The sequence below is a fragment of the Akebia trifoliata genome, chromosome 2 (genome assembly GCF_017979445.1).
Source record: "Akebia trifoliata isolate Shusen 1 chromosome 2, ASM1797944v1, whole genome shotgun sequence".
In the NCBI taxonomy this organism is placed as follows: domain Eukaryota; kingdom Viridiplantae; phylum Streptophyta; class Magnoliopsida; order Ranunculales; family Lardizabalaceae; genus Akebia; species Akebia trifoliata.
Genome location: NC_141376.1, coordinates 2627738 through 2696675, shown reverse-complemented (window position 1 = coordinate 2696675; position 68938 = coordinate 2627738). Strand labels below are relative to the sequence as shown.

General features: G+C 36.2%; 9 protein-coding genes, 3 non-coding genes and 2 pseudogenes across 26 annotated transcripts in view; 9 read left to right on the top strand and 5 right to left on the bottom strand.

Annotated features, from left to right (window-relative positions):
* The window catches only part of LOC147408769 (elongation factor G, putative (DUF668)), an 8957-nt gene extending 2004 nt beyond the window's left edge, over positions 1–6953 (top strand). The window contains exons 3-13 of one of the 2 annotated variants that reach the window (XM_086421666.1): positions 1–261; positions 404–496; positions 586–676; positions 995–1088; positions 2096–2193; positions 2722–2791; positions 3129–3232; positions 5202–5318; positions 5712–5788; positions 6096–6140; positions 6270–6953. The exon at positions 1–261 is cut by the window's left edge and continues 65 nt beyond it. In XM_086421666.1, coding sequence (XP_086277792.1) covers positions 1–261; positions 404–496; positions 586–676; positions 995–1088; positions 2096–2193; positions 2722–2791; positions 3129–3232; positions 5202–5318; positions 5712–5788; positions 6096–6140; positions 6270–6768 — 1549 coding nt within the window. In that variant the 3' untranslated portion in view covers positions 6769–6953. Of the gene's footprint in view, positions 262–403; positions 497–585; positions 677–994; positions 1089–2095; positions 2194–2721; positions 2792–3119; positions 3233–5201; positions 5319–5711; positions 5789–6095; positions 6141–6269 lie in introns of both variants that reach the window. The other variant, XM_086421659.1, reaches the window with a different exon arrangement.
* Positions 6954–8887: 1934 nt separating this feature from the next.
* LOC147408768 (uncharacterized) lies at positions 8888–9772 on the top strand. Its single transcript, XM_086460271.1, has one exon. The coding sequence runs from the start codon at positions 8888–8890 to the stop codon at positions 9770–9772; it is 885 nt and encodes a 294-aa protein (XP_086316397.1).
* Positions 9773–10328: 556 nt separating this feature from the next.
* On the bottom strand, positions 10329–10402 carry TRNAV-AAC (transfer RNA valine (anticodon AAC)). The gene has a single exon. It is a non-coding gene; the product is annotated as a tRNA-Val (tRNA).
* Positions 10403–14089: 3687 nt separating this feature from the next.
* Positions 14090–14163, bottom strand: TRNAV-AAC (transfer RNA valine (anticodon AAC)). Its single transcript has one exon. It is a non-coding gene; the product is annotated as a tRNA-Val (tRNA).
* A 2255-nt stretch (positions 14164–16418) lies between these two features.
* Positions 16419–19041, top strand: LOC147408765 (putative amidase At4g34880; annotated as a pseudogene). The gene is made up of 5 exons (XR_015183342.1): positions 16419–16967; positions 17234–17448; positions 17708–17950; positions 18412–18553; positions 18685–19041. The product of XR_015183342.1 is annotated as a putative amidase At4g34880 (transcript).
* Positions 19042–23819: 4778 nt separating this feature from the next.
* On the top strand, positions 23820–26703 carry LOC147408764 (putative amidase At4g34880; annotated as a pseudogene). The gene is made up of 5 exons (XR_015171495.1): positions 23820–23915; positions 24137–24204; positions 24327–24766; positions 25891–26105; positions 26292–26703. The product of XR_015171495.1 is annotated as a putative amidase At4g34880 (transcript).
* A 193-nt stretch (positions 26704–26896) lies between these two features.
* LOC147408763 (uncharacterized) lies at positions 26897–27322 on the top strand. Its single transcript, XM_086460246.1, has one exon. The coding sequence runs from the start codon at positions 26897–26899 to the stop codon at positions 27320–27322; it is 426 nt and encodes a 141-aa protein (XP_086316372.1).
* Positions 27323–30164: 2842 nt separating this feature from the next.
* Positions 30165–32900, top strand: LOC147408762 (putative amidase At4g34880). Its single transcript, XM_086421638.1, has 5 exons — positions 30165–30725; positions 30991–31205; positions 31471–31713; positions 32171–32363; positions 32444–32900. The coding sequence occupies exons 1-5, from the start codon at positions 30183–30185 to the stop codon at positions 32798–32800; spliced, it is 1551 nt and encodes a 516-aa protein (XP_086277764.1). The 5' UTR covers positions 30165–30182; the 3' UTR covers positions 32801–32900.
* Positions 32901–35775: 2875 nt separating this feature from the next.
* LOC147408761 (putative amidase At4g34880) lies at positions 35776–38621 on the top strand. Its single transcript, XM_086421631.1, has 5 exons — positions 35776–36418; positions 36684–36898; positions 37157–37399; positions 37859–38051; positions 38132–38621. Exons 1-5 carry the CDS (start codon positions 35876–35878, stop codon positions 38486–38488), a joined length of 1551 nt encoding a protein of 516 aa, XP_086277757.1. The 5' UTR covers positions 35776–35875; the 3' UTR covers positions 38489–38621.
* A 1888-nt stretch (positions 38622–40509) lies between these two features.
* Positions 40510–45034, top strand: LOC147408760 (putative amidase At4g34880). 5 transcript variants are annotated; one of them, XM_086421618.1, is made up of 7 exons: positions 40517–40709; positions 40931–40998; positions 41121–41561; positions 42683–42897; positions 43084–43320; positions 44121–44319; positions 44494–45034. In XM_086421618.1, exons 2-7 carry the CDS (start codon positions 40954–40956, stop codon positions 44848–44850), a joined length of 1494 nt encoding a protein of 497 aa, XP_086277744.1. In that variant the 5' UTR covers positions 40517–40709; positions 40931–40953; the 3' UTR covers positions 44851–45034. The 5 variants fall into 5 exon arrangements, with proteins under 5 accessions (XP_086277725.1, XP_086277744.1, XP_086277732.1 ...); XM_086421606.1 differs by having other exon boundaries at positions 40518–40709; positions 40849–40998; positions 44494–45033; XM_086421599.1 differs by lacking the exon at positions 40931–40998 and having other exon boundaries at positions 40510–40709.
* A 3085-nt stretch (positions 45035–48119) lies between these two features.
* On the top strand, positions 48120–48975 carry LOC147408759 (Disease resistance-responsive (dirigent-like protein) family protein). Its single transcript, XM_086458962.1, has one exon. The coding sequence runs from the start codon at positions 48155–48157 to the stop codon at positions 48725–48727; it is 573 nt and encodes a 190-aa protein (XP_086315088.1). The 5' UTR covers positions 48120–48154; the 3' UTR covers positions 48728–48975.
* Positions 48976–52766: 3791 nt separating this feature from the next.
* Positions 52767–52872, bottom strand: LOC147408758 (small nucleolar RNA Z279/snoR105/snoR108). The gene has a single exon (XR_015175707.1). It is a non-coding gene; the product is annotated as a small nucleolar RNA Z279/snoR105/snoR108 (small nucleolar RNA).
* A 1249-nt stretch (positions 52873–54121) lies between these two features.
* Positions 54122–60782, bottom strand: LOC147408757 (translocase of chloroplast 120, chloroplastic-like). 6 transcript variants are annotated; one of them, XR_015171465.1, is made up of 4 exons: positions 60645–60782; positions 56232–60397; positions 55107–55239; positions 54122–54554 (listed from the first exon to the last, which is right to left on the bottom strand). XR_015171465.1 is itself a non-coding variant. In XM_086421569.1 (2 exons), exon 2 carries the CDS (start codon positions 60349–60351, stop codon positions 56296–56298), a length of 4056 nt encoding a protein of 1351 aa, XP_086277695.1. In that variant the 5' UTR covers positions 60352–60397; positions 60645–60782; the 3' UTR covers positions 56025–56295. The 6 variants fall into 6 exon arrangements, 1 of the variants encoding a protein (XP_086277695.1); XR_015171467.1 differs by having other exon boundaries at positions 54122–54532; XR_015171469.1 differs by having other exon boundaries at positions 56232–60412; positions 60645–60705.
* Positions 54122–67163, bottom strand: FIO1 (methyltransferase). Of its 3 annotated transcripts, none has more exons than XM_086421593.1 (10): positions 66703–67163; positions 66096–66301; positions 65555–65990; positions 65236–65443; positions 63112–63222; positions 62971–63014; positions 62732–62801; positions 60645–62522; positions 55107–55239; positions 54122–54554 (listed from the first exon to the last, which is right to left on the bottom strand). In XM_086421593.1, exons 1-7 carry the CDS (start codon positions 66927–66929, stop codon positions 62771–62773), a joined length of 1263 nt encoding a protein of 420 aa, XP_086277719.1. In that variant the 5' UTR covers positions 66930–67163; the 3' UTR covers positions 54122–54554; positions 55107–55239; positions 60645–62522; positions 62732–62770. The 3 variants fall into 3 exon arrangements, with proteins under 3 accessions (XP_086277719.1, XP_086277713.1, XP_086277710.1); XM_086421587.1 differs by having other exon boundaries at positions 62877–63014; positions 66703–67158; XM_086421584.1 differs by having other exon boundaries at positions 62732–63014.
* Between the last annotated feature and the right edge of the window lie 1775 nt (positions 67164–68938).

The window sequence follows — 68938 nt, the reverse complement described above, 5'->3', positions numbered from 1 at the left end:
TTTAGACACACTTGGAAGTAGCATGTCAAATCTGAACCCCAACAGCGGATTTGTTTCTGGTATGGCATCACGAGGGAATAAAATATCTATTTTGGCATTTGAGGTAGCTAACACGATTGTCAAAGGTGCAAACCTATTGCAATCTCTTTCAAAGGAAAACATCCGGTTCTTGAAAGAAGGCATTCTGCATTCTGATGGAGTACAAAAACTGGTGTCTACTGATATGGATGTGTTGCTAAGAATCGCAGCAGCTGACAAAAGGTGGCTAGAGTGATTAACTTGTGCAAGTTCAGAGCTTTGAACTATATTTTAGCATTATCTTTCCTTATGTGACTTTAGCACAAAGGTTGAGTTGTATAATATTGTCTGATTATGCCTTACCATGCATAGTTTCCTCTTACAGGGAGGAATTTGAAGTTTTCTCAAGGGAAGTAGTTAGGTTTGGAGACTTATGTAAAGATCCACAATGGCACAACCTGGGTCGTTTTTTTCAAAAGTAAGGTAGATATTTTATATTGTTTAAAGTTTACTAGTTCAGTTGCTAACCTCAAACATATTTCTTGATATGCTTGATTGACGTTTCAGATTGGATTCAGATGTTAGTACACACAAGCAACTTAAAGAAGAGGCAGAAGTAACAGTACAAGAACTAACGACGTTGGCTCAGCATACCGCTGTAAGTATATTCATGATTTCTTTTGTTGCCAAAAGCCTTTACTCCTTTTTAGACATCAAATTAATGGAGAATGTTTACTACAATACTACATATGACCTTTCCAAAAAAAATAAAATACAATACTACATATGATATGGGATTCATTATCGGATTATATTCGTCACCCATCCCAATATTTTGCATTAGGCATGTGTGATGATGATGATGATGAGATGGTTCTCTACACGCCAGTGGAAGTACCTTCATTTCATGATCATGAATACCTTCGTTTTAGTTAATCCACTTCTGCTTCGAGAAACTAATTCATTTTTTGTGTAGGAATTGTACCATGAGTTGCATGCATTAGACAGATTTGAGCAAGATTATCGGAGGAAGCTTGAGGAAGTAGAGTCCTTGCATCTCCCTCGAAGAGGTTGAACACTTCTAAATTTTCCGTTTTTTCCGTTTGTTATAATTTCTTAAAGATCTGTAACAAATACTTATAAGAAAAAGGAAGATCTGTGACAAACTGTTTGTTGCTCATTTTTGTTGGATTTTCTGCTATGCCTTAATAATCAGATCTATGGTTGTGTGAAGAATCAATTATTGAAGGGTTTTGTGCAAATATGTCCATGATCCCTAAGCTTTGAATTTATAGAACTCACAAGTGGATCTCCCTGAAATACCATGAGTTTACAATCGATCACTTCTATTTGAGCAACATATAAGTGCCTGCTACTGGCTGATACTGCACTGTCACTAACATAAAATCATCCATGGTTGTTTAGAATAGTTATTTGACTTGATCCATTGTCTTCACTGTCCTGTACATTTTATATGACCTGGCATCCTTAGGACATGTTTTGTATGAATGTGTTTTGTTAAACACAATAGGTTAGATTTAGTGAACTAATAATTTAATATCATGTGACCAAGACTTATGTTGCTTTTAATTTTATTGCTACTTTTTTAATGTATTATCAAAATTCAAAATGAGTCATGTGCCATTGAACCAAAATTGGTCACTCCTAAACATTAGGAATAATATCAAACAATGTTGGACATGATGCTCATTAATTGATCTTTTTGTCGTATTTTACTTGAAAGTGAATTGAATCTGAACTTTTTTTCAACAAAATTTTCATTTTGCAAACTATTTTTTTTTACTTTGTAAGGGAATTCATGACTAATTATCAATTTCCCGCTGCCTTTGTAACATGTTTAAGAAGCTTCAATCTTTTTTTTTTACAATGTTAGTTTTAATGGGGTTTTTTTTTTTTTTTTTTTTTTTTTGAATTTTAATTGCGTTCTTTCCCTTCTCTAAGTTAACAATGCTTTCTGTGTTTGTAACTCTTTTGTATAGGGTATGTTCATACATGATTGATGTTTGTAGGAGTAAAAGGTGTCTTCTAATCAGCCAATTTCATTTCTTTTTTATAGGTGAGAGTATCACGATATTACATAGTGAGCTTAAACACCAGAAAAAGCTTGTAAGAAGCTTAAAAAAGAAATCTCTCTGGTCCAAAAGTTTGGAAGAGGTATGTGTTTATGAACTATTTCTTTTCCTTTACTGCAAGACACCTCTTGATTGTTGAGAGGATTTTTTTCTGTGTGTATTTTTTGTTTCGTCAACTCTTTTTTTAGAGGAAGGATCTCAAACTTTCATGAGATTTCCATAAGCATTTTGGGTATTTTTTTTTTTTGGTGTAAGCTTTACCCTGATTTTAAGGGCGTCTTCTTTGAGGATTTTGTTTTTCGGTGGAAGACTATTGTTGATCGTTAGGGGCTGTTGGGTTGGCCACCTCGACCGACTTGCTAGCCTACGTTGTATTCTGCTTGTTCATTAATGAATTTATACCTGCCAAAAAAAATAAAAAAATTTGGTGCTTAATTTCAAAGACTTTTCAATTGCTGAATTAGAAAATTTCTTATTTTCGCTGAATTTAGCCTTTTAGTCTCCCTATATAAATGGGGTGGGGTTTGCATCGATCAAAGTTCCTTACACCACCTATAAAAGAAAAATAAAAATAAAGCTCCTTACACTTCTGTATGCCGGTCCATTGTAGATCATGGAAAAGCTTGTCGATGTTGTTACCTTTTTACATCAAGAGATATCGGAAGTCTTCAACAATAAGGGTACGTTCTTATTGATAACATTTGACTCTGTGAATTTGATGACACACTGAACCCCCATCCACATAGTTTATGGATCTTCTTTTGTTGCTAGTATTGAAATGTATCCATCTAAGTTTTGGTACACGAGTCATAATTTTACATATAATAACGTATCTGTGCTGTTACACTTATCCAAAAAAACATATCTTTGGTATTGCACTTGTCCTAAAAAACATATCTTTGCTATCTCAAACACAGTTTTTCATGTTAAATCACTTCAGTTTTGGTGCAATATTGAAATTTTGGTGCTTTGAATAAATAATCTAACAGTGTTTAGCATGTCGTCAAGTTATGACAGGTACTACAGTGGTTAGCAAGGAGCCAAATCACTGTCCTCAAAGACTAGGTGTATCTGGTCTAGCGTTGCACTATGCTACTGTGATCAATCAGATAGATAATATTGTAAGTATTAATTTCATTATTTTTACAATTGATATTAGTGATAATTGTTGTTTTCTCCTCTAACAAGAAAGAGGGGTGGTAAACCAGAGAAAAGAAAAAAATGTTTTTCCTCATTAAGGTAACATACAAACGTTTGATTATAACATTAAGGGAAAGAAGACTCACATCATATTGACAGAATCAAAGGTGAAGTCACATCGATTAGAGTTGCGTGGAGAGGTGTGTAATACTTATGTGTTGGGGGAGTCATATGGTTGTAAACCTCTTAAACAAAACCAACTATATTTTCTTTATTGTTTTTTCTAACTAAATTTTATGGAATAAAAGTAGAACCAAAATGCATGGCATTGCCGCTTGGTTGTGTTATAAAACTGATAGCTTGCCAACTTGGATATACAAATAACAATTGATGCAGGACGGGAGAGAAGAAGTTGTAATACAGGGCATGGAATCTAGTTTTTTTTTTTTTTTTTGGGGTGGGGGGTGTTAAGGATTTGGGCTATAATAGGGTTACCCTAAAATTTTTGGGTAAACCCAAAAGGGTTTTGGTGCGGTATTTAATTAAGACGTTTTGCAATTATGGTTATGGATTTAGGTTTATACGGTTAAGGGTTGAGGTTTCTAGTTGAAGGATTATGTTAGGAGTAGAAGACAATCAAGAAATCATGAATAAAAAAGTCAAGATTTCTTGACAATCAAGAAAACAAAGTTTTATGGGCTGTGAATTAAAGACGAATAAAAAAACTGTTGATGCAAAGGTGCTTAAACAAAGAGAAGAAGGAGATTAAAAAGAAAAGATGATAGATTTACCTTGGAATCACCCCAATGATTTCCATGGCATTTATGTAATGATCACTAAATTTAATTCGCTGATATAGTTTTGTTACAGATTTTTTTATACGTGACAAACTTGGAACCCTACATGCTGCAGTGTCCTTGCAGTTAGATTATAATATAGAAACGAATATAGTACTTCATAAAAGCACAAAGTGCATTTCTTTTAATAAAAATAGATTGAAACCAATAAGAGTTGAAATAAATGCCATTCTTTAACCTTTGGCACGTGAGTCTTATTTTCACTTGGCATGCGCAATTTTTTCATACTGGTTTTTTTTTTTTGGGGGGGGGTTATTCTCTGTCATGTGTTCATATTTTGTTCGTTGCCAAGGTTACGTTACTAATTATGGTATACTAGATTCACGTTGTTTGTAAAATATTTATACATATGATGCGTTGTTGAGCATGTGTAGTCTTCTGCTTGTCAAAAAATTCAAGAGGCCAGGGAATTTTTGTTGATGAATTATAGGGAGATTTATGGATTGTCACTAAACACGAAATATTGTTCATTGGGTTTTAGCACATCTCCTCTTGTTTTTATTCAACTTCTAGTGCCAGTTTGGATTGTCGCTGTTCTGCAAAGATTCTATTATTAACAAAGGACTCTCTGGGCGAGCTTTAGGAATATTCCTCTGAAATATGCTGCTTGGTTCATTAATCCAAAATGCCCTTCATCACATCCTTTTGGTGTCCCCCACTTCAGGGGATAAGAGTGAGATTTTGCAATTTGGCTGGTTTATAAAACCCATGAACCAAAAATGTCTTTGGTTTGATCTGAAAAACAACTCTATAATGCTTTTGATGTGGGGTTTTTCTTTACATATGTACCATGAAGTAAGAATTATTAGAATAAGGGGCAACAAATAGACAACCATTTTTGTTCCAAAAGGACAGGCCCTTAATTCTTTTCCTTTTTTCTTCTTTTACATAAAATGTACTAAGAAACCTCCCTCCCTCACTCTCTCTCTCTCTCTCTGCCTTTATCCCAGCTTGCATACCGAATAAAAGAATAAAGTCATTTCTATCTGTGGATACAATATTAATTCTTGGATGATGATTTCCATGCGAAGCTAGTGGATATCATGTCCTAAATTTAATTGATTAAATTGCATGAAAATCTTTATGTTCTCAGGTCTCTCGTCCAAGTTCCCTTGCTCCTAATACAAGGGATACATTGTATCATGGATTGCCATCTGGTGTTAAAGCAGCTTTACGTTCCCGATTACAGTCGTTTCATTTTGAGGAAGAGGTAATCACTTGATCCATACAATATTTGCTTCTCCAACAGATGAGTATTTTTTTTTCTTTTATATAGTTGACAATGACAATTTGGTCCTTTCCAAAGTGCATTCCTGCTTGAACATCGTGAGTAACTTTTCAAGTAATTAGCCTGCACGAGCATGACATATTCTTTGTCCCAAATAATAACATATAATATTGAATGTAGCTTGTGAAGGGGCTATTTTAGTTATTTATACCCGCACTGAGGCAATCTGGACGATTTACCTTGGGCCTAGATTTCTCTATACTTCATAGTTCATACATCATAAGAATCTGGGATCATTACTTGCCATTATTTTTTCCTTTTTTCTTTTGCATTGTGTTCATACCCGTAACTATTGCATAATGTGCATGCATGCAGCTCACAGTTTCCCAGATTAAAGCTGAGATGGAAAAGACCCTCCAGTGGCTCGTTCCAGTGGCTGCAAATACAACCAAGTGAGTTGAATAAGTTTGCTAATCTCCTGTGGGACACACCATTGTTTTCCTTTACAATCGTTTCAATTCTCTTTTGATGAGTAGAGGCATAATAACTTTCCTGATTTTGTGGGCTTAAACCCATAGCTCAGTTGGTTTGACACATTGCAAAGCAACTTTGAGGTCGTGGGTTCAAGTCCAGCTTACCCATAAAAAAAATAAAGAAAAACTTTCCTGATTTTGTGATTATTACTTTCTAGCCTTGTATTGACATTTTTTTCGTTGTCATCTTTTTGTTTTCTTCGTCTGTTTTTATCATTTGGCTCAGAGCACATCAAGGTTTTGGATGGGTTGGAGAGTGGGCAAACACTGGGTGAGTTGAGGCTTCTAGTGTTGATTTTTTTTTTTTTTTTTTTGTTGCTTTTGCTTTACAAACTCATAAAATGCATGGGACCCTCGCTAGTCTGAATCGAGGTATAACGATGTGGTGGTTGAATGACAGTAATGACTTTAACAAGACATCTGCACTGACAAACCTTATCCGCCTTCAAACGCTTTATCATGCTGAGCGGGAAAAGACTGATTCATATATCCTTGAATTGGTGTCATGGCTTCACCATCTGCTCAGCCAAGTGAGACAAAGAGAGTTTGGGTTCAAGCCCATGGTACCTCTTCGATCGCCAGTACGTAAGGGCCTGGTTTTATTATCAGAAACCCAACAAGAACCATCCACTGCCCATAATGGTAAAGCCTACAAGATTATTCAGCTCTCTCAAGTAGACCGAGACATGTTGGAAGATGTGAGCTCAAGAAGGCTGAATCCTGGAATAAGTAAAAGTCAGGAGTTCTTGACGAGCAAGAAAAAGAGAGGAAACAAAGCTTTGGGGTTAAGCAGGAGTAGCGGTAGCTCGCCAACTAGGGAGTTCAGTGCAAATCAAGACTTGGAGCATCCAAGGACTAATATTTTGGATTTAATGGACGGATTGGATACGACAAATTAAAACTCTTGATGATGGATATTTTTACTTCATTTCCCCCTTTTTTCTTATTCATGTTCATTTGTATAGATATGTTCATGCATGGTGGGATCTATTGTATATGATAATTAAATCATATTGATGTCTTTAAAGACAAGTATCACAAATATCTATCACATTCAGAGATTCATCTCTCTCTCTCTCTCTCATTTGCATTTTTTTACTGATCGGATGAATAACTGATTTCGAGCAGGTTGTAAGGCCTGTAGTACAACAATCATGGGTTTCCATGACACTGTAAAATTCTCTAATGATAAGTTCTCGTTTTTCTGAAGTTTTAAATTCAACATGGCTGTCTTTCAGGTTCACTTATGACAAACACTTGGCCCACCCTCTGGTGGGACCTACGCACACCAAATATCAGTCTTACTGTATGGAATTCTGGCATTTTTTTCATCATAAGCTTTAGGAAAGGGCATGTCCATTGTTCCCAAAATGATGAAAAAACTTTGAACCAAAAGGCCACATACATACATAGCACCAAAATGACTGATTTTGTGTGCACGGTGGATCAAAAGGTAGCATTAGACCTAGAAGAGTACGTCATGGAATAAAGGATCCTCAATCATTCGAAATCTTCTTCCTTGTCCCAAGTTATCGGCTGATTTTGAGATATCCTTGGGGTTTTTCTACAAATTAGAGATACGTTACGTGCCTAAGTGGATTTGGGCTTAAATTTGATGCATTTCAACGGGTCTAGGACTTCTCATTTATTGGTTTGGGTTTGTTACATTTGGTATCAAAGTCAACACCATGTCTCGAGTTCAAGTCACGGAGAAGCCTACCTGGGAGAGTTACAGGCTATGGGAAAATTACTGAGAAAAGCCCCAACAAGTGCTTGAGGGGCTATGATTTACGGGTAACAAACCCTGAGAAAAGTCCCAAGAAGTGCCCCACTGCCATGTACACCAGTTGTGGAGCATGGAAGTTTGTTACGCATCTAAGTGGTTAAGGGCTTAAATTTGATGTATTCCAACAGTTCTAGGCCTTTTTGGTGTATTGGTTTAGGTTCTTAATAGGACACCATATTTAAAAACTGACTTTGAGAACAAAAGCTGTCTTAAACCTCTAGAATAAAATTTATCTTTGCCTTCAACCTCAACATTCTATCTACATCTAATCTCAAGAGCAAGATGATATTTGGGGGAAAAAAAAACAAAGGCTTTTTTTTAGGAAAGAATTTGGAGTGAAGAGGTATAAACAAAAATATATATATAAATTGCTAGAGGTTGAAGGCAATGGATTTTGGGAGAAAAAAATTAATTAATTAATTAATTTTTTTTGGGACATGAGGGTATTTAAATTATTTAATGTTAATGTTGATTTGGTCAAAAGGAGGAGGATATGTCATCAGTTTGAAAACCTAGGCTGACATCTATAAAAAATAAAATAAAATTTCAACGTACCTTAAAGTAGTCTTTTACTTCATTTATAAAATAAAAAAATAAAAAAATTCAACGTCAGACTTGTGAGAATCGCAGTAAATACTTTTTATCATTTCAGCATTTTCCTATGCATAATCAAGCTTTACGAGTTTTTCATTGGATACGCATTTGGACCTTTAAACAACTCAAAATGACTATCTTTCAACTAATTTATGATCTAGTACGTACATGCTTATTGGATTGGTTATGCCTACTACACTCCCTTGTAAACTGCCACATTTTAAAAATGGTTCCAACCTGGATAAAAAAAATATGAGATTGAACTAACATTTAAAGTCACAAATGCTTACACCAACTACTACTGTGAACCTTTTCTCAAAACCGTCAGATCTTGATCATAGGGTAACAACGTATGACACTCTCACATGCCAATCAAGATCTAACGACAGTATCATCATCTCACATCCGTCTTGGAAAATTAGAAAAGAATGATCTTTGACTCTATAATCTTGTTTTAAACATTTCTTTAAGTGGACCTTTGAGTCCAAACAAGTTTCTATGTATCTCATCTTCCCATCAACCTAGTACTTTCTTTTCCTTCTTTTCAACTGTTCCTCTTCAATTTGGAACCAATTGCACCCATAATTCCCCTATATAATCCTCCCATATGTTCCATCACATTCATTCCAACCCAAAACATGGAGAGCCTCAAAACCCACATAGCCAATATTCTTATCCTTCAAGTTCTCATTTTCCTCTCTTCCCATCTCATCCTTGCCCAAGCTCTCACTCCTGAAGGAACAATCGAAAGGACTACAAAACAACAAGTCCTCACAAGCATTCCGCCGAGTCACGAAACCACACCAACTGGCTCCTCTCAGCTGTTCCTCACCTCTCCTTCCGGAAAGTACGCTGTCTTCCTTCTACGTCGTGAGACCTCTATCGGTGCAGGAGGCTTTGGTTCTGATTTCTGTTACGTTCAAGTCCAAGAATCCGGTGTAAGTGTGTGGGAATCGGAGTGCACTTCAATAAGCAATGTCAATACATGCAGCCTAGTGTTCTCCGATGCGGGTCTTGAGATATTTGATGGAAGCCGGTCGGGATGGGATACAAATGTCGATGATGACCAACATGTGGAGACGTTGGTCTTACTGGATAGTGGTGACATGCAGATAAGAGACAAAGATGGAGAGCTAGTATGGAAGGCAAGTGACAACCCGATTGTCAACCAAAATTGTGGATCGGTAGGGGCTCCTGGATTAACTCCTGCTCATCCTCCTTTTGGTTCTCCTATTCATGGTGGCAATGGTCCTTTTGGGCAACCTGTGAGCAACCAAGGTATTGGACAGCAGTCTCAATTGGGTTTCCCACAACAACAACAACTGAGTAATCCTCAAGATGGTGAAAACCAGCCTTTATCAGGACTGAACCAACCTTTTGGGGATAGTAGCAACCAACAACCCCTTGTAGATAACACTCCATTTGATAGTGGGTGTTCAAGGGAGAAATCATTTGAATTTGGGGTTGCTTTGGTGTCTCTTCTACTTGTTAGTTTAATGGGTTACTTTGGTTTTCTACTCTGATTATGTCAGAGAGTTATCCTATATATTGTTTTTCTTGTGTGTTTTCTTTTGTGAAGAAATTATGTAATTTGTTATGCAGTGGATGTAAGAAGAATTGAGGATTTATGAATTTGCTTAAATGTTTTCTCCCCCTCTTGTGTTGGTTTAGGAGTGAAAACTTATGTAGTGGACCTGAATTTACATCAATAGGATCTTTGAAAACTATGGTATTTATTTCCTTCACCACTACATGAAAATTTCAACCAAAACTCATCTAAACTGAAAATCTAGATTACATTCCAACTATTAGAAACAGTGTTAATTAGCTGTAACTTGGTTTGGGTTGCTCTATAAAAGGGATTTTGGAAATACCTAGAGCATCAACAATCCATGAAATTCTGTTATTAAGTCCCATTCTGCATCAAAAAGATTTTTTTTTTTTTAAACATATTATTCTATTATCAAGTTTTAATCTGCTATTATCAAATAAACTCAAGATAGGAAAAAAGATTGTTATAGAAGCATTTCAGGAGTTCCTCCAGAGTTCAAAAAACTAAAAAGAAAGGTGGAAAAAAATTGGCTTCGCCCGGGTTCGAACCGGAGACCTTCAGTGTGTTAGACTGACGTGATAACCAACTACACCACGAAACCACACTTTGTCAGATGGTTCAACTACTATTATTAATACATACCTGAAGGTCATTCCTACCGTTAATCTAAAATGTTGAAACCAATTTTCTAAATTAATATTGAAGACCACACTACATCGAGAATTTAAATAAGGGTCAGGTTCAAGGGACATATGTAAAAACAATGTAACATTAATAAATTTTCAAAATATGAGTTAGAAATTTCGGATTGAACTGATTTTTTGCGAGGATGATCTCTATGATGGGAAGATCATCCGGAAAAAAAAAAAAAATCAGTCCAATCTGAAACTTCTAACCCCGTTAAAAGTGATTTAGAATGTAGACCGTCGATTTTTTACCAATTTTTTTCAATAATTTGTAAATCACTTTTGTTGGATTTAGAAGTTTCTGATTGAGCTGATTTTTTGTGAGGATGATCTTCTCATCACAGTGGCCATCCTTGCAAAAAATCAGTTCAATCCAAAACCTCTAACCCATATTTTGAAAAACCATCGTTTTTTCATATGTTTTTACATATGGCCCTTGAACCACCCCCTTTAAATAATGCCCATGCAAAATTGATGTTTTATCGTCAACTTCCCTTTTTATTAATGAATTAATTGAGAAATTTTCATTCTAATTTGAAATATCCTTTAAAACTTAAATTATTAAATCAAAGTTTAAATTAAATCAGATTTTCATAATTTGACTTAAGAGTGTGTAAACCCCAGTTATGTTTCTTAGGAGTATTATTTCTTTTTAATTGTTTGATTAAAGGGTATACCTGAATTGGTAAGTACCTCAATCTTGAAGTGCCACGTAAATTCCTATGTTTTCTTTATGTCCTTGCATTTTTATTTATTTCTTTTATATCATTTTTTAATCGATTTTGCTACCACTATTTCATCAAAGTAGTTTTGCCCTTATTAACCAAAGCGTGGAGCGGGAATAGAGGAGTGTATGACTTGCTAAATTTAAAAATATCTTAAGGTGTAGAGTGCCTTCTGAGTGAAATATAAGTAATATACTCACATATAATTCTATTTTTTTGCTACATTTGCTTAGTTATTCCATTACCACTTACTCTTCAATATTTTAAAATTTTTCGTTGTTACATGTCATCTTCTAATTGTAATATTCACTAATATTTCATTGCGATATTTGTTTTTGAGGATATACATTATAGAGGGCAAGATCGATAACTCATTTAAACCTTACACGAGTCACAAAGATAACAGGAATTGGAAGAAAGGTGAGTTCTTGAAGGATAAGTGGTACATGAGACGAGCCAATAGCCTAACTCAGCCTGATAGAATAGCAGGACACGAATTGAAGTCTGCCTTCAATAACAGGGTAGATCAAATATAAGTTTCCGTATAATTCTTTACCTCACTCACCAAGATCCGAAAATTTTGAGAAGAATTAATTGATTCATGAAATACGCTAGGGAATATTCCATTTATGGAGTAAGATCCCTATGATCATGAAATCTTACAAGATCAAATCTTGAATAGAGGGAAACCCTGATTTTTGAGAGGGGATATATAATAGAGGTGAATTGAGGAGAAGGAGATCATTTTTTGGATCTCTGAAGATTAGGAAAGAGAGGGAAGAGCAACAACTTTTAAAAAATTCTAATTTGATCATTAGAGAACTATGGACAAGTACCACACTAGTGCTGGCAGGGACGAGAAGAATCTTAGGAGAAAGAACTGTAGAGTAGATCAAGGTAAGCTCAAATTTGCTTATACATACATGATTAATAACCATGTAAGATATAAAGATACTTAATATAATGGATAGAATGAGAATATTTATAAAGAGCGGGTTTCCAACATCTTGGGAGTGGGTTCTCGTATTTTGAGAACGGGAATTGGAGAACGATTCGCTCCCAAAGCACTAGAATGAGGATTGAGACTTGAGAGCAGAAACAATACCCCTAGGAGAAGGATTGGGTCGCTAGGGTCTCATGGGCTACCAATATTTGTCCATGTGCACTTGTATAAGTTGCATATACTATCATTTTTCAAGGAAATATCATAAATAAGGATGCAACCTGAATTATTTTAGGGCGGGAACGGGTTGTATTAAAAAGCCTATTAAGTTATTGGGCTGATATAGGTCCAAATTATTTTAGGGCCCATGATAAGTAGAGTAGACCCGTCTGGTGGCCTAGATCGACTCGATCATTTGACAGGCTGAGAATAGACTAGGATTTAAGGCCCAATTAGTTCCGGCCCATTAGTATCCTTTAATCTAACAGTGTACGCCATGTGTGCCACGTTCTAGAGAATCTTCCAGACAGGTTGATAATGGACACATGTTTAATGTTTCCACTTATTTTGTTTTTTCTAAAGAGGAAGGGCCCTGTTTTTCTACTAAATATAATGATTTAAAATTTGAATTCAATTTTTTTATAAATATATTTTTTTTTTTTTATTTGTTAAGGGTTTTTTCTTTTTTCTTTTGATGATGGGGGACTAGTAGGCCTAACTAGTAGGGATGAGGCAACTAGCTTCTTAGAGCACCATATTTCACCTAAATCCTCCAGATACGTGTAATACCCCACAAATCATACATATCAGATAAGCAAAGGTAAATTCCTATGGGTGGCCTAGGAAGAAGCTTGAATCAAGATCTCTCCCTTTTTGGAGGTTTTATGTGTTAAAGTTATACACTCAACCTATAATTATTATAAATGAGAAGTAAATTTTTACTTGTACATTATATTTTTCTTTTATTTAATTTTAAAGAAAAATATTCATTTTATTTATCAAAAAAAAAAAAATATTCAGTTTACTATACATATTATGAATATATCTAGAAGATAGAGTAGTGGGGTCTACTGGGTTGGACTAGGGCTGTCAACGGATAGGTATCCGATCGGATATTGCTATATCCGAATTCAAATCCGAAAAAAAAGAATGATATCCGAATTCGAATTCGAATCCGATCGGATAGCACTACCAAACATTCGAATCCGAACTTGAAAATTATATCGGATATCCGATAATATCCGATCCGATAAAAATCCTACAAATGGAATTTCCCTTTTCGTGTGAGAGTAAAAGAGGATTTTACTATGTTTGAGAGAGAGAGAGAGAGAGAGTATCCTTGGATGCTCGTTAGTCGGAGAAGACGACGGTAATGAAGCTCGCACAAGTCGAGAAAATAGGTTTTACCGAGAGAGAGAGAGAGTATCTACGTACCTGGATGCTCGCCGGCCGGAGAAGACTGTGGGTTATGGAGTTCGCAGCCTCGCACAGTCCAAACCTCCATTACCGTTCGACTGGTTTTGCGTTTCAGATTGAGGTTGAGAGAAGAAGATATTTTATAAGGTAAGTTTTGTTATAAAACAGAAATACACAGTACCATATATACATGTGTTAAAGTTTTGTTGTAAAACATAAATACATAATATATATATTCTTATTGGAGCGGATATTATCGAATCAGATATCGCAATATCCGAATTCGTATCCGAAACTCATTCGAATGTTAAACTGACATCCGAATCCGAATCCGATATCCGAAAATTTCGGATAATATCCGATTTTTCGAATTCGAATTCGGATTTCGACTATCCATTGACACCCCTAGGTTGGACACTATTAAGACCTACCCCTACATGATATGTCATAACTGATAATCATAGTCGTTGGTTGTACGTTGTATATGATTGAGATTGATCCTTATAACCCCTCCTCCCTGGCTTCGCCCGGGTTCGAACCGGAGACCTTCAGTGTGTTAGACTGACGTGATAACCAACTACACCACGAAACCACACTCGTAAAGTTTTTCAACTAATTTTATTAATACATAACTGAAGGTCATTCGGACTAACTCCTCCATTCTTAGACCCCTACTATTAATCTAAAATGTTGAAACCAATTTTCTAAATTAATATTGAAGATCACACTACATCGAGAATTTGAAAAATGCCCATGCAAAATTGATGTTTTATTGTCAACTTCCCTTTTTATTAATAAATTAATTGAGAAATTTTCATTCTAATTTGAAATACCTTTAAATCTTAAATTATTAAATCAATGTTTAAATTCAATGAGATTTTCATAATTTGACTTGATAGTGTGTAAACCCCGGTTATCTTTCTTAGGAGTATTATTTCTTTTTAATTGTTTGATTAAAAGGTATACTAGAGTCAGTATAAATTGGACGTACTTCAAGATTGAAGTACCATGCAAATTCCTATGTTTTCTTCATGTCCTTGCATTTTTATTTATTTCTTTTATGTAGAGTGCCTTCAGAGCGATATATAAATAATATACTCACATATCATTTTTTGTTTTTGTTTTTGTTTTTTGTATGCTTCATTTGCTTAATTATTCCATTACCACTTACTCTTTATTGGAAAAAAAAAACATACTTCCTTTAAAATTTAGAATTTACAAATTTTAAGAAAATAATAATATTTTATTAAATAACTTTTGAATTGAAAAATACAATCACAATAATATTTTAAAATTTTTCATTGTTATATGTCATCTTCTAATTGTAATATTCACTAATATTTCATTGCAATATTTGTTCTTAGGCTATACATTATACAGGGTAAAATCCGTAACTCATTTAGACCTTACAAGTGTCATAAAGATAATAGGAATTGGAAGATAGGTGAGATCTTGAAGGATAAGTGGTACATGGGATGAGCCAATAGCCCAACTTAGTTTGACAGAAGAGCAGGACACGGATGGAAGTCTGCCCTGAATAGTAGGGTAGATCAAATATAAGTTTTCGTACAATTCTTTACTTCGCTCACCAATATCTGAAAATTCTGAGAAGAATCCATTGATTCATGAAATATGTTAGGGAATGTTTCATTTATGGAGTAAGATCCCCATGATCGTGAAATCTTATAAGATCAAATCTTGAATAGAGGGAAAACCCTGATTTTGGGGAGGGAATATATAATAGAGGTGGATCGAGGAGAAGGGGATATATATATATTTTTTTTGATCTCTGGAGATTAGGAAAGAGAGGGAAGAGCAACATCATTTCAAAAATTATAACTTGATCGTCGGAGAATCATTGATAAGTATCACACTGGTGTTGGCAGGGATGAGAAGCATCTTAGGAGAAATAACTATATAGTAGATCAAGGTAAGCTCAAATTTGCCTCTATACATACATGATTAATAATTATGTAAGATATAAAAATACTTAATATGATGGATAGAATGAGTATATTTATAGAGTGGGGGTTTCCAACATCTTGGGAGTGGGTTATCATATTTTTGAGAACGGGTATGGGAGAAGGATTCGCTCCCAAAGCACTAGAATGAGAATTGAGACTTAAGAGTGGAAACAATACCCCTAACAGAAGGATTGGGTCGCTAAGGTCTCATGGGCTATCAATATTTGTCTATGTGCACTTGTATAAGTAGCGTATAGTATCATTTTTCAAGGAAATATCATAAACAAGGATGCAACCTGAATAATTTTAGGGCGGGTGCGGGTTGTATAAAAAGGCCTATTAAGTTATTGGGCCGGTATAGGTCCAAATTATTTTAGGGCCAGTGATAAGTAGAGTATATCTGTCTGGTGGCCTAGATCGACTCGATCATTGGACAGGCTGAGCATAGACTAGGAATTTAAGGCCCAATTAGGTCCGGGCGATTAGTATTCCTGAATCCAACAGTTTACGCCATGTGTTCCACGTTGTAGAGAATCTTCCAGACAAGTTGATTATGGACACATGTTTCCACTTATTTTGTTTTTTCTAAAGTGGAAGGGCCCTGTTTTCTACTAAGATGTACTGCTGGTCCAGTCGAGTTATTGGCGGTCCCAGAATCCAGGAAATTATAGCTATAATATAATTCACCGATGACTTTAGTTTTTTGTTTTTTGTTTTTTGGTTTTAATTGAAGATATTTTTCTCAACAATGCGAAGCTTGAGAAGCTGAGTCAGAAGTACCCACTTTTTTGTTAGGCCCCTATTATGATTACCTTGTGGAAACTTTGTACCTCTTGGCCTATATAGTTAAACTAACTCTGTTTCAATTGGATAAGGTTTCGCTATGGCCGTCTACCACTCACTTCCTCTCTCTCTCTTCCTCTGATATGTAGTACTCCTCTTGGTATTAATCTCTGGCCTTAACACCAATGTCACATGCAAGGGTTTCTCAATCAAAGAAGCCAGTATAGATGACATACAACACGCTTTCAAGGAAAACAAGCTAACATCGAGACAACTTGTTAAATTCTATCTCAAACAGATCCGAAAACTCAACCCAATTGTCCATGGTGTGATTGAGGTGAATCCTGATGGTTTTGAACAAGCTGACGCCGCCGACAAAGAGAGACGAGAGAAGAATCCTGGGTTCGACTCCTTCTCAGGACTTCATGGAATCCCAATTATGCTAAAAGACAATATCGCTACTAAAGACAAGCTTAACACGACCGCTGGCTCATATGCACTACTCGGATCTATTGTACCACGTGATGCAGGTGTTGTGAAGCGGTTGAGAAGGGCAGGAGCAGTCATACTTGGGAAAGCAAGCCTTAGCGAGTGGTCAGGTTACCGGGCGCCCAAATCTGGTTGGAGTGCCAGAGGTGGTCAAAGCAAAGTGAGTTAATTCGGAGTCCTTAATCTTCTGCTTCAACCTACTTACGTTGTCGCTGTTCCTTCGTAGATATAAGTTATGGATGATAGAGATAAGGTATAGGCATCCTAATGTAATGTAAATGTAGATACTCAAGCTATGTGATAAGATACACCATAGTATCAATATACTGTATCTTATACACATTTTCTGTAACATCAATGACTGATCTATATCATTCTTTGCTAATTGAATAATTTGGAATGGTTCTTGTGCTGTGAGGATTACAGAATCCATATGTTCTATCGAGTACTCCATGTGGATCGAGTAGTGGATCAGCAATCACAGTTGCGACAAACATGGTGATGGTGTCGCTGGGGTCAGAGACTGATGGGTCCATCATCTGTCCTTCCAGTTTCAATAGTGTCGTGGGAATAAAACCAACCGTCGGTTTAACCAGTCGATCCGGAGTCATCCCTATTACTCCAAGGCAGGACACCATAGGGTAAAGATCTCTTTCTATTATATGTTTTGGAATACTTTTATTTTCACCCACATTCTTTTTATTACACACCAAACGATGGATTTAGAAATGGTGTCTAGGACTAGGGTGTGGATAGTCATCAAATTTTATTGACCACACTCCTTCCCAAATGTAGTATTCAAGCCTCACCTATAGATCCTGATTTTGGCTGACTTGGGTCAAGTTTTTTCCACCCTTACCTGATCATTTAAGGGACTACTATACACTGTTGGATTGCCAGGCCCATGGGAAGGACAGTATCGGATGCAGTTCAAGTATTAGATGTGATCGTGGGGTTTGATTCAAGAGATGCCAAAGCTACAAGAGCAGCTTCAAAGTTCATTCCCATCAATGGCTATAAACAATTTCTCAAGGCAGATGGAATCAAAGGGAAGAGATTGGGGATTGTAAGGAAACCATTCTTCAACTTCTTCGAAGGGTCCCTTCAATCTCTAGTTTACAAAGCTCACATCAGTACCCTAAGGTAATATAGAACAAGAATGCGTGCATGCGCGCGCGTGTGTGTGTGTGACATGGTGTAATTCAAGATTAGTTCTCGATGCTTAGGGGCAACGTTGAACTGGTTTTGTGCTTTTGAATTTGGAAAAAGGAAGGGCCCTTCTAATGTTCTTTTTCTTTGTATTAATTTGTGCATGTGTTTGTGTTTTTTAAATTTTTGTGAAAATCAAGAGTTGAACCAGTTTTAGAGCCAAAAACCATGTCAGTGAGATAAAAAGTTATAGAACCCACGTAGTTGGCAAATGAGATTTAAAAAGATCTGACAGAACCAACCTCGAATGATCTCAATTTTCCTATAACCAAATTAACCTTATAATAGATTTTTATTTGGAACAACTAAGCCTAAGATAGAAATTAATGGTCTCTCTTTATTGTACTTCAAATTTTAGAAATTGTGATACTGATGTCCTCGTACTCTATAAAAAGAAAAATAGGTGCAATTTTGGTAGACAACTTGGAAATCTCCAACATCAACGACACTCTTAGTGGGAGTGATGAACGTATTGCAGTACATGCTGAATTCAAGCTATCTTTGAATGTTTATCTAAGAGAGCTGGTTGCCTCTCAAGTGAGATCGTAATCGGATGTAATAGCCTTCAACAATAAATACTCTGCTAAGGTATGTACCATCCTATCTTGGACCCGTAAGACTAAATAATACATACATTCAAAACTTATTAGATGATGAATCAATTGCAGGAAAAGATAGCAGAATATGGTCAGCGTACCTTTCTAGAGGCTGAGAAGACAAATGGGATCGGTACCAAGGAAAGGAAGGCTTTGTTGAATTTGAAGAGACTATCGAGCGATGGGTTTGAGAAGTTGATGCTGGAGAATAAGTTGGATGCATTGATTACTCCCGATTCTAGTGCCAGTCAAGTTCTTGCTATTGGGGGATATCCTGGAATTAGCGTCCCAGCCGGATATGAAATAGACGGGACCTCATTTGGGATCTGTTTCGGAGGGTTAAGAGGTTCAGAACCGAAGTTAATCCAGATTGCTTATGCTTTTGAACAAGCCACAAAGATCAGGGAATCTCCTTCTTTCAAACCTTGAATTCTAGAATAAGAATATCGAATCCTAAGATTCATTCACTCATCTATGTGTTAAAATAAATGTTAATAAATGATGATTAATATTTATTTAAAATTGATTCAAATAAAATTAATTTGGTTTATTTTAAAATGATATTTGAAAGTTACTTTATGGTTGGTGTACTTTCTGTTAAAAGAAAAGTAAGTATTTTTTAAAAAGAGTATTTCTATTGGTTGATAACTTTTCACATGGATTGGAATTTGTAAAAGTTCTTTTGACTCTTTTTTTCAAATTTTTATAAATCCCACATTGCTTTTTAAAATGTTTTGGAGGGATTTTTAAACCTATATATAAGAACCTATTCTCAACTCTTTCTTCATTCCAAAGACTCTCCTTGAGAGCTCCTAATGGCTTCATGCTATATGGAAATTTAATAATTCTTTTTTATTTTATTTATTATATATATATATATATATAAAGTAAGAAAGAAAGAAAAAGAGAGAGAGAAAAATTAAATATTTAATAGGACCGTCCAATTTTGGATAGGCCGAACCGAAAGGTGTCGAAGGGGCTTAAGGGTGCTTAACGGATTCCTTGATCCGAATAGGTGCCTAGTGGTTCCAATGGGTTTCATACCTATTGAGATTCAAAAACAATTTATGAATGGGTGTGATTTTTAAAAATTGATATATATATTTATGGAGATTAATTCTGTTAAAATATAACTAATTTTAAAAAATTTCTACAAAAAGAGGCATTCGTGTATCCGAGATTTTGAGTGATAGATTTTCTCAAAATAGTGTAAATTTTGAGGAAATATACAGTTGTGTTAGAACTGGGCTCTGTTGTATCCTGAAGACAAGTTCGCCAGCAACCCATCTGCATCTTCGTGTTTAATTGGAGTGGGGGCGTCTGTTGTCTATAAGACAACGTAGATTACTACGTGCCTCTGAGCAATACAATTTAAGTTCAAGTTCTATTTTTCTAACACTATGTTGTGTATGTTATGTTCCGTGTGATGTGACTTAATTAGTATTGAAATATTAAAGGAATTGTGTAGCTGCTAGAACCGCTTCAATTAGTCTAATATTTTGTCAAAAATCGATCTCTCAAACTTTGAATAATTGGATCACTCAATGTTTGCCAGAGTCGACTCTGTCAATCTGTGCCAGTATCGCTCAATAATTATTTATTTTTATTTTATTTTATTGATCTTTATTATTGTTAAAATATATTAGCATTAATTCTAGGACTTGGGCTCAAAACTTGGCTTAACCTACTATTTACTAATCACAAATCTATTTGCTTTATTAAAATAAAAGCTATCATAAATGTAATTCAATTACTAGGTGTAATTTGGAACTTGATCATCACATCTCCACTTTTTTTCTCACCAGTCTGACAATCTCACCCTATACCTCTATCAAGCCTGAATCAACTAAGCCCTAACCCAGCTTTAAGCCCTAACCCAGCTTTAATGGGTTTGGGTTAGGCTCAAGCCAAATATAATGATTAAAATGTTGAATTCAACAATTTTTATAAATAAATTATATTTTTCAAATATTTTTTTATTTGTTAAGGGTTTTTTCTTTTTTCTTTTGATGATGGGGTTTTTGGACTAGTAGGCCTAACTAGTAGGGGTGAGGCAACTAGCTTCTTAGAGCACCATATTTCGCCTAAATCCTCCAGATACATGTAATACCCCACAAATCATACATATCAGATAAGCAAAGGTAAATTCCTGTGGGTGGCCAAGGAAGAAGCTTGAATCAAGATCTCTCCCTTTTTGGAGGTTTTATGTGTTAAAGTTATACACTCAACCTATAATTATTATAAATGAGAAGTAAATTTTACTTGTACATTATATTTTTCTTTTATTTAAATTTTAAAGAAAAATATTCATTTTATTTATCAGAAAAAAAGAAAAGAAAAATATTCATTTTACTATACATATTATGAATATATCTAGAAGATAGAGTAGTGGGGTCTATTGGGTTGGACACTATTAAGACCTACCCCTACATGATATGTCATAACTGATAATCATAGTCGTTGGTTGTACGTTGTATATGATTGAGATTGATCCTTATAACCCCTCTTCCCTGGCCGCCCCCGACAAAAAAAAAAAAAAAAGTCAAGTTATTTTGCACCCACCATTTGTGCTCATTGCACCATCTAAAGCACATTTTGGGGTGGGATTTTTGCATAGCCACACACACACACACATATATATATATATATAGGGTCCCGTTCAATGGCCAATAGTTTGGCAAACACTTTTTCAAAACATGGGTTAGAGGTCTTGGAATGGGCTGATTTTTGGTGAGGATGATCTCTACGGTGAGGAGATCATCCTCACCAAAAATCAGCTCATTCCAAAACTTCTAGCCCCAGTTTACAAGTTGAAAAATTGTGAACCGTCCATTTTTTGTAAACCATTTTTGATGGGGTTAGAAGTTTTGGAATGGGCTGATTTTTGGTGATGATGATCTCCTCACCGTAAAGATCATCCTCACCAAAAATCAGCCCATTCCAAGACCTCTAACCCATGTTTTGAAAAATGTGTTTGCCAAAATGTTTGCCAAACTGTTGGCCAAATAACGCTACCCATATATATATATATATATATATATATATGGGTCCCGTTCAGCACCCTAAGCTTTACCACACACTTTAACAAACATGTTTTGTCTTACATGGGTTAGAAGTTTTGGAATGGGCTGATTTTTGGTGAGGATGATCTCTATGGTGAGGAGATCATCCTCACCAAAAATCAGCTCATTCCAAAACTTCTAACACTATCAAAAATGGTTTCCAAAAAATGGACGGTCCACGATTTTTCAACGAGTAAACATGGGGCTAAACATTTCAGAATGGGCTGATTTTTGGGGAGGATGATTTTCTAATCATAGAGATCATCCTCACCAAAAATCAGCCCATTCCAAAACTTCTAACCCATGTAGGACAAAAAACATTTGTTAAAGTGTGTGGTAAAACTTAGGGTGCTGAACATTTCCCATATATATATATATGTGAGCGGTTCGGCAGCCCTAAAGTTTGCCAAGTTTGGTGCCAAACATTTTTTGTAAATCACTTTTGATGGGGTTAGAAGTTTTGGAATAGGCTGATTTTTTGTAAGGATGATCTACGGTGAAGAGGTCATCCTCACAAAAAATCAGCTCATTTTGAAACTTTTAACCCTAGTTTACAAGTTGAAGAATCGTGGACCGTCCAATTTTTGTAACTCACTTTTGATGGAGCTAGAAGTTTTGGAATAGGCTGATTTTTGGTGAGGATGATCTCCTCATCATAGAGATCATTCTCACAAAAAATCAGCTCATTCCAAAGCTTCTAACCCATATTTTGAAAAATGTTTGGCACCAAACTTGGCAAACTTTAGGGCTGCTGAACCGTTCTCTCTCTCTCTCTCTATATATATATATATGGGTCCCGTTCGGCACCCTAAGTTTTACCACACACTTTAACAAACGCGTTTTGTCTTACATGGGTTAGAAGTTTCGGAATGAGCTGATTTTTGGTGAGGATGATCTCTATGGTGAGGAGATCTCCTCACCATAGAGATCATCCTCACCAAAAATCAGCTCATTCCAAAACTTCTAACCCCATCAAAATTGATTTACAAAAAATGGACGGTTCACGATTTTTCAACGTGTAAACATGGGGCTAAACATTTCGGAATGGGCTGATTTTTGGGGAGGATGATCTTCTAATCATAGAGATCATCCTCACCAAAAATCAGCTCATTCCAAAACTTCTAACCCATGTAGGACAAAAAATGTTTGTTAAAGTGTGTGGTAAAACTTAGGGTGCTGAACATTTCCCTATATATATATAGGGAAATGTTCAGCAACAAACATTTTGACAAACATTTTGGCAAAACATTTTTGAAAATATGGGTTACAGGTTTTGGAATGAGTTGATTTTTGGTGAGGATGATCTCTATAGGGAATAGATCATCATCACCAAAAATCAGCCCATTCCAAAACTTCTAACCCCATCAAAAATGGTTTACAAAAAATGGACGGTTCACAATTTTTCAACCTGTTAACATGGGGCTAGAAGTTTTGGAATGGGCTGATTTTTGATGAGGATGATCTCCTCACCGTAGAGATCATCCTCACCAAAAATCAGCCCATTCCAAAACCTATAACCCATGTTTTGAAAAATGTTTTGCCAAAATGTTTGTCAAAATGTTTGTTGCTGAAAGGGACCCATATATATATATATATATATATAATATATATATATCTAATAATATATAAAATATATATTTTAATTTATTATATGTTTACAATATAACATGTTCTCAAACATAATTAGACATGTTATAATGTCAAAAAAAAAAAAAAAAAATTACTCATCAATATATCATTCATTAAAAATAATACATTATTGAAAAAAATTAATAATCATAACATAAAATCTCAAATTTCTACATTTATCAATGACTAAATTCTATTATGTATAAAATCACACATTAAAAAAAAAAATGTAGTTTTCTTTTTTGAAAATAATGTGAAAAAAACTTGTTTAAAAAAAAAACGTGGCTTTCTAAAAGATTCAAAATTTTGTTATTGTTTTAATCGTCCGAGGTACAAGACTTGTTTTTAAAAAAGAAAACGCCGACTTATCAAAAAAAAGAAAACGCCGATTTTTTTTTTTTTTGGTTACCATGGATGTTTGTTTAGTAGAAAGTGGGTGCACCGAACAGAAGGGTGGGTGCAAATAGAATGGCCCCCCAAAAAATGTAAATGGTTGTAAATCTGATTGGTTCTCTCTCGCTCTCTCTGCTAGACTGCTACTGGGAAGGAAACCACTCCATGATTGGCCACTTATCCAAAGAACCTTACACTCTTCACGAACAAACAAACTGGGTAAGTACGTACCACCGTCTTTGCTTTTCTGTTTTTCTTCCTTTACGTTTCTATTATAAACTTCCAAAATAATTACCAAACCGTCTCTTTTCTTCCCATTTATTAATCTTTATTCATACTTGTGTTGATTTAATCTCAGAAACACCTAACAAAGGAGTACCCTCTTCCGCAAATGAATTAGCAAATTACTGCCTTTGATGATCTCAAATTCACAATTTCAGATTATATATTTCAGAAGAAAATCATGAGTCAAACTGATGAAATTTCTAACATTTCAACTTCATTTAAGGTAAAAATTTTCTCAAATTTATCACCCATTTCTCTCTGTTTTTTAAAACTACCAATTCAAGTTCTTAATTAAGTTCTTAACTGTCTTGTATCCATGTTGTGGGTTGGTTACTTTACTTATAGATCGAAGAAGCGACGATCAGTGAGATTCAATTAGCTTTCCAACAAAATGAGCTCACATCGAAACAACTAGTACAGTATTACCTAAATGCCATTGAAAAACTGAATCCAAAACTTCATGCAGTAATTGAAGTGAACCCAGATGCCCTGAAACTTGCCGAGAAGGCTGACAATGATCGACAATTCCTTGGTGGGTGTCGCTCAAGTTACATGAGAGGGATTCCTGTGTTGCTCAAGGACAACATTGCCACCAAGGACAAACTCAACACACTTCTGGTTCATTTGCGCTTTTCGGTTCTATTGTTTCCTCGTGATGCTGGGGTTATCGACAGGTTGAGAAAGGAGGGGCCATCATTTTGGGCAAAGTCGGCCTTTCCCAATGGGCCAACTTCCGGGGCGACAATATCCCAGATGGCTGGAGCTCGAGAGGTTGTACAGTGAAAGTGAGTTCTTTAAATTTTGCTTTTGATTAGTTTTTATTTCTGTTGAAAATATAGGATATAAGTCTGAGAAACGGGCGATGATAATTAAAATAAAATGGAAATCAGAAATACAGAGAGAATGTTACTCATAATTTATGTGGTTCACCAGGATTGCCTATGTTCACATGCAATGATGAGATCCTTTCATTATTTCCGTGAAAACTAGGGTTACAATCTCACTTCCTCTCAGAAAAATTTAAAATCCCTCATGGAGACCTAAAAACGAGTTTGCTATACTTTATAGTTGGTGTGAGACCCTGATCTAACCACACGACTTCGATGATAATTGTTTGAGTTTCATTTGATTGAACTCACCAGGAATCATGAATTCCAAGTTGAACTTAGTACAGATAGTGAACGAAGGTGTTGGTCCCTGCAAAACCACCTCTTCGATGCTTTAGTCAGAAAGTAGTTGTGGTGGAACTTAGTAGTTGGTAATCAATGTGTACCTTACTGATTTTATCAGTTGTTTATATAGAACTTCTTCTATCTGGGATGGTGACTTTTCCTCTTTATCTTACAATCACCCTTTTTCAGTTTGTAACTTCCCAACTTCTTCGATTCATGGGAGATAAGTCCTATGTCATGTCACACGAATTTGGATTGTGCAATTTGGTTTGTTGCAACATGGTAACTCGGACTCTTTCAATGCTTATCCTTTTTAATTGGAATTACTGATCCAAATGGACTGTTCTTATTGGTTGATATTTCCATGCAAGCACAACTGATACAAAGATGAATAGAGGGAGTCACAAACGTAACAATTTTAATTTTAAGAAACGAGTACGTAATCTAATAATAGCCCCAAAAGAAAAAAGAAAATGAAAAAAAGTAGGCCAAGATGATATGAGCATGTACAAAAAAGGACCACTGACAACACCAATGGAAGGATCATTAATGACAAGTTGAAGATTAATAAGGATAGCGGAATGATGTTAATGATGATGATTATGTTTATATTTCAATTTTAGGTGGACTATCTCATTAATTCAAGGCTTGAACACTAGTACACTGTAATCTTTAATAACTTCAGGGAGGTTTGGATGACACTGATATCACGCATGTTTGGATCTCAATTTGAACAGAATCCATACCTTCTAACCGCAGATCCAGGCGGTTCAAGCACTGGTTCTGCAGTTTCTGTTGCAGCGAACCTTGTGACAGTTTCTCTCGGCACTGAAACCAACAGGTCCATCATTAATCCCTGTAGCCTAAGTTGTGTTGTGGGGATCAAACCAACTGTAGGTCTCACTAGTAGGTCCGGAGTGATACCCATTACCCATCGACAGGATACTGTTGGGTAAGCTGCAACTTATCCATCTTCTTTGTTCATGATCTCAGTTTCAAATTCTAATTGTACATATCATATTGGATGAAACAGAGGTATTGTTTTTTATTTTAATTTCTTGGTGGAAAGATAAGAGTAAACAATGGTGGTGGTAATTTTGTTTGCTGAATTGATATATTACCATAATTTCTTCAACAGCTCCATCGGGAGGACAGTATCTGATGCGGTGTGTCTACTGGATGTGATTGTTGGTTATGATCCTCGGGATGAGATGACAAAGGAATCTGCCCAATATTTTCCCCGTGGTGGATACAAACAATTCCTGAAAGTGGATGGACTCAATGGCAAGAGAATAGGAAACTTATGGCATTACTTCAAGGGTGTGCCTACTTCACCAGAACCAGATATCTACCAGAAACATCTCAATACCATGAGGTAAAGAAAAAAACAGAAAACTGTCATTTATGCATCTTGCTGCCTTTTGCAGAATTTTTTTGCTTTTTGTTGAATTGCTTCAGAACTCCTCACTTAATTCCATATTACCTTAACACGACTATTTCTTGCTGGAGTATGGACCTTGGTCCTTCTTGTTGTTATGGTTTGTGGAGCCTGATGGTACTGGTTGGGGAGGAGTATAGTTCATCCTTTAACACTGTTGAGACGCCGTTCTAGCTTGGCATTGAGCTCGCTGGGGGGTTGGAGGGGGGCTAGCATCCCCCTTACCTGGAAGCCGGTCAGGATGGGATACAGATGTCGATGATGACCAACATGTGGAGACGTTGGTCTTACTGGATAGTGGTGACATGCAGATGACAGACAAAGATGGAGGGCTAGTATGGAAGGCGAGCAACAGCCCGATTGTTAACCAAAATTGTGGATCGGTAGGGGCTCCCGGATTAACTCCTGCTCATCCTCCTTTTGGTTCTCCTATTCATGGTGGCAATGGTCCTTTTGGGCAACCTATGAGCAACCAAGGTAATGGACAGCAGTCTCAATTGGGTTTCCCACAACAACAACAACAACAACAACTGAGTAATCCTCAAGATGGTGAAAACCAGCCTTTATCAGGACTGAACCAACCTTTTGGGGATGGTAGCAACCAACAACCCCTTGTAGATAACACTCCATTTGATAGTGGGTGTTCAAGGGAGAAATCATTTGAATTTGGGGTTGCTTTGGTGTCTCTTCTACTTGTTAGTTTGATGGGCTACTTTGGTTTTCTACTCTGAGTATGTCAGAGAGTTATCCTATATATTGTTTTCTTGTGTGTTTTCTTTTGTGAAGAAATTATGTAATTTGTTATGCAGTGGATGTAAGAAGAATTGAGGATTTATGAATTTGCTTAAATGTTTTCTCCCCCTCTTGTGTTGGTTTAGGAATGAAAACTTATGTAGTGGACCTGAATTTACATCGATAGGATCTTTGAAAACTGTGGTATTTATTTCCTTCACCACTACATGAAAATTTCAACCAAAACTCATCTAAACTGAAAATCTAGATTACATTCCAACTATTAGAAACAGTGTTAATTAGCTGTAACTTGGTTTGGGTTGCTCTAGAAAAGGGATTTTGGAAATACCCCGAGCATCAAGAATCCATGAAATTCTGTTATTAAGTCCCATTCTGCATCAAAAAGATTTTATTTTTTTAACATATTATTCTATTATCAAGTTTTAATCTGCTATTATCAAATAAACTCAAGATAGGAAAAAAGATTGTTATAGAAGCATTTCAGGAGTTCCTCCAGAGTTTAAAAGCTAAAAAGAACGCAGGAAAAAATTGGCTTCGCCGGTTCGAACCGGAGACCTTCAGTGTGTTAAACTGACGTGAAAACCAATTACACCACGAAACAGCACTCGTAAAGTTTTTCAACTAATTTTATTAATACATAACTGAAGGTCATTCGGACTAACTCCTCCATTCTTAGACCCCTACTATTAATCTAAAATGTTGAAACCAATTTTCTAAATTAATATTGAAGATCACACTACATCGAGAATTTGAAAAATGCCCATGCAAAATTGATGTTTTATTGTCAACTTCCCTTTTTATTAATAAATTAATTGAGAAATTTTCATTCTAATTTGAAATACCTTTAAAACTTAAATTATTAAATCAATGTTTAAATTCAATGAGATTTTCATAATTTGACTTGATAGTGTGTAAACCCTGGTTATCTTTCTTAGGAGTATTATTTCTTTTTAATTGTTTGACTAAAAGGTATACTAGAGTCGGTATAAATTGGACGTACTTCAAGATTGAAGTACCATGCAAATTCCTATGTTTTCTTCATGTCCTTGCATTTTTATTTATTTCTTTTATGTAGAGTGCCTTCAGAGCAATATATAAATAATATACTCACATATCATTTTTTGTTTTTGTTTTTGTTTTTTGTATGCTTCATTTGCTTAATTATTCCATTACCACTTACTCTTTATTGAAAAAAAAAAAAAAAACATACTTCCTTTAAAATTTAGAATTTACAAATTTTAAGAAAATAATAATATTTTATTAAATAACTTTTGAATTGAAAAATACAATCACAATAATATTTTAAAAATTTTCATTGTTATATGTCATCTTCTAATTGTAATATTCACTAATATTTCATTGCAATATTTGTTCTTGAGGATATACATTATACAGGGTAAAATCCGTAACTCATTTAGACCTTACAAGTGTCATAAAATATAGGAATTGGAAGATAGGTGAGATCTTGAAGGATAAGTGGTACATGGGATGAGCCACTAGCCCAACTTAGTTTGACAGAAGAGCAGGGCACGGATGGAAGTCTGCCCTGAATAGTAGGGTAGATCAAATATAAGTTTTCGTACAATTCTTTACTTCGCTCACCAATATCTGAAAATTCTGAGAAGAATCCATTGATTCATGAAATATGTTAGGGAATGTTCCATTTATGGAGTAAGATCCCCATGATCGTGAAATCTTATAAGATCAAATCTTGAATAGAGGGAAAACCCTGATTTTGGGGAGGGAATATATAATAGAGGTGGATCGAGGAGAAGGGGATATATATATATTTTTTTTGGATCTCTGGAGATTAGGAAAGAGAGGGAAGAGCAACATCATTTCAAAAATTATAACTTGATCGTCGGAGAATCATTGATAAGTATCACACCGGTGTTGACAGGGATGAGAAGCATCTTAGGAGAAATAACTATATGGTAGATCAAGGTAAGCTCAAATTTGCCTCTATACATACATGATTAATAACTATGTAAGATATAAAAATACTTAATATGATGGATAGAATGAGTATATTTATAGAGTGGGGGTTTCCAACATCTTGGGAGTGGGTTATCATATTTTTGAGAACGGGTATGGGAGAAGGATTCGCTCCCAAAGCACTAGAATGAGAATTGAGACTTTAAGAGTGGAAACAATACCCCTAACAGAAGGATTGGGTCGCTAAGGTCTCATGGGCTATCAATATTTGTCTATGTGCACTTGTATAAGTAGCGTATAGTATCATTTTTCAAGGAAATATCATAAACAAGTCTGCAACCTGAATAATTTTAGGGCGGGTGCGGGTTGTATAAAAAGGCCTATTAAGTTATTGGGCCGGTATAGGTCCAAATTATTTTAGGGCCAGTGATAAGTAGAGTATATCCGTCTGGTGGCCTAGATCGACTCGATCATTGGACAGGCTGAGCATAGACTAGGAATTTAAGGCCCAATTAGGTCCGGGCGATTAGTATTCCTGAATCCAACAGTTTACGCCATGTGTACCACGTTGTAGAGAATCTTCCAGACAAGTTGATTATGGACACATGTTTCCACTTATTTTGTTTTTTCTAAAGTGGAAGGGCCCTGTTTTCGACTAAGATGTACTCCTGGTCCAGGAAAATTATAGCTATAATATAATTCACTGATGACTTTTGTTTTTTGTTTTTTTTTTTTTTTGGTTTTAATTGAAGATATTTTTCTCAACAATGCGAAGCTTGAGAAGCTGAGTCAAAAGTACCCACTTTTTTGTTTGGCCCCTATTATGATTACCTTGTGGAAACTTTGTTCCTCTTGGCCTATATAATTAAACAAACTCTCTGTTTCAATTTGATAAGGTTCGCTATGGCCGTCTACCACTCACTTCCTCTCTCTCTCTTCCTCTCATATGTAGTAGTACTTTTGGTATTAATCTCTGGCCTCAACACCAATGTGACATGCCAGGGTTTCTCAATCAAAAAAGCCAATATAGATGACATCCAACACGCTTTCAAGGAAAACAAGCTAACATCGAGACAACTTGTTAAATTCTATCTCAAACAGATCCGTAAACTCAACCCAATTGTCCATGGTGTGATTGAGGTGAATCCTGATGTTTTTGAACAAGCTGACGCCGCCGACAAAGAGAGACGAGAGAAGAATCCTGGGTCCTTCTCAGGACTTCATGGAATCCCAATTATGCTAAAAGACAATATCGCTACTAAAGACAAGCTTAACACGACCGCTGGCTCATATGCACTACTCGGATCTATTGTACCACGTGATGCAGGTGTTGTGAAGAGGTTGAGAAGGGCAGGAGCAGTCATACTTGGGAAAGCAAGCCTTAGCGAGTGGTCAGGTTACCGAACGCCCCAAGCTGGTTGGAGTGCCAGAGGAGGTCAAAGCAAAGTGAGTTAATTCGGAGTCCTTACTCTTCTACTTCAACCTACTTACGTTGTCGTTGTTCCTTCATAGATATAAGTTATGGATGATAAAGATAAGGTATATGCATCCTAATTTAATGTAAATTTAGATCTTCAAGATATGTGATAAGATACACCATAGCATCAATATAATGTATCTTATACACATTATCTGTAACATCAATAACTAATCTCTATCATTCTTGCTAATTGAATAATTTGGAATGGTTCTTGTGTTGTGAGGATTACAGAATCCATATGTTCTATCGAGTACTCCATGTGGATCGAGTAGTGGATCAGCAATCACAGTTGCAACTAACATGGTGATGGTGTCGCTTGGGTCAGAGACTGATGGGTCCATCATCTGTCCTTCCAGTTTCAATAGTGTCGTGGGAATAAAACCAACCGTCGGTTTAACCAGTCGAGCCGGAGTCATCCCTATTACTCCAAGACAGGACACCATAGGGTAAAGATCTCTTTCTATTATAATTTTTTGATAACTTTTATGTCCACCCACTTTCTTTTTATTACACACCAAATGATGGATTTAGAAATGGTGTCGAGGACTAGGGTGTGGATAGTCATCAAATTTTATTGACCGCACTCCTTCCCAAATGTAGTATTCAAATTCAAGCCTCACCTATAGATCCTGATTTTGGCTGACTTGGGTCAAGTTATTTCCACTCTTACCTGATCATTTGATGGACTACTATACACTGTTGGACTGCCAGGCCCATGGGAAGGACAGTATCGGATGCCGTTCAAGTATTAGATGTGATCGTGGGGTTTGATTCAAGAGATGCCAAAGCTACAAGAGCAGCTTCAAAGTTCATTCCCATCAATGGCTATAAACAATTTCTCAAGGCAGATGGAATCAAAGGGAAGAGATTGGGGATTGTAAGGAAACCATTCTTCAACTACTTCGAAGGCTCCCTTCAATCTCTAGTTTACAAAGCTCACATCAGTACCCTAAGGTAATATAGAACAAGAATGCATGCACATGCGCGCGTGTGTGACATAGTGTAAGTCAAGATTAGTTCTCGATGCTTAGGGGCAACATTAAACTAGTTTTGTGTTTTTGAATTTGGAAAAAGGAAGGGCCCTTCTAATGTTCTTTTTCTTTGTATTAATTTGTGCATGTGTTTGTGTTTTTTAAATATTTTATGAAAATCAAGAGTTGAACCAGTTTTAGAGCCAAAAACCATGTCAGTGAGGTAAAAAAATTATAGAACCCACGTAGTTGGCAAACGAGATTTAAAAAGATCAGACAGAACCAACCTCGAATGATCTCAATTTTCCTATAACCGAATTAACCTTAGAATAGATTTTTATTTAGAACAACTTAGCCTAAAATAGAAATTAATGGTCTCTCTTAATTGTACTTCAAATTTTAGAAATGCTGATACTGATGTCCTTGTACTACATGAAAAGAAAAATAGGTGCAATTTTGGTAGACAACTTGGAAATCTCCAACATCAACGACACTCTTAGTGGGAGTGACGAAAATATTGCAATGCTGGCTGAATTCAAGCTATCTTTGAATGCTTATCTAAGAGAGCTGGTTGCCTCTCCAGTGAGATCGTTATCGGATGTAATAGCCTTCAACAATAAATACTCTGCTAAGGTATGTACTGTCCTATCTTGGACCCCTAAGACTACATAATACATACATTCCAAACTTATTAGATGATCAATCAATTGTAGGAAAAGATAGCTGAATATGGTCAGGGTACCTTTCTGGAGGCGGAGAAGACAAATGGGATCGGAACCAAGGAAAGGAAGGCTTTGTTGAATTTGAAGAGACTATCGAGCGATGGGTTTGAGAAGTTGATGCTGGAGAATAAGTTGGATGCATTGGTTACTCCCGATTATAGTGCCAGACAAGTTCTTGCTATTGGGGGATATCCTGGAATTAGCGTCCCAGCCGGATATGAAATAGACGGGACCCCATTTGGGATCTGTTTCGGAGGGTTAAGAGGTTCAGAACCAAAGTTAATCCAGATTGCTTATGCTTTTGAACAAGCTACAAAGATCAGGGAACCTCCTTCATTCAAACCTTGAATTTTAGAATAATAATATCGAATCCTAAGATTCATCCACTCATCTATGTTGTGCATGCTGTGTTCCTTGCGATGTGACTTAATTAGTACTGAAACATTAAGGGAATTGTGTAGCTGTTATAACCGCTTCGATTAGTCTAATATTTTGTCAAAAATGGATCACTCAAACTATGAATAATTGGATCAATCAAGTCTGCCAGAGTCGACTTTGTCGATCTATAAATAATATAATCACATATCAATTTTTTATTTTATTTTGTATGCTTCAATTGCTTCATTATTCCAGTACCACTTCCTCTTTATTGAAAAAAAAAATACTTCTTTTAAAATATAGAATTTACAAATTTTAAGAAAATAAAAATATTTTATTAAATAAATTTTGAATTGAAAAATACAATCACAGTAATATTTAAAAAAATTTCATTGTTACATGTTATCTTCTAATTGTAATATTCACTAATATTTCATCGCAATATTTGTTTTAGAGGATATACATTATAGAGGGTAAACTCGATAACTCGTTTAGACTTTACACGTGTCACAAAGATAACAATAATTGGAAGATAGGTGAGATCTTGAAGGATAAGTGGTGCATGGGACAAGCCAATAGCCCAACTCAGCCTGATAGAAGAGTAGGGCATGGATCAAAGTCTGCCATGAATAGCAAGGTAGATCGAATCTAAGTTTCTGTACAATTCTTTACCTCTCTCATCAAGATCTGAAATTCTAGGAAGAATCCCTTGATTCATGAAATACGTTAGGGAATATTTCATTTATAGAGTAAGATCCCCATGATTGTGAGATCTTATAAGATCAAATCTCGAATAGAGGGAAAACCCTGATTTTGGGGAGGGGATATATAATAGAGGTGGATCGATGACAATGGGATCTTTTTTCTGGATCTTTGGAGATTAGGAAAGAGAGGGAAGAGCAATATCGTTTCAAAAATTCTAACTTGATCGTCGGAGAATCATTGGTAGGTATCACACTAGTGTTGGTAGGGACGAGGAGCATCTTGAGAGAAATAACTGCAAAGTTGATCGAGGTAAGCTCAAATTGGCCTCTACATACATAATTAATAATTATGTAAGATATACTTAATATAATGGATAGAATGAGTATATTTATAAAGAGCGGGTTTTCAGCATCTTGGGAGTGGGTTCTCATATTTTGAGAACAGGGATTGGAGAAGGATTCGCCCCCAAAGCGCTAGAATGAGGATTGAGACTTGAGAGTGGAAACAATACCCCTAACAGAAGGATTGGGTTGCTAACGTCTCACGGGATAGCAATATTTGTCTATGTGCCCTTGTATAAGTTGCACATACTGGTCATTTTTCAAGGAAATATCATAAATAAGGATGCAACAGGGCGGGTACGGGTTGTATAAAAAGGCCTATTAAGTTATTGGGCCAGTAAAGGTCCAAATTAATTTAGGGCCAATGATAAGTAGAACAGACCTGTCTGGTGGCCTAGATTGAGGCCCAATTAGGTACGGCCCATTAGTATCCCTGAATCCAACAGTTAACTCCATGTGCGCCACGTTTTAGATAATCTTCCAGACAAGTTGATAATGGACACATGTTTTATTTTGTTTTTCCTAAAGAGGAAGGGCCCTGTTTTCCACTAAGATGTACTACTGGTCGAGTTTACAACAATATGGATCATCCAACCAATCCCCCGAGTTATTGGTGGCCCCAGAAGCCACGAAAATAACTGAATCAAGTGGCCATAATTCACTGATGACTTTGTTTTTCTTGGTGTTTGCTGAAACAAAATTCAATCAACTATAATTTAAAAGTATAGTCACATTTTTTTGAATTATTTAAAAATATAAGTGAACTTATCTGAACAGGGACAAGCTGATGAATCCACGAATCGAAAAATAAATATACTCATTATCAAATATGTAACAGTTTGAGATTTCCCAAAATTTTATTTTCTTCAACATTAACATCTCAAGAACTAGAAAGAGGTTTTAGGGAGGTTGAAGATGATGGATTTTGAAGTCCAAATACTTGCATTTGTTTAATCCTCTAATATTTCTTAATTTTCTTTTATGAAACTTTTTCAAATTTATGTGAATAAATGAAATTGAATTTCCTCCAATTAAATAATCATGAACTCAAACATTGTTACCACTTTTACAAGTGTTTTTTAATTACTTTGAAGAAAATCATCGGAGAGAAATTGAAGAAAATAATTTCTCCTTTTGGTCGAAAAAACCTAACTTTTTCTCTCATTTTTACCCCATCTCAAAACCAAAATCCAACTCTCATTTTGTCGTGTGTGTTTTCCCATTGTAATTGGTGGGTGCAAAATTTCTTCCAACTTCATTCTTCATGTATTCATTATATTGACAAATTTTGATTTTGAATCTCAGCTCCATCGACTCAATGATTGTATTTCATAGATTACGTCAATAGAAATTTTTATAAAATAAGAAGATTATTTAAAATTAAATTTCATGTCTTTGTCTTTGTTAGTTGTTGAAAATTCTTTATTGCCTCATAATTTATATAATATATATATTAAAAAAATTAGAACTCATGAACTCTTGAAATCTTTTAGGAAGTTCTTTTGTACATGATGGGCACATGTTAGTATATTTTGATTATATCATCTTTTACTTATTACATTGATCACCAACGTTATTTTGAACTTGGGATACGACATTTTGCTTATCGGAGACAAACTTGAGGAATTTGTATCAAGAATGTTATAGTTTCACCTTGTTTAATGCCAGGATATATGTACAATGGATGGGAATTTTCTCATAGTATACAACTGGTTACTGAAGTTATCATACTTGGAAATGTTTCATGTTCCAACACTATCAGATCCAGTCAAGTAATTGTAGAGAAAATTAATTTTCGCTTGATCTTATTTCCAAATAAAAATAAAAATTTTAATTGAAGATATTTTTCTCAACAATGGGAAGCTTGAGAAGCTGAGTCAAAAGTACCCACTTGTTTGTTTGGTCCCAATAATGGCCTATTATGATTGCCTTGTGGAAACTTTGTTCCTCTTGGCCTAGATAACTGAACTAACTCTGTTTCAATTTGATAAGGTTCGCTATGGCCGTCTACCACTCACTTCCCCTCTCTCTCTTCCTCTCATATGTACTAGTCCTTTTGGTATTAATCTCTGGCCTTAACGCCAATGTGACATGCCAGGGTTTCTCATTCAAAGAAGCCAGTATAGATGACATCCAACACGCTTTCAAGGAAAACAAGCTAACATCAAGACAACTCGTTAAATTCTATCTCAAACAGATCCGAAAACTCAACCCAATTGTCCATGGTGTGATCGAGGTGAATCCTGATGTTTTTGAACAAGCTGACGCCGCAGACAAAGAGAGACGAGAGAAGAATCCTGGGTCCTTCTCAGGACTTCATGGAATCCCAATTATGCTAAAAGACATTATTGCTACTAAAGACAAGCTTAACACGACCGCTGGCTCATATGCGCTACTCGGATCGGTTGTACCGCGTGATGCAGGTGTTGTGAAGAGGCTGAGAAAGGCAGGAGCAGTCATACTTGGGAAAGCAAGCCTTAGCGAGTGGTCAGCTTACCGAGCGGCCCCAGATGGTTGGAGTGCCAGAGGAGGTCAAAGCAAAGTGAGTTAATTCGGAGTCCTTACTCTTCTACTTCAAACTACTTACGTTGTCGTTGTTCCTTTATAGATATAAGTTATGGATGATAGAGATAAGGTATATGCATCCTAATTTAATGTAAATTTAGATCTTCAAGATATGTGATAAGATACACCATAGCATCGATATAATGTATCTTATACGCATTATCTGTAACATCAATAACTAATCTCTATCATTCTTGCCAATTGAATAATTTGGAATGGTTCTTGTGTTGTGAGGATTACAGAATCCATATGTTCTATCGAGGACTCCATGTGGATCGAGTAGTGGATCAGCAATCACAGTTGCAGCTAACATGGTGATGGTGTCACTTGGGTCAGAGACTGATGGGTCCATCATCTGTCCTTCCAGTTTCAATAGTGTCGTGGGAATAAAACCAACCGTCGGTTTAACCAGTCGAGCCGGAGTCATCCCTATTACTCCAAGACAGGACACCATAGGGTAAAGATCTCTTTCTATTATATTTTTTGACAACTTTTATTTCCACCCACTTTCTTTTTATTACACACCAAATGATGGATTTAGAAATGGTGTCTAGGACTAGGGTGTGGATAGTCATCAAATTTTATTGACCACACTCCTTCCCAAATGTAGTATTCAAGCCTCACCTATAGATCCTGATTTTGGCTGACTTAGGTCAAGTTATTTCCACCCTTACCAGATTATTTAAGGTACTACTATACACTGTTGGATTGCCAGGCCCATGGGAAGGACAGTATCGGATGCCGTTCAAGTATTAGATGTGATCGTGGGGTTTGATTCAAGAGATGCCAAAGCTACAAGAGCAGCTTCAAAGTTCATTCCCATCAATGGCTATAAGCAATTTCTCAAGGCAGATGGAATCAAAGGGAAGAGATTGGGGATTGTAAGAAAACCATTCTTCGACTTCTTCAAAAGGTCCCTTCAACTTCAAGTTTACAAAGCTCACATCAGTACCCTAAGGTAATATAGAACAAGAATGCGTGCGTGCGTGCGCGTGTGTGTGACATAGTGTAATTCAAGATTAGTTCTCGACGCTTAGGGGCAACATTGAACTAGTTTTGTGCTTTTGAATTTGGAAAAAAGGAAGGGCCCTTCTGGTGTTCTTTTTCTTTGTATTAATTTGTGCATGTGTTTGTGTTTTTTAAATATTTTATGAAATTCAAGAGTTGAACCAGGTTTAGAGCCAAAAACCATGTCAGTGAGGTAAAAAATTGTAGAACCCACGTAGTTGGCAGACGAGATTTAAAAAGATCAAACAGAACCAACCTTGAATGATCTCAATTTTCCTATAACCGAATTAACCTTAGAATAGATTTTTATTTAGAACAACTAAGCCTAAAATAGAAATTAATGGTCTCTCTTTATTGTACTTCAAATTTTAGAAATGCTGATACTGATGTCCTCGTACTCTATGAAAAGAAAAGTAGGTGCAATTTTGGTAGACAACTTGGAAATCTCCAACATCAATGACACTCTTAGTGGGAGTGATGAAGATATTGCAATGCAGGCTGAATTCAAGCTATCTTTAAATATTTATCTAAGAGAGCTGGTTGCCTCTCCAGTGAGATCGTTATCAGATGTAATAGCCTTCAACAATAAATACTCTGCTAAGGTATGTACTGTCCTATCTTGGACCCCTAAGACTACATAATACATACATTCCAAACTTATTAGATGATCAATCAATTGCAGGAAAAGATTGCTGAATATGGTCAGCATACCTTTCTGGAGGCGGAGAAGACAAATGGGATCGGTACCAAGGAAAGGAAGGCTTTGTTGAATTTGAAGAGACTATCGAGCGATGGGTTTGAGAAGTTGATGCTGGAGAATAAGTTGGATGCATTGATTACTCCCGATTCTAGTGCCAGTCAAGTTCTTGCTATTGGGGGATATCCTGGAATTAGCGTCCCAGCCGGATATGAAATAGACGGGACCCCATTTGGGATCAGTTTCGGAGGGTTAAGAGGTTCAGAACCAAAGTTAATCCAGATTGCTTATGCTTTTGAACAAGCTACAAAGATCAGGAAACCTCCTTCTTTCAAACCTTGAATTCTAGATTAAGAATATCGAATCCAAACATTCATTCACTCATCTATGTTGTGTATGTTATGTTCCTCGTGATGTGACTTAATTAGTACTGAAACATTAAGGGAATTGTGTAGCGGTTATACCCGCTTCAATTAGTCTAATATTTTCTCAAAAATTGATCACTCAAACTATGAATAATTGGATTACTCAAGTCTGCCAGAGTCGACTCTGTAAATCTGTGCCAGTATCACTCAGTAATTATTATTTTTTTACTAGGTCCCGTTCAGCAACAAACATTTTGGCAAAACATTTTTCAAAACATGGGTTAGAGGTTTTGGAATGGACTGATTTTTGGTGAGGATGATCTCTACGGTGAGGAGATTATCCTCACCAAAAATCAGCCCATTCCAAAACTTCTAGCCCCAGTTTACAAGTTGAAATATCATGGACCCTCCATTTTTTGCAAACCATTTTTATGGGGTTAGAAGTTTTGGAATGGACTGATTTTTGGTGATGATGATCTCCTCACCAAAAATCAGCCCATTCCAAAATCTCTAACCCATGTTTTGAAAAATGTTTTGCCAAAATGTTTGTTGCTGAACATATCCCTTTTTACTGATCTTTATCATTGTTGAAGTATATGAGCATTAATATTAGGACTTGGGTTCAAAACTTGCATTTACCTACTAATTACTAACCACAAATCTATTTGCTTAATTAAAATAAAAACTATCATAAATGTATTACTAGGTGTAATTTGGAACTTGATCATCGCGTCTCCACTTTTCTTCTCACTAGTCTGACAGTCTCACAATGGACTCTTAGGGATGTTATTGGGTGAATTCGGTCCAACTTGGTTGATACCTAACCCAAACCCTAAAGAGGTTGGCTTTACCTTAGATCAACCCTACATCTCTATCAGGCCTGAATTGAATAAGCCCTAACCCGGCTTTAATGGGTTTGGGTTATTCTTAGGCTAAATAAAAATGATTAATATGTTGAATTCAACATTTTTAATAAATAAATTGTATTTTTAAAATAATTTTTTATTTGTTAAGGGATTTTTTTTTCTTTTGATGACGGTTTGTGGACTCGTAGACCCAACTAGTAGGGATGAGGCAACTAACTTCTTAGAGCACCATATTTCACCCTAATCCCCCGAGTATGTGCAATACCCCACAAACCATACATACCAGATAAGTAAAAATAAATTCCTATGAGTGGTCAAGGAAGGGATTTGAATCAAGATCTCCCTTTTTGAAGGTTTTATGTGTTAAAAGTTATGCACTTAATCTATAATTATTATAAATGAGAAGTAAATTTTACTTGTACATTATATTTTTCTTTTATTTAAATTTTACTAGAAAAATATTCATTTTACTATACATATTATGAATATGTCCAGAAGATATAGTCGTTGGCTGTATTGAGATTGATCCTTGTACCCCCAAAAAAGAGCCAGGCCATTTTGCACCCACCATTTGTGCTCACTACACCATCTAAAGCACATTTTGGGGTGGGATGTTTGCATAGTCAAAAAGTCGGAGAACAGGTTTTAAACCCGCAAGCCAAAACTTTGGGGAAAACTTAGAAACTAGGGGAAAAAAAACATAAAAGATAAGAAAAATGCATATGTGTAGTAATATATATATATAAAACATGTTTACAATATAATATGTTCTCAAACATAATTAGACATGTTATGATGTCAAAAAAAAAAAAATTACTCATTAATATATCTTTCGTTCAAAATAATACATTATTGAAAAAAATGAAAAATCATAACATCAAATCTCAAATTTCTACATTTATCAATGATTAAATTCTATTACGTATAAAATTCCACATTAAAAAAAAAAAAAAAAAAGGTGTAGTTTTCTTTTTTGAAAATAGTGTAAAAAAAACTTGTTTAAAAAAAAAAAAACGTGACTTCTAAAAGATTCAAATTTATTTTATTGTTTTAATCTTCCGTGGTACAAGACTTGTTTTTTCAAAAAAAAAAACGCCGATTTTTTTTTTAATCTTTTGTTACCATGGATGTTTGTATAGTAGAAAATGGGTGCACCGAACAGAATGGTGGGTGCAAATAGAACGGCCCCCCAAAAAATGTAAGTGCTTATAAATCACTGGTTGGTCTCTCTCTCTCTCGCTCTCTCTGCTAGACTGCTACTGGGAAGGAAACTACTCCATGATTGGCCACTTATCCAAAGAACCTTACACTCTTCACGAACAAACAAACTGGGTAAGTACGTACCACCGTCTTTGCTTTTCTGTTTTTCTTCCTTTACGTTTCTATTATAAACTTCCAAAATAATTACCAAACCGTCTCTTTTCTTCCCATTTATTAATCTTTATTCATACTTGTGTTGATTTAATCTCAGAAACACCTAACAAAGGAGTACCCTCTTCCGCAAATGAATTAGCAAATTACTGCCTTTGATGATCTCAAATTCACAATTTCAGATTATATATTTCAGAAGAAAATCATGAGTCAAACTGATGAAATTTCTAACATTTCAACTTCATTTAAGGTAAAAATTTTCTCAAATTTATCACCCATTTCTCTTCTGTTTTTAAAACTACCAATTCAAGTTCTTAATTAAGTTCTTAACTGTCTTGTATCCATGTTGTGGGTTGGTTACTTTACTTATAGATCGAAGAAGCGACGATCAGTGAGATTCAATTAGCTTTCCAACAAAATGAGCTCACATCGAAACAACTAGTACAGTATTACCTAAATGCCATTGAAAAACTGAATCCAAAACTTCATGCAGTAATTGAAGTGAACCCAGATGCCCTGAAACTTGCCGAGAAGGCTGACAATGATCGACAATTCCTTGGTGGGTGTCGCTCAAGTTACATGAGAGGGATTCCTGTGTTGCTCAAGGACAACATTGCCACCAAGGACAAACTCAACACCACTTCTGGTTCATTTGCGCTTTTCGGTTCTATTGTTCCTCGTGATGCTGGGGTTATCGACAGGTTGAGAAAGGGAGGGGCCATCATTTTGGGCAAAGTCGGCCTTTCCCAATGGGCCAACTTCCGGGGCGACAATATCCCAGATGGCTGGAGCTCGAGAGGTTGTACAGTGAAAGTGAGTTCTTTAAATTTTGCTTTTGATTAGTTTTTATTTCTGTTGAAAATATAGGATATAAGTCTGAGAAACGGGCGATGATAATTAAAATAAAATGGAAATCAGAAATACAGAGAGAATGTTACTCATAATTTATGTGGTTCACCAGGATTGCCTATGTTCACATGCAATGATGAGATCCTTTCATTATTTCCGTGAAAACTAGGGTTACAATCTCACTTCCTCTCAGAAAAATTTAAAATCCCTCATGGAGACCTAAAAACGAGTTTGCTATACTTTATAGTTGGTGTGAGACCCTGATCTAACCACACGAACTTCGATGATAATTGTTTGAGTTTCATTTGATTGAACTCACCAGGAATCATGAATTCCAAGTTGAACTTAGTACAGATAGTGAACGAAGGTGTTGGTCCCTGCAAAACCACCTCTTCGATGCTTTAGTCAGAAAGTAGTTGTGGTGGAACTTAGTAGTTGGTAATCAATGTGTACCTTACTGATTTTATCAGTTGTTTATATAGAACTTCTTCTATCTGGGATGGTGACTTTTCCTCTTTATCTTACAATCACCCTTTTTCAGTTTGTAACTTCCCAACTTCTTCGATTCATGGGAGATAAGTCCTATGTCATGTCACACGAATTTGGATTGTGCAATTTGGTTTGTTGCAACATGGTAACTCGGACTCTTTCAATGCTTATCCTTTTTAATTGGAATTACTGATCCAAATGGACTGTTCTTATTGGTTGATATTTCCATGCAAGCACAACTGATACAAAGATGAATAGAGGGAGTCACAAACGTAACAATTTTAATTTTAAGAAACGAGTACGTAATCTAATAATAGCCCCAAAAGAAAAAAGAAAATGAAAAAAAGTAGGCCAAGATGATATGAGCATGTACAAAAAAGGACCACTGACAACACCAATGGAAGGATCATTAATGACAAGTTGAAGATTAATAAGGATAGCGGAATGATGTTAATGATGATGATTATGTTTATATTTCAATTTTAGGTGGACTATCTCATTAATTCAAGGCTTGAACACTAGTACACTGTAATCTTTAATAATTTCTGGGAGGTTTGACACTAATATCATGCATGTTTGGAACTCAATTTGAACAGAATCCATACCTTCTAACCACATATCCAGGCGGTTCAAGCACTGGTTCTGCAGTTTCTGTTGCAGCGAACCTTGTGACAGTTTCTCTTGGCACTGAAACCAACAGGTCCATCATTAATCCCTGTAGCCTAAATTGTGTTGTGGGGATCAAACCAACTGTAGGTCTCACTAGTAGGTCCGGAGTGATACCCATTACCCATCGACAGGATACTGTTGGGTAAGCTGCATCTTATCCATCTTCTTTGTTCATGATCTCAGTTTCAAATTTTAATTGTACATATTGTATTGGATGAAACAGAGGTATTGTTTTTTATTTTAATTTCTTAGTGGAAAGATAAGAGAAAACAATGGTGGTGGTAATTTTGTTTGCTGAATTGATATATTACCATAATTTCTTCAACAGCCCCATCGGGAGGACAGTATCTGATGCGGTGTGTCTACTGGATGTGATTGTTGGTTATGACCCTCGGGATGAGATGACAAAGGAATCTGCCCAATATATTCCCCGTGGTGGATACAAACAATTCCTGAAAGTGGATGGACTCAATGGCAAGAGAATAGGAAACTTATGGCATTACTTCAAGGATGTGCCTACTTCACCAGCAGCAGACATCTACCAGAAACATCTCGATACCATGAGGTAAAGAAAAAAACAGAAAACTGTCATTTATGCATCTTGCTGCCTTTTGCAGAATTTTTTTGCTTTTTGTTGAATTGCTTCAGAACTCCTCACTTAATTCCATAATACCTTAACACGACTATTTCTTGCTGGAGTATGGACCTTGGTCCTTGTTGTTTTTATGGTTTGTGGAGCCTGATCGTACTGGTTGGGAAGGAGTATTGTTCATCCTTTAACACTGTTGAGACGCCGTTCTAGCTTGGCATTGAGCTTGCTGGGGGGTTGGAGGGGGGCTAGCATCCCCCTTACCTGGAAGGTGGGGTGTTCAGGGGCGGAGCTCCGAAATAAATTTTCCCAAGGGTATTTTTGTAATTTTCACTGGTATTATGTAAAACCCTAGTTATGTTCTCCTAGGGTATAGATATTTTCTTTTTTTGGAGAAAGGGTGTACTTTGTAACTGTGAGTTGTCTCTTCATAGTGGAATCGGTGTGATCTACCTCCATCTTGAGGGAACCACGTAACATCTGTGTGTTTCTATGTATGATTGCGTCTTGTTTTTGATTTTTTTTCTCGTTCTGCGTTTCTGTTGTTTTTCTTAACAATTGTGGCTCAATTGTGCAAGGTTGGGATCACAGGTTTGATCTGAGTTTACCCTTTGGCATACCTATGGAGCAATTAGCCTAGCTGTCACTAGATTTATTCATGCAAGCACTTATGGTCTGAGTTTACCCTTTAGTGCACCTATGGAGAAATTAGCCTAGATTTTTTCATGCAAACACTAATGGTATTGGTGTTTCTATGTTTGATTTGATGGTGTTAGCGAAAAGGGAGCAGTCCTGATAAATGACCTTGAGATAGCCAACTTTTCAATTATCAGTGATTCTTCTGAAAGTGGTGAGTTTCTTGGTATGAAGTACGACTTCAAGCGTGATCTCAACATTTATTTGTCAAACTTGCTTCAATCCCCAATCAGGTCATTAGCGGATGCCATTGCCTTCAACAAAGATAATGCAAAAAAGGTTAGTGTTTTATACCAATACATATCGACCATATCATGGTTGGGGAACAATTTTAATTTGCTGTTAGATCTGTGGTCTTCTGAAAGGACACAATAAATGTTGAATCATTCAGATATGAATTTCCACTATTCCTTACAAGTCATAAACTAAGCCCATTCATATTACTATGTATAGGAGAAATTGGACGAATATAATCAAAGCTTATTCATAGAATCTGAGGAAACCAACCTTCCAAGTAATGAGTACTCTGAAGTACTGAGTAAGTTAGGCGAGCTTGCTGAAGCGGGATTTCAAAAGTTCATGACGGATAATAAGTTGGATGCAATGGTGGCGCCTGAAGTTGGGGCCATTCTTTTGGCAAATGGAGGGTACCCTGGCATTACAGTGCCGGCTGGTTTTAACGAGGAAGGTGTGCCTTCTGGAATCTTGTTTGGTGGGCTTAGAGGATCGGAGGCAACACTAATAGAGATTTCTTATGCCTTCGAACAAGCTACCAAAGTTAGGAAGCCTCCTCCAACAATTGGAAGTTAAACTGTAAGCATAGGTACATTATGGTGTGCATTTATGTTGTTGTTACTGTTAGTGAGAAATTAAGATAGATTACTATGTAATCGTGGAATTTGTGTGTGTATGCTGATGAACTTCTTGTTGATGTTAGTGTTGTGATGCTACTTATCCAAAAAAAAAAAAATTGTTGCTGTTTATTAAAGGAAAAATGTCCATTGATACTAGAGTTTAATGTTCTTGGTGTTGGACTTACGAAGCAAATCAATCTGTGGTATGGCTTGGTTGAACCAACAGATTTGTGAACCTAATCGTGGTGGTTCACTGATTTTTTTTTCATTGGATTAGGTGAACCCAACATGACATTTGGAGGAACTGAAATGTGAAAATATGACATATTTGCTTGAAAATTTTGATTAGGTTTTTATTCGCTTTTCTTGCTCAGAGATATTTGAAATCCATCCATAAAACTTTAGATTTTCTTCTGTGCAAAAGTTTTCATTTTGTTATTTTAATATGTGAATGTGCGAGGTATACTATAATTTTTTAATAATTATCTATATATTTTATATTTGGAATTTATATCATTATATGTATTTTATTTCTGTAACTGAGTATTTTAGCATTATGATTATATATGTAACTCGCTCACTTTAGTTTATATACATAAAGATAAATGCACACATCTAATGTCTGCATTGGATAGTAGCAACCTTCAAATATCATGGGTTTCTCCCTAATGACTCTCAAGTTTATTGGTAATCAAATCCCTAAAACATAAGAAAACATTGAACACATAGAACAGGCGGATTGAGTGCAATCCAATGGCTCTAATCATGCAATCCAATGGCAAATTGCACGTATAATATATGTTATGTTGGATGTCTTGTATTCTTTTTCTTGCTAGGCAAGTAAGGGGGTTAGTGGTAGGCATGAAAGTGGGTTCAACAAGTTTTTAAAATCGAAGGGGCCATTTTCCAAAGTGGAGTGGGTTCTGTTCCAAGGGTTATGGCCCAAAACAAAAACTTGGAAGAAAATATGTGTTTACGAGAGATCTCTAGGATAATAAACTTGAAAGAATATAGTAATTGGATTTTTTTTTTCTGATAAGTAGAAGTAGGAACATTGTCAAACCACATAAATCCTTGTGTTTTGTGTGTAGTTTTATTATTGCTTAGTTTTTTTTTTTTACACTAGAGTCTGGATTGTGTACACCCAAAGCGGAGGATTGAAACCCTCCTCTCACACCTCAATACATGCTATGTAAGCAACAATCCAAGGAAATTATGAAAGGAAATATTTTTTGCTTTAATTTTGATTCCAGATGGTGTACACCTTGGGTGGAGGATTAAAACTTTGCTCCCACACTTCAATATAGGAGCAGATTCCTGTAAATTGATTTTTTAGTAGCTCTAGGTATGCGATATCATCAAGACGGTTACATCTTGTTTAAATTAAAATGATTGGTGGCCCTCCATTTTCAAACACTTGATTAAGTTAAAAAAAGTTTTTTTTTTTTAGAATTTTTTTTCTTCAAAATCTGATCTAAACAATGAGTAAAAGAGGACTAAGTTGTTATTTTATTCAATGTGATGTTCTATGGACTATAGAACAAGAGTTAGAGGAAAATGAAGCTACAGAGGCTCTATTCGCCTCAATATATGTCTTATGTTAAAATTCAACACCAGTCCAATTGAAAAAAGTTCAAATTTATTGTCCAAGCCCAATGACAATTTAGAACCTAATTTCTAAAATCTTCTTAGAGAAAACTCTAGATGTTTTTAGGTAAGAGAAAAGTATAAAATTCTAGAATAGTAGATATTTTGGTGAAAAGATCTAGATGACAAATTGTAACCGTCAGATTAAAAGTGTGTTGGCATAATCTTAGCAATTAGTTAAGGAGGTACTTCTAATATAAGTAGGGGTGAGTTGTCTCATTTTGTATCAAAAAAAAAATTGTGAGAAAAATCAAGTAGTAGTAAAATAATAAATAAGAAATTTTGAGAGGTTGTAGAAAGTATGAGTGTTTGTAAAAGTTGTATTTTCTTCTTCAAATTATGAGTGGTATTTTTATTGAAGGTATAGTACAAGTAATTTATTTACTTGTTTATATCCAATATTTGAGCATTTAGAATTGAATACTCTAGATTTTTCCTCAACACCTCAAACCAAGGAAATTAGGAAAAAACGAGATATTTTAGACTTCAATGTCTAAGATTGAGACTTAAGTGACATGTATTTTAGTGTGGGAGGAGGGTTTCAATCCTCCATCCTGCATGTATAGGATCCGGTCTCATTAATTTTTAAGATTGTCACTTACCTCGCATGTTTTCAAGTATGGAACTGCATAGGATCCAAACTCTTTCATAATATACATCAAAACATATGTGATAATTGAAAAACCCTATTACTTAGGCTCAGCTTTGTACATTACAAATCATTTGTGTCTGCAAATGGTTTGTGATGAATGATTTATCATTACTTGGTAATCATTGAAAAATCTCTTGTGAATAATTTTTGTGATTGGTTGGTTTTTTCATTGTGATTTTTGCATATGATTATCGGTACCTTTTATGACGCAAATCATTTGTAAAAATTTTTAAAGAATTTAGGTGGTTCATACAAATTTTTTGCAATGCAAATCATTTGTATTATGTAACCAAACATCAATAAAATTGATTTCAGAAAATGATTTGCAACATAACAAGCATGGCCTTAATTCAAATGAGTCATGATGAATGCACGCAATTTGATAAGTGGCTGACATGGTTAGAATACAAAACCATAGATGTATGGTTATGTGCCCTTGCCAGATCAGCCACATGATTCATCGTTATTCAATTCAAATATATCATGAAGAATAACGATGATTACACATGGTTAGGTACGTATTAGAAGTGATAAGGGCACATAACCGTAAATCCTTTTCTCATGCATCCCGATGAAAATGATCAATGTTCTTTGCCCTTGTCCGATCAGCCGCGTACCAAGGCCGTGTGCATTCATCACGACTCTAATGTGGATCACACAAACATTTAAAGAGAGCATGGACTTTTGTTTCCTTTTTGAGAGAATTGATTAGAAGGAAAATCCTCACGGATACCGTATCTATATGTTTCCAATTCAACACTGCTGGATGGTCCTCATTTTTTGTGCTAACCGTTGGATTCCTTGATATGATAAGATCTTCCTAATATTAGAACCTTCCAAATCACAAAAATAATAAAATAAAGTATTTTCTATAAAAGCCTCCCCCAACGCCAAATTGTCCTTCCTATAAACTAACATCTGTGTGTGTGTGTGTGAGAGAGAGAGAGAGAGAGAGAGAAAGATGGGTAAGGTAGCTTCTGTTCTATTGCTTTTCTCTTTGGTTGTAGCCACATCGATGGCGCAAACGAAATTTGCAGAGACTAACCGAGTCGAGGACAGGGATATGGGTCTTGGGCTCGGGGAGGAGAAGGTGACCAAACTTCACTTCTTCTTCCACGACACCTTGAGCGTGAAGAATCCAAGTGTGGTTAGGGTGGCTCAACCTCCTGAATCGACCAAATATCCAACCAGCTTTGGTATATTAAATATGGCTGATGATCCTTTAACTGAAGGACCCGAACCCACATCAAAACTTGTGGGTCGAGCCCAGGGGCTCTATGGTTCAGCCGGACAGGAAGATTTGGCTTTGATAATGGCCATGAGTTATGGTTTCATTGATGGAATATATAACGGTAGTACTCTTAGCATTATGGGCCGGAACTCTGCGTTGAACCCGGTTCGTGAGTTGCCTATAGTTGGAGGAACCGGATTTTTTCGGTTGGCTCGTGGAATCGCGGTCGCGAAGACCTATTGGTTCAATGCATCCACTGGTGATGCTATAGTCGAGTATAATGTTACAGCCATACATTATTGACAAGTGTACTGAGTTTCTTTCTTTCTTTCTTTGTTTCCTTAATTTCTATTTTGTATTGTGTAGTCCAACTCCAAGGGTGGGTGCGTATGACATCCTGCACATCGTATTATCTTCATGTAGTGGCCTTTACATTGTTGGTAATTTCAGTCTGTTATTTTAGGTTTTTGTTATTTGTTATCTGGTAGAATCTGATACAATTTTCTGCATCAAAATTTTGATACAAACATATGAACTAAATATGTTTTGGACATCTAATACAAAAAGAATAGGATGATAGACCCATAAAACTATATGTTAAGTCGACTTGCTTTACTAAACACCGTTTGTTTAGCTGGGTCTACATGAAGCTGCTTTGCAAGGATAAAAAACGGTATATTTGATTGGTCATTTCTAATAGCTCTATTCTATTTTATCAATTTTTATTTATTTATGGGAATGAACACTATCAAATCAATGATGAATTCTATTTGATGCCTAAATTGGCACACTAATTGACCAACCAATTTTTTTTTCAAACTATCGTCCTCTTGTTTCTTCAAATCCATGGATTAAGACATCTATTTCTCAATAAGATAATAAGTCATGATAATATGACTTGACGTGACACTATGTCAAGGGATACACGATTTCACTTTTTCATAAAAAGTGTATCTCTAGGGAGTCGTGTAATATGTACAATCGAAATAATAAAATGAAATGAAAAAACAAACACAAGATGCAATCATACAAAGAAACATAGTGGTTCCCTCAAGATTGAAGTATATCTATGGATCACACCAATTCTACTATGAAAAAAAAAACTCATAGTTATAGATTCGAACAATGTGAAGGCTTAATTTTATTTATAGTACCTTATTGTTGATCAGTACTATCAGGCTCCACAAATCACAAGAAGGTGTATAGATTTACAGTTCCAGAACTTGTCTATGTTAGAGAGTCGATTGAGTATGTCACTTGGCAAATTAGGACTCTAAGATAAATTATGTTTATTACACAATGGACTGTCCCAAAAAAAATGAAAAAATAAAAATAAAATCGGCCCATGTAAAAGAGGTGCTCTACCTAACTGAGCTAAAGCACTTGTGCATTTTTTTTTTAACATATAGATAATTTTTTATCAAGATGAATATTCCATGGTTTGAAACGATAGCTCTCCAATTTTTTTTCCTTAAATGATTGGTATTAATTTCTTAGAATTTAGATTTCATCTATGATCCATTGATTTTATTGGTTCCTTTTTATTTCTCTTTTTTTATGAAAAATGACTTGCTTAATCCAATGATTAGAGTATTACTTTCACATGACAGGAGTCATTGGTTCAACAATCACTAATCACATTATAAAATTTCAGTATAAAAATGCTCAAACTTGGTGGTTGAAAGATTTTTGGCTTCCAAATCTTTAATGCAGTGGGCAAGAATCAGTGACATTGCATTTGGACATTTATATTAAACTATTTGTAGGAGAATAAAATATCACTTCATCTAGAGGAGGCACCTAAAATCTTGAGGGGGTGGTTCAATGGCAATTTCGAATCCAATAAGTGGCGAGAGATCGTAGGTTGTGTGTTCGATACTGAGTATGAATAATATTTTCTCAAGACCACCCACGAGGGCTTTCCCTCATTTACCTAGTGCATGTGATGTGTGGGTGTTGCACGTGCCTGAGAGAGGGTCCCATATGCCGTGGTTCTAGTTCTAACTTATCCAATCCCCTCATAAGTCCGAACACCCCGATTATCAAAAAAAAAAAAATACTAAAGAGAAAGAGAGAGGAGACACCCAAAAGTTCGTAAAGTTTATTTAAATATGTATCACAGTGTCTCCACTAGGCCCATTTATTATGCTATGTTGCGTTGTATGATTGAGATTCGATGTAATACCTTGTTGAGAAAAGGAGAGACCTGTGGACTATCATATAAAAGGTAGAAACCTACAAGATGATTTATTAAATGAGTGCACTTACATTTTGTATTTTTTTTTATACGATTTATATTTTTTTCGAGATTGATTAAGGTCATCCCACCATGTTTTTTCTTCAATAAAATTGAATATTATTGGCATAAACAACTATGATGAATTTAATCTTTAATTAGCGCACACCTTCTCGATTTAGAAACCGAGACTTCTATGTTTTGGGGTCCTATAATATTCTAATGTTTCTGTTGGTGGGTGGTGGTATGATTTTGGTCACCTAACCCTAAAATTCAGAGATTCTTTGGTGGAGAGGTTGGATGATCCATGCATCGTACACGTACTCCACCAACCCATTAAATGGCATTAATAGTGGAGAGGTAGCATCAGAAGCATTTTTCCCATTCTAAAACATACACGAAATTGGACTGATTGGTAGTCTTTATTTTGCTACACTCTACACTCTACACTAGAGTCGTGATTGTGAGTTGGTGAGCCTCCTTATATCAAACTCTTGAGCCACAAGGCTTCGACTTTCCTTTCCCCTAAAACCAAGGAAGGAACATTTAAAAAAGTTCTACCACAAACAAGTGTCATTTTTTCCTTTTCAGAAAATGGAATCATGGATTACGTATTCTTGTTGATCCGGATCTAGATCCATTACTCATGATCCATAACCACCCTGGATCAAACCTCACAAATCTCCTTGGTGTGTTTTAAAGGAAACCAGTGATTGAGTTGGTCTACGTGGAGAAAGTTTCTAGACGATTTGAAATCCTACTGCCGACGTTTATTTGGGGTTGACATATCCTTGCCTCCAAACAAAGTTTGAAATGATCCTAGGATCGTTAGCTCAAGCCAATCAATTCTTGAACCCAACAAATCATTAAAGCATTTTTACGTTTAGAAAAGAAAACGGTGTTTACATGGCAGTTTTTGGCTGAAAATTAAATACATTGGGTAGGTGCAGCTTGTTTAAGAGCCCAATGTGTTTTAAAGTACAAACAAAACGTGCCACCTAGGCACCTTTCCTATTAAGTAGGAACGAGACACCGAATCCTCATCCTTATGTCATAAACATGCTTTCTTTTGGAGTTGTCCTCATCCCGGACCTCTCAACAATATGGGGTTGTCAATCAATTGTTTCTAATTTAGATATAGTATTCAACAAACATGCTTACATTCACACATTCGAGGAGCTACTCTATTATAATGAATCTTTCTGTTACGTGATCTCTTCTCATTTTTCTTCGTTTTTCCTCTTCTTTCTAATCCTTTAAATAGAAAAAATCTTTAACTTTATATTATAATTTTCATCTTATTTCAATTCAAATAAAATAATTATCTAAAAAAGAAGAATCATCCCAAATTGAAATTCTTCAATTTTTTCCTAATTAGATAGTATTTCACTCAAATATTGATACGTGTCACTTCTCAAGATGTGTGTCAATTGGCATGAATGAACAATCCAGATGGGAGTCAATTTTTTTTTCTTTCACAATTCCCAATTTGCAAAATTACCCTCATTAGACTTGACCTGGCACACGTCAAAAAAGTATTTAGTATTGTGAGTGAAAAATCACTCACTAGAACTTATTGAACATGATGATAGCAAAGACATTGGCTTAAAGAAATTCAGAGATGATTTAAGAACAAAGAATCAAGTGAGTGACATCAAGGGCAAGTGGGAACTTAAAAAGAGAAGCTTTGGAGAATTATAAATAGGATCATTAGGTTTTGAATTAGTTTTTTGCGTAATAATTTTCTAACTCAACTCTGATAGAATAACTCATTGACGTGGCATGTGCAATAACCATAGATTTTTCCCATTGGGATACTCAACTCCACAAACCATAAATATTTACAATTGTGTATTCTGATGGAAAAGAAAAATATACAAAGACGAATACAAGTCATACAAAGACGAATACAAGTCAGACTGGCAAATACTATTATAATGAGATAAGATAAGGGAACCAACAACACAACGTGTAGAGTGAGAAAATCAGCATTACTAGCTTTCTGGGCAAGTGTGCAATCATAAAATTTTCAATTTTTCTTTTATATTTCCAAGTTAAGTATCAGATACGTAAAAAAAAAAAAAATTCTATTTTAATCTTAAGGTAGGGATCAGATTGGTAAAAAATGGAGTGCCCTTATTGTCGTAACCAGGCTTGGGGCGGACACCCATCTCACAACGATAATGCGAGTTTTGACCACTCATCATATCCCATTAACTGCCTGAAGGATCATAGCTTTTCCAAATGTCAACTAGTGATATTTATCAAGCCACATCATCTCAACCTTTCTTCCATTTCCGATGTGGGACTAAATAACATCAACCTTTTGCCCAATGAGTTGAATGACATGTTTGACCAAGGTCAGGCCCCATTAAGCTGTTTGACTTCTACAACCTCTTATGCGCGGTGTCCCCACTACCCAAACATCCCATCTATAATATTCGATAAAAAAAAAACCAACCAAAATACAAGAAGAAAGAAAGAGCCCATGGAGATCTGAAATTTACTGACTTTAAATGCTTTCTGCTTTGGTCCTTGATTTCATTTATTATTATTATTATTATTTACCAGCAAAAGAATAGGGATTCATCCAATAACTTTGAAAATTTGATTCCATTTTACATAAATCAGTCAACTTCAGTACTCCCATCACCATTTTACTTGTTTTGGTAAATATTTGAGAGACTGCTATGATTTCAAAGACCTCGGTCTACCACGGAAAACTAATTTTGAAAATGATCTAAATGCCCTCATCTTCTACTCACAGCCAAAGACCCTTAATTTTCTCCCCAAACCTGTCATGCAGGTACAATCATTTTTACCCTGATTTTCAACATTGAGATTCCATCTCCTTCAAACTTCAAACTTCAAACCTAAAGGATAAGATGGGACTTCTTGTAAGTGAAAGATAATGGATTTTTACCTTGATTTTATCCCCTCAGACTTGTTATCTCGGATACAATTTTTTCACCCTGAGTTTCAACTTAAAGTTTTCTCTCTTTCAACCTTAAGAGCAAGATACGACTTCTGGGAAGTAAATAAGATGGATCATTCCACAAGAAAAATCAAGGATTTTCAAAAAATGGCTGATGAGAGAGTGAAAACATAGTTAGAGATGACGAAATGAAGGTGAGGTTGATTAGGTTAAAATAATTTACCCAATAGGTTGAAGAACTTGAAGATGGTTTGTTTTGGGGAACTTAAAGACGACTGGTTGTTGAGAGGAGAAGGTTATCAAGGGTTCTAGGCTAGAGATTAAACACGTTAGGTCATTGTATAACAGTATTCCAGAAGAGACTAAGGTCAAGGAGGGGCATGTCATCAATTTGAAAAGAAAGGGTTATCTCTAATATTCACCAAAACAAGGAGAAGCAATACATTTTCCCTATTTAAAACCTTCATCAAGAATATGCTTTGCAAACTGCTGCTAATTCTGTGAACTGGAAAACAAAGCAGAATGGTTGGGCATCTGCAACAAGTGAGTGATTTCTCATAGCAAATCTCAGGCCAGAGCCAGGCAGAAGAGTATCTTATCAGATTAATTACAGAATATTTTAAAAGTTGCAAAGTCATTATATGAACCCAACCAAACCAATACATAAAAAACACAAAATGTTAATAGGGTCAAAACACACCACTATGCTCTCTGCAGCCGACATCCACGGAGACTCACTGTGGCAACTCAATCTATAACCCTTTTTTCAGGAGCCTTTGGTGACTTTCACGCTGGTAGTTCTTTCCCCAGATCGATGCTATCGATGCTCTCGTTTCTCACAATGCGGTGGCTTTCACTCTGGTACCTTTTTTTGGGGCCACCAATAAGGTTTAAACCCAAGAAGTGATGCTGGATCTAATACCAAAATGATATGAACCTAACCAACACGCCAAAAGCACCTAGATGTTAAGAATGCAGAAAGTTAAAGTCCTCTTCGAGCCAAAACAAAGTAATTATTCATTTCCTTTTTTTTTTTTTTTGAGAAGTGTAATATATTAAATGAAGGAAAAAAGTACAAAGAGGCCGAGGAAGCCTCTAAGAGAGCAACAAGCTAAAAAGAAAACAAAACATCAAAATTAGTTGGGGAAGACAGCTTTTGAGCACATGCATATGGTATCAACACCCAGACACACCATAAGCTTAGCAGAAATGTTTTTGGATCACAGATAGTTATCATATTGAGGACATCGCAATTCTTATGCCTGGTCAGCTGTGACCCAAAGATCCTACTCCCCTGAATTCAATCAAATTCTGGGACACTGCCACTACAAGATAGAAGTATGATTCCATAAAAAAAAATGTCACATACAATCCCAGCCTCTCAAGCTAAAACAAGTCATCCCAAAAAGTAAGAGACCCATTGATGTGTGTGGATACAGTTCCAAGTGCTTTGATTAGGAGAAGGAAGAATTTCAAGACCAGTACATTATACATTGTTAGTTATTGCCCACCTTCTATAAACAGGATTCCTTTTGTTGATGTTTCTTGTTTTTTCGAGGATGAAGAAAAACTTATCGACTCTGTTCTGACAGGGCTTCAATTAAAATTAGTCTTTTCTCAACAAATTATTACTGGACTGGAGAACTGCAAAGCAAAATAACATCAGGAGGTTTCAAGTTGACCAATATCTAGGAAGATATATTTGATGCAAGCATTGAGTTTGACCTAAAAGTAAAATAAGGCATGGGCATTAGAGGTTTCAAGTGATCAATATCTGCCTTTCTATGCCAGCAGATTAGGCTTCTTGGCTCTTACTATAGTGGTCCATGTTTATAAACGAAATATAAAAAAGACTATGAACAATAAATAATCAGGCAGCAAAGATCCCTCAAAAATGAACCGAATAGCATAACAAGAATAAAAAACATAGCAGGAACTGATAATGATTATGTAGACACAAAACTAGCCAAACCAGTAAACTTACACTACTCAGATTATGAGGGGGTTTAAAAAGGCTAGACAAAGTATACTTTTTATTGATAGAACTAGTTATTGATCTTCATAATTCCATATGTGGCTGTTCGCATTAGAATGCTCCTAAACTGGATTAGCGCCAAATCCAAAGAGAAATATGTAACAAGTTTCCCATATTTTGCATTTTAGGTGGTAGAACTAGTTATATTTCTTCCGCATGAGCACAAGACATGATTTTATACAAATTTAGGTTTATGCGGCTAGTTATATTTCACACTTTTTGATAGGTATAGGGTTAGGGGATAGCAAAAGAAGTTGGGTTCAATGGGGTTTGAACTTATGACATGGGAACAGCACTCCACACGTCTTACTAACTTAGCTAAGTTGGTACTTCAGCTATATTTCACTCTGAAACCTGAATAGAGTGCTGCAAGGCATCATAACAAGATGAAAAATCTTAAAAAGGGCCACAATTAGACTTGCTTCACAAAAATCAACTGCTACCCATCTGACAGGAACTAACTTCCCACAAAGGCATTGATTGAACATGGTGCAGTACTCAGTTGAAAGATTCTATCAGGTACATAGAATGAGAATTCTATTTTTTTTTTAAACAAAAACTACTAACTAAAAGAGAAGCCTGCTTGCTTAGTTTCACTTACAGTAGATGACGGTTTTAAATAAAAAGCCAGTGGAAAGGCAATTTCCTACAAAGTATGGTGTTTCTCATTCTCCATACAGCATTTCTTGATAATGACCAAGCATCTTCTTGAATAAGGGCAGGAGGCCAATCAAAGCTATCTGAAGCTGTTCTGAGCTATTCAACCGAATACTGACTTGTCCAGCTCCTCTGTTATTCAAATTGGCTCGAGCAATCAGATTAGTTGTCCGTCCTAAAGGGATCTGTGACTGTAAATTACATCCAATTGCTAGATCTCCATGCCAATCCATGATAGAGAGACCAAGAGTTGATAATGTACGACCGAGAGGATAGTCTTTATCTCTCAGTGTTGCCTCCAAACTGCCACCATACGCAGCATCACCACGACTGGTCATAGCACCACCTGTCAAAACCACTTGGAACCTTTTGTTAACAATCAATCTGTCTTCAAGCTTCACTCCAGCTGTTAAGGCGTCACCCAGAAGAGTAAATGAAAGACCTGCAGCTGTCTTGTTGTGCCTGAAATTACTAAATCTTGTCTCGCCACGTAGTGTATATGCCATGTCCTTTCCAACACTCTGCATGTCAAAACCTACTGAAGTTGCTTTCCCTTCCCCATGCTTTATCGAACTGGCTAATTCCATTTGAAGATTCGCTTCCTTCTTATCCTTTGTAACTTGACCAGAGAAAGATGCAGGTATCTTGTCTTTAATCACGAATAATCTTTCGACATTTATACCCTCATAACCCACATCGTGATCCCAACCATGAGTTTCAAGAACAGGCCTCACAAGCCATTGGCTGGACGAATCTAGGAACCTGTATCTGTGAGTGGGATTATCAGAATCGAACGATATAGGCAAGGAAAAATCTGGCATGGGAACTGGAACAGATGCTGCACCACCACTTTCTTCTTCTACACTCTCGTTGTAGTCGTTTGGCAAATCCTTAGCAGAATCCGCCATTTTCTTTAATAACTTCCTCCGCTTTTTCTCCTCCTTGAGCTGCTTTTTCATAAAAAGCTTTTCCCTATATTCCAGCTCATCAAAATAAGCCTTTTTCTGAGCTTTATTCAACATTGCAAGCTGAGCCTTCGTCAAACGTTTAAATGGTGGTAATTCATCATAGTCTGAATCATCATCTGAATCTGATGACTCATACAAGTCCTCATCCAGATCGTCGTCATCGCCGAATTGCTCCTCAGGCATTTTCAGTTGGGGTCTTGATTGCAGAAGTGATGACAAAAGGAGTGGTAAAGGAGGTACTCTTGGACGAGTTGCAAAAGGCTTTCCCGGTGGACTGTCTTGCAGCTTTAGAAGTGTATTTGCTTCTGCAAGAATCTTTGATGCAAAGGAGAGCAATAACAAATGTGGTTTCCAAACCTGACCATTTGGCAAGACTCTTTGCCCAGCCCTGTTAGTTCTGCATGCAGAATGATTCTCCACTAACGATACAGGGTTCATGAGCCGCATGTCCCCAGCTGCCTGACGAATCGCTTGCTGTACCACGTGAGAGCGCTGAGTGACAAACATCTCGTAACTTGAAGCGACACCATTCGGACCATCGGGAGGAGCAGATGCAGCGTGTGTCAAAACAACAATTGCATTAAACCAAATAGATGGTCCGAATATTTCAGTTATTGTACGCAACAATGGCATATCGCCAAAATCCCTACTTTGCATATCCAACCTATCAAGATACAATACAATATCAGGTGGGTTCGTCTTTATGAACCGCTTAATAGAGAGGAGAATCTTCTCGTTCCGGCATTGATCGGACCAGCATGGTAGAAGTCCAGGTGTATCAATCACCCTTACCTTGATTCCTTGAACCGTGCCCACAACATCCTGAACCTTTTTTGTGCCCATCTGGAATGCATCCGTGCTGAACATGACCTCATCAAAGATTGAATTAATAGTTGCACTTTTACCAACACCTGTCTTTCCAATAACCATGATGGTGCAAGAGAAATCGAGGGGTTCCTGCCCAGCTGCCTCAAGCTGCTCTGCCATGGCACTTGCTCTGTCAAAGCTAAAGGCGCCAACACGACCCGTGTTTCTCCCTCGTAACTGCTCAGCTAGTCCAAGCCTGTAAAGGACCTGAGCAACAACAACATTATGAGGAGTCTGACCGAGCCTATGAGCAAGCCGCAAGAATTTCACCCGAATCATTTGGAGCTTTTCGCGGGTCTCGTCATTCTCCTCAGACTCCCCATTAATGGGATCTTCCACGATCTGGGCTTGCCTCTGGGGTATGGCTCCATTCACACGAGGCTGTTGCAGTGCACGAGGAGTAGGTTCTAGCAACGGGGCAGCACCACCAAGGCCCGCAGGATGAGGAGGAGGACGTTGATTAGGGTCCACAGTTGGCCGAATTTCTGGCTCTCTGGCCAAATTTGATGCACTCGGTTCTTGTTTTGAAACAGAACCTTGTTTCTCTTGCACATCTGGTGTTTCTTGCTCTTCAGATTCCTCAACTACAGGATGGTCATCTAAACCTTCTTTGATATCCTCATCAGTTTGCTGAATTCGAGAATCCCGACCATCTTTTGATTCCAATTCAGTTGAATCAGCCTTAACCCTATCATCTATCTCAGAAACACCTGGGTTAGTCGTAAAAGTTTTTATTTCTGGTGTTCCATCCACAGAAGAACCCACATTAACAATAGATTCATTTCCATGAGAAAGGCCAATCCCATCTGAATCCTCGTTGCAGACATCAAGAGATTTACCAAAACCAACAGGTTTCTCTTCCGATTTCACCTTCTCCCCACTTTCAGACTTCACACGAACAATAACATCACAACTGCTGCTTGACCCTTCATCATCAGTCAAACCTTTAATTTCTTCATCCACATTAACAGTAGAAATTTCCTTCACATATCCTTCGTTACTAACCACACCATTATTCAAATCCTTAAGCAAGACTTCCTTCACATTATCATCATCATCATCATCAACTACCACAGCTTCTTTATTTTCTTTAATAACAGCTTCTGCAACCCTAATGTCATCAAAGGGCTCTGCAGCTACCACAGCTTCTCTATTTTCTTCAACAACAATCGGCTGGTCAATCTCAAAAGCTTCTTTAAACTTCTTGGCTTCATGAACATTGTTGGGACTACCATTAACTCTCAAAGAATCAAAATCTCCCATCTTTTCTACATTCTGATCCCCATTAAAAATAGCTTCCTCAGCATCAGGCGTCTGCGGATGTACATCCTCTGGATTGCCTTTGATCATCGCCTCCTTGAAAACCTCAACCCCTTCAGACTCCTTTGATTCATGAACTACATTTTCAGCTAATTTAAATTGTGAAACCCCTCCATCTGCTGTGATCGTTTCTTCTTCCAAAAGAGGTCTACCGAGGTTCTTGACACCATCAACATTCTCATCGGTGCGCTGAACTTGAGAATTCTGACCATCCATTGCTTCCAATTCAACTGCATCAGACCTAACCCTCTCATCTATCTCAGCAGAAGAAAATTCAAAAGGTGGGTTTTTTATTTCTGAAGTCCCTACCCCTTCATCAAGAGAAGTATCTTTCATTTCCCGACTTCGTTCATCTTGACATGGAATCTGTTCACCACATTCATCTCCATGAGAAAGGCCAACCTCATCCGAACTAACCTTCTCGACATCTGGAGATTCCACATGAATAACAGATTCCTCCACCAATTTCACCTTATCCCCATTTTCCGATTTCGCAAGAACAATAACATCAGAACTCCCATTAAACCCTTCTTCATCATTGGTCAAAGGGTTTGTTTCTCCATCCACAGTCGTAGATATTTCCTTCACATCTCCTTCCACATTATGAACCTCACCATTGTTCCCATTAGCTTCCAAAGAATCAAAACCTCCCAATTTTTCTCCTTTCTGATCTCCATTAACAATAGCTTTCTCCTCATTGGGATTTTGCCGATGTTCATACGGATTTATGACCTCTGGACTGGCATCCATCATTGCTTCCTCGAATACCTCATCCCCTTCAGAATCCTTTGATTCATGAAACGCATGAACAACATGTTCAGCTAATTTCAATTCTGAAACCCCGCCATCCGCAGTCCTCGTTTCATTCTCTGTAAGACCTCTATCGATGTACCCAACACCGTTTTCCATTATCAAAAAGTTTACAATTTTTTTTGCGTCAAAACCCTAGAACCACCTGAACCAAAAATATCTTTAAAAAAAAAACCCATAGATTGATATAACAAACAAAAAAATGCCGCAAAACAATTCGAAAACAGAAACTAATTATGCCTAAATCAAGAAAAAGGCATGGTTCATAGATCTGATTTTTTGGTTCTGTTTTAGGGTTTTCAAGAAGTGTTTAAGGGTTTTTACAGAGATTAAAAGCGAAATTATACAAAACTGCAGAAACAAAGTAATAAAATTAAAAAAGAAGAGCAAACCTGGAGGGATTGAAGGAGAGCTTCCTCACTGCGAGTAGAGAGAATTGCAGCCAAATGAGAATTTTATTTCTTCTCCTTTTTCTCTGAAAGGTTATATTAGACATGAGCTTTGGATAAATTGTAATCGGACGGCTGAGAATAATCCATGTTTGGTAGAATGACGTATTTTTTATCGTGAAAAACGTCAATTTCTCTTTGAGATTCAACTAAAAAGATACCTACCTTTTAAATATCGGCATTTTATGATTTGTCTATGCTGTTGTTTCTGATAAATGACTAGATTCATCAGAGCCATTAAATTAGTAGACCATCACTTGATTTTGTGGGGCCATTCAAGTCTAATCTGCAACTAATACTCTGAAAAGATCATTTCATTTAAATGGACGGTTTGGATGAAGACATTGTTGACCACGTGCAAGGTTTTTGGTGGTACAGACTATAGAGTGCATTTTAATGCAGCTTAATATTTTATATTTTCTTTTAATAAAATTTAAATTTAAAATACCAATAGCCGTGTGTTGCACGTTGGGTGTGCGGCCTGTGGGGACGAGAGGCAGAATTTACATGGAGTTGGGAGTACTGATGTTCATCCTCAGAAGATGTCCTCCTTAGATCCAATCCATTAGATTGTCTTGAAGACATATCTCGAGGACCATCCAAGCCGGAAGGACACCTTCCTGACCAAACATTTTCCTCTTTAAGAGGAAGGTGGAGACCATAAATCCAAAATACATTATTATTATTAATGGCACAGTAGCAAAGACAAGATCACATGCAAAAGTGATCATGTCTTCACCCCAACAAAAAAATGAGATTGTTAGGTGAGATTTTTTCATTTATTTTTTTACTGATGTGAAATATTTATGAATTTTACTTTAACGTTCAAGTCAGATGAATTGCTCAAGTAAAATAATGTAATAATGGTGCTTGATTCATTGGATGAGTAAATAGATTTCGAGATTTAATTGATCTTTCTCCCATTTTTTGATTTTCATCCTTTTACAGTTTGTATTTGGACCCCTAAGTTATTTTTTATTTGGCAATTTTTGATAAAATCTTCATCAATCATGCTTGGGCTTAGTTGCTAAATATTGCAAGACAGTATTACATGCAAAAAATCGAGGTGATGTGTTTGGAGAAGAACAATGGAAGTTCAACCTTGGATAAAGCTCGAGAGAAATTGTTTTTTTTTTTTTGTTGTCAAGTTGAGGTTTTGAGAAATTAGACACCATGGTTTCAAAACTCGAGCAAAATTTTCAACTATGGATCGGGGACCCTTGGACTCGGCCTAAAACCAGTTCAACCTCACTCAGCCCTTTAGTCAGGCCAAGCCAAGGGACCGAGCTAACGATGGTAAATCGAGATATCCAACCAACTTCCAGGTTTGGAGTAATTGAATTCTTTATTGGTGGTCGGTCCTCTGTTTAAGTGAATTGGAAGCCATCAACTGCTCTCTTTCATTCCTTCTGTAAACAAAGATTTCATTTGCCTTGAATTGCAAACACACAAGTTATCATCTGATTTCAATGCCACATCAGCAGTTTTCATCCGATTGTTAAGTTACTAGGTTATGATTTTTCTCATAAGAGAACAGATCAAAGACACGTTTAGATTTTTTTTATTTATATAAATTAGGATTTTCATTCTCAGAATAACCAATTCATGCAGGCACTTGGGTTGTTCAGCTTGACATTGGATGCTTGGTCAGAAACAATAATCACTTGGCGCTGTTGCGATCAATTTTGATGTTGGGGATGTGAGATATGATGGCAACTTGTATCCTTCAATTACTGTTGGAACGATCCAAAGGTGGCTTCACTCTACAAAATTCATCCTTCAGAACTTCCTCCAGTTGATGAAATATCAATGAGAATGCTCCTGAAAATAGAGCAGATGTCGAGAAGTAGGTGTTAGAACAAAACATATTGCAAAGGCACAACCATTAATTAAATAGCTCAAAAGCATTTCTACATTCGCAAGCTACATCTTTCAACTGATATATTCCCAGTAACAACTTCTACCATCATAATCTGGAGGTTGAGAGAATTCCTCTTAAGTAAGAATTAGGAAATGGTTTGGGCACGAACCTGAAAGTGGGCTTTGTCTATGTTGTAGAGACCCTCTCACTAAAAGTGTCCCTGGAATTTGCTGAAAGACCTGCAAGAAGAAATAATGAACACAAATACACAAACAAGAGATAGTAAAGCCAAGAGAAAGGAAAAAGCAGGAGACCGAGATACGGAAGCATAGTTCATCCAATGGATCTGAGCCATTGGATCTCTTGTGCATAAGTTGGTAACTAAAATTCCCATTCCCATTCCCATACCCAACTGTACGGATGGAATCACAATATTCACTTGATGCAGCAACCTAAAAAAATGAATGTTTTCGTATTAGCATACATCAAATATAACATTCCATCATGAAACAGAGGTCAACTTATCACTATCAGTGGCAACAATCTTACATCAACAGCAAATTGTGACAGATTAGATTTACAAGAGGCACCACCGCTAGCAAGAAAGTAGGACTCCACTGATTTCAGTACATGTATGGCACTGAACTGACGTTGAAGACCCTGAGCAGCAGAGAAATTGCAATATGAGAACCACATCATTAGAAACAAAAGTATCAAGATGCTATGAACACAACAAAAAAAAATTAATAAATAATGTGATCAAATTGAAGCCTGCATTGACGTATCTATATTAAGAAAAGGAAAAAAAGAAAAACACCGTGAGGAATTTAGTTAACCCACTCACAAACCAGATATCCTATCCCAGTATTATCTTCCCCCGTCCTGCAATAGTAATTATGCAAAGTGATGACGATAAGTTGGCCAAGACATTCTAACTTTAAACCAGTGAGGAGTTCAATTATGCTTGTCTAAACCCCTGGTTCCCAATTGTCCTCTCTTTTCAATCACAATCAAAATTCAAAAGATCCTATAAAGCTTGTTTAGTACAAACAGCATGTGACAATAACACTTTAGCCTTATAGATCCACCAAAACTGATTTTGGATCCCTTTTATCGAGGACTTGAACAATAATTTTTTTCTTCTGCTTTTTTCTCTCTTTCTTTCGTTCCTTTTTTTTTTTCTTTTTTTCTTTTTTTCCTTTTTCTTTAAGAAAAGATAAGTAGAGAACACTGACATATGAACGGCTTATTATCTTTAGGGTTTCTAGGATTAATTCTGAATCTCCCATACCTGTCTTGAATCTTGATACAATTAATTTTAAGTAGATTAATAGATGAACCACATTAGCTAAATCAAATGACCAACAAAAATACTTACATATGAAGAAAACGAGTAACCCCTTATGGCACACTATGGACATCAATGAATACATACACAAAGTGAAGTTCTTCAAGAGTGTATCAAACTTTAAAGTCTCTGCCATTACATAGTTCACCCAAAAATAAGGCACTGAAAGTTGATGATCATAGAAAATAAAGTTTAAAAAATGTCACATGGTTACAACTAAGATCCTGCCATCATCCTAAGGCTACCCAATGCTACATATTAGTCGTTGAACACACAAAAAATTCTGACACTTCATGGATCTAATGCAACACTTCCGAACCCATTTTTAGTTTTTCTTTCCTTACTTGGAAGATATTCTTTGATATTTATCCTAGTGTATGAGTTCTTCCATTACTAATAAAAGTTCTCTACACAGCAAATTTATTTCAAACAAAAGGGAAAAAAGCCCCTTATAATACGGTCTTTGACATTACATGGTTTACCTGAAAATAGGGCACTGAAAGTGGATGATCATTAAAAATAAAGATAAAAAAATAATAATAATAATAATAATTCTCATGGTTACAAGTAAGCTCCTGCTACCATCCTCTAATGCTACATCTAACAGATTCTGGCACTCTATGGATCTAATATATCACTACAAAACTCATTTTTAGTTTTTCTCTCCCTTGCTTGGAAGATATTAATTGACATTTACCACAGCTTATGAGTTCTTCCATTACTAATAAAATTTCTCTATGTAGCAAATATAGCATAAACTTCTCGTGTACAGGGGTATGAGACAAATCAAAGATATACTGACCACTATCATCCTCATTACAGAATACAATTCCTGATTATCACAAACAACTAATTACTTAAAAGTATATTGTTATATATACACTAATCGATAAACATGTTGAGTCCACGAATCATATTTTTCAAAGTTCGCCAAATCCAACACTCTGTACTAGTTTCAGATTCCAACATCCTTACGAGTATCAATACAATATATAGTGGTAAAACAAACCAAGTCTATCAAAAACTAGTCCAAGCATCATTTAGAGGCAGGTACTCACACTAGTTTGTTACAATTGAAAACGCTTGCTGCAAATGACGGCTAAATTCTAAAATTTTCATAAAAGACCGAAAAATGGATTCTTGGACTATAGTTGTTCTAAAGCACTTTTTCTTTTTTTGAATGGTAAAGCTCCAGCGAACTCCAAAACAAACTTGAATTAAAATCTACATTATTTTAGAGTCTTCAATGGTGTCACATCTATTCAACACCTCTAAAGGCGTTATGAATGCAAATTAAGAAGTGATGACTGATGAGATATACAGACCTCAAGCATGAAGGACAGATTGCTCTTCTCAGGCACGTGAGATGTTATAGTCTTCTTGGTCGGAGGCACAAAAGACCATGCAAGTCCCCATCGACATGTTTGACCTTGGACAAATTCAGTAGTCTTCACTAAAGAGACCCCCACCTCCCAAAGCTTCGATACTAAGACCTTCAGGTTTGATTTTCTACCAACCATTGAAGTGTACCACCTACAACCAAATCAGTAAAAGAGGATAATAATACATAAATGACTCATTTTCAATAAAACAATACCTTGAGACTTGAAATACGAAGGAAACAACACTCACAAGAAGTATTACCGGAAACACTGCTTCAATGCGATACTATCCTCAATAATACGAGAAATGAAAGCTTTTTCTCCACCAAAGCAAACCATCTCCTCAGGGGTCCCACCACAAGAAGTTTTCGGGTTTAGTCCTGCTTCTTCCATGCTCTCAAAAAATGGAGGATTACACATACAAAAATCAAAATTCTCACCATCCTTGACAACATTAACAAGTACAGGTGGCCCATAGTAATCATTCTTCGCATCCGAAGCCAAATCCAGCAACTTCGGTGCTGAGGACTCTGCCTCCTCCCTAGTAATTTCTCCCGAACTTGGCTTTGTTTCCATTGAAGCCAACCATGAACGGGATTCGCCAGCATTGCCAACCTTTCTAATTTCAATCAACTCTGAAAGATGTGGATTACTCTTGACATTTCTTTCGGCCCATTCTAGAGCTACATCAGTCACATCTGTAACCAAATTTCAGAGTGAGTAATAACTATTTGGCATCAAAATTCCTACTTGTGTGCAATATTCAAACTAATTGAAAACTTCTAAACAAGAGGAAAACTCACCTGAACCAACAAAGCTCCAACCCAAGAGTGATGCACCGAGAAGTGGGTATATGCAGTTAGCTCCAGTTCCAATATCAAAGCCTCTCACCTTATCTTCACTTGATTTAACGGTGGCAATGGCATTGGACGAGAGAAGATCTTCGATCCAATGGATATAATTTGACCTGTTGGGCACTGTAGGGCAGAGCTGTCCATCGGGAATCCACCTGTGAAAATGGCATTATCTACACAATATCAAAATCATAAATCCCACAAAATGTTAAACCCATAATTCTTCCACCAAAATTCACAAATAGAAGAAATCGTCGAATCCAAATCAAATTAATGAACCCTTAGTTCATATTACAGAAACTGAGACCATGATGCACCTAAAAATGCAAATAGATGATAACCAATTTAAGCTTATATATCCAACTATAAACCCCAAGGCACAGTTTGATTCGACAGTTTCGCGCCAAAAAAAGATATTTTTTTAACAAAAAAGCCCTGGAAACTTCTTCGGAAGCACAAAAATTGGCAATCCAAAATCAAAATCTAGGACAAGAAACAATTAATAATAATTTAAAACCCTAAAAGTTCGAAAACAAGTAATAAATGAGAGAATTACCAAGTAACACCATGATCATGATGGAGCAAAACTTTGGTGAGTTCTCTAGTGGCATTGAAATCTGTCCAATCGATTCTGGGGCGACCATCGCGAGAGTAGAAAACGTAGGGTTCGAAAGAAGGGTAGAGCGAAGACAAGAGACGGAAATCTGGAGGGTTCTCAGAGTATCTATTGCGAGGGTGTATGGTAGGTCGCTCCAATCTTCTCTTCCTCTTAGAACTCGGCATTGAGATCTTTGAGAGGAAAGACAGCTACAGCGATCTGATTCTGAAAATACAATACAAGGCCATTTTTTTAGCAGAGTGGACAGAAACGAATTACAGAGATTGAACTAGGCGATGGGCTGGGGCCCAATATAATATTCTAACCCACTGATGGGCGGGCTCAGCAGGATTCGGCTCGTTTTAGGACTCAAAAACCCTAAAATGTAAATCATGAAATCTAAGGCGTGGTTGGGCCCAACTAACGGTCGTTAGTGCACATGGATTGCCATATTCATAATTCAGCACCGCAGCCCAGCCCACTAGAGAGAACTGCAGCCGAATGAGAATATCTCTTCTTCTTTTTCTCTGAAGGGTTATATTAGACATGAGCTTTGGATAAAGTTTAATCGGACGGCTGAGAATAATCCATGTTTGCTAAAATGACGTATTTTTTATCATCAATTTTGTCGTGAAAAACATCAATCATAAGATACAGATATTTTTTAAATATCCGTATCTTATGATTTTTCTATGCTGTCGTTTCTGATAAATGACTAGATTCATCAGAGCCATTAAATTAGTAGACCATCACTTGATTTTGTGGGGCCATTCAAAGCGTTCGCGACCATGAGATTTGGGTGACACTTACCTGATTTTGATTTGTCTTCATCGAAGCCTTATGTAAAAAATTTGAGGTGAGTTTATCAAATCATGTTCTCCCATTCAAAATTCTCTTTAGAACACTATTTCGTTCATTTATTTGATTTTGATTAAGTGATATATCCACGATCCTTTGGTGATACATTACGGGCATTAATGGTACTTGATTGACTTGACTAAAAATCAATTTTCTTAATTCTGACCGTTTGAACTTTCAACCCATGTCGTGTCGTATCAAGGATGTCAAGTTGTTCAAGGATCTTTTATTCTTGTTTTTATATTTCATATTATTTAATTCATAGATAATTTCACCGTCAAAGCTTTATTTCAAAGATTTGAAATCAATTAAACGAATCATGTTCTTCCATTCCATTTTATATTATCCATTCATTAGAAAATTGTACATGGAAAATATTATTTTTTGTGAAAGACTAATCAAATTTGGGTGTGGTCAATGTACGAGAGTTTCACCCTATGGCCTTTGGAAAAATTATTTTCTTAAGGGGTGAGAAAATATTTTTTTTCCAGTAAATTTGGTGAAATCAATACATATAGTAGATATTTTCTAAAGAAAAAAATTGGTTGCCAAATGGATACATGTGTTCCAAGTAAAAAAAAAACTTATCCATGGAAAGAAGGATGAGTGGCAATGCATCCATGTATCTCGCTAGTTGCCGTGGCACATATGACTTTTGTCCCACAAAGAGTAATAACAATACAGACACAAATATTTTGTTTCTTTTTCTTTTTCAAAAGATCCCACTGACTTTACAAAGTAGAAGGCGACATATAATTACGTAGAGGAAGTGGCAGAAGGAGACGAAACGGTAATTGTATGAGTGCTTGGATTTTTTTGCAACTACTGTCCAAAATTCTATTTTTTTACTCATGAAGGATGGATTAAGTACTTAAGCATGGTAGTTGAGATGGTATGCTCAGATTTGCCCCCTAGATTCCCCTTAATAGTGGTAAATTGCACATCAATAATAATAATACATGGCAAATATAATATTTTTATCTTTTTTTTCTTATAAAAAGAAATTTTATCACAAAAATCAATCAGGAATTTCACAAAATCAGGGTATAGAGTGTCATTCCCACATAAATGTTAAAAAATCTATTTTCTGATGCACTTAATGAGAGATTTTCATGGCAAGGTTTAAGGTGCATGAGTGGGATTTTAACATTTCTCCTTGGTGTATACAATCTCAACTCTTAAAAAATATCACTTGTGTTTTTTAATGCAAATAAGCTTTTTTTTTAAGAGTCGTGATAATCTAACGCTCTTTTTTCTGACCACCCTTGTACGCCCCCCCATCACAAAATTATAGATCCTTTACTTCGGGATACACAAGAAAAAGATTTATAGTTCT

Bases quoted from the DNA above. Each gene is read 5' to 3' on its own strand.
- FIO1 (XM_086421584.1), bottom strand. From the start codon at position 66,929: ATGCCGAGTTCTAAGAGGAAGAGAAGATTGGAGCGACCTACCATACAC. The intron at 66,302-66,702 runs GTAATTCTCTCA...CCATTTTCACAG, and splicing joins CATGATCATGGTGTTACTTG to GTGGATTCCCGATGGACAGC. The intron at 63,223-65,235 runs GTCTGTATATCT...TCTGCTGCTCAG, and splicing joins ATCTGTCCTTCATGCTTGAG to GGTCTTCAACGTCAGTTCAG.
- LOC147408761 (XM_086421631.1), top strand. From the start codon at position 35,876: ATGGCCGTCTACCACTCACTTCCCCTCTCTCTCTTCCTCTCATATGTA. The intron at 37,400-37,858 runs GTAATATAGAAC...CTCTATGAAAAG, and splicing joins GCTCACATCAGTACCCTAAG to AAAAGTAGGTGCAATTTTGG. The intron at 38,052-38,131 runs GTATGTACTGTC...AATCAATTGCAG, and splicing joins ACAATAAATACTCTGCTAAG to GAAAAGATTGCTGAATATGG.
- LOC147408757 (XM_086421569.1), bottom strand. From the start codon at position 60,351: ATGGAAAACGGTGTTGGGTACATCGATAGAGGTCTTACAGAGAATGAA.
- LOC147408762 (XM_086421638.1), top strand. From the start codon at position 30,183: ATGGCCGTCTACCACTCACTTCCTCTCTCTCTCTTCCTCTCATATGTA. The intron at 30,726-30,990 runs GTGAGTTAATTC...TGAGGATTACAG, and splicing joins CCAGAGGAGGTCAAAGCAAA to AATCCATATGTTCTATCGAG. The intron at 31,714-32,170 runs GTAATATAGAAC...CTACATGAAAAG, and splicing joins GCTCACATCAGTACCCTAAG to AAAAATAGGTGCAATTTTGG.
- LOC147408768 (XM_086460271.1), top strand. From the start codon at position 8,888: ATGGAGAGCCTCAAAACCCACATAGCCAATATTCTTATCCTTCAAGTT.
- LOC147408759 (XM_086458962.1), top strand. From the start codon at position 48,155: ATGGGTAAGGTAGCTTCTGTTCTATTGCTTTTCTCTTTGGTTGTAGCC.
- LOC147408763 (XM_086460246.1), top strand. From the start codon at position 26,897: ATGCAGATGACAGACAAAGATGGAGGGCTAGTATGGAAGGCGAGCAAC.
- LOC147408760 (XM_086421599.1), top strand. From the start codon at position 40,656: ATGATTGGCCACTTATCCAAAGAACCTTACACTCTTCACGAACAAACA. The intron at 40,710-41,120 runs GTAAGTACGTAC...CTTTACTTATAG, and splicing joins TTCACGAACAAACAAACTGG to ATCGAAGAAGCGACGATCAG. The intron at 41,562-42,682 runs GTGAGTTCTTTA...CAATTTGAACAG, and splicing joins CGAGAGGTTGTACAGTGAAA to AATCCATACCTTCTAACCAC.